This window comes from Alexandromys fortis, unplaced genomic scaffold (genome assembly GCF_014885135.2).
Source record: "Alexandromys fortis isolate MF-2015 unplaced genomic scaffold, M_Fortis_MF-2015_v1.1 scaffold_1, whole genome shotgun sequence".
Classification (NCBI taxonomy): Eukaryota; Metazoa; Chordata; class Mammalia; order Rodentia; family Cricetidae; genus Alexandromys; species Alexandromys fortis.
In genome coordinates this window covers 34184885-34255494 of record NW_026067927.1, presented here as the reverse complement: position 1 = coordinate 34255494, position 70610 = coordinate 34184885, and the positions used below count along the sequence as shown (strand labels likewise).

Below are 70610 nucleotides of genomic sequence, written 5' to 3'. Positions count from 1 at the left end.
GGAGGATCTGGAGTTCAAGGTTATCTATCCCTGACTACAGTCTGGTCCAGACCGGCTCTGGAGCTACGCTGTGACTACAAGGTTCAGTACCCAGGAGGAGTTTTCTCTCTGAAGTGCTCCTGAGGACGCTGGGCAGGGCTGCACACCCCGATAGGCTCTCTCCATGTGACACATCTAGACATTGGGCACCAGGCTATAGAGTCCATTAGGGTGGGGAAGCTAAATCACCTGGTCTGAACTGTGCTGATGCATATATGGCTGCCTCGGCAGGCACCAAGAGCGACAGGAAAGTCACAGAGTGCAGCAGTGTCTAGGACTCAGTGAACACTGGCTTTCATTGTGGTATGAAGCTGGTGGTTTTGTTATTACAAGTGAAATCTCTTTTCCACAGCTCTAGGATAGCCCTTTCTTTTATTCCAGGTGGAAAGACAGAGATCCAAGACCAGACTATCAGCCGAGGGTCATGCAGACATGCTAACACTATCAGGTCAACTATTGCCTGATTCTCTGACCACAGCTGGTGGATTCTGCACTGGGAATAAAAGAGACTAATCGTGGGCTGGTGGCCTGGGTGGTGGGAGGAAAGGCAGGTGACGTCACCAGAGGCCCCAGCTGTGCCTTAGACCCTGGGTCCAAGTACACCAGTCTGGTCTCTGTGCCCAACCCAACAGGATGGACCCGGGACTCCTTCCTTGCTCTACAGCAGGGATAGCAGCTCTGAGTCATTACTCTGGCTGCCAGAAAGCGGACAAAGGCTAAATCTTTGCATAGTATCTGCATAAACTTGATAGGTCAATGGTACCCTTCCTATCTGTCACAAAGACAGCCTGAGAATTTCACTGGGTTCTGGGCTGTGATGATCCAGGTTTGAATAACAGATTCATGTCCAATGTCAGTTTCAGGGAAAAGTATTAAGTGGGGCTAAGAATCAATGATGACCAGGTCCTAAAGCCTTCTGGAAACTTACCATCTTAAGTTCTAGGGTCCTCCCTCAAGCTCTCGTCTGTAAACTGCAAATAAAGCCTGGCTCCAATACATGGAAACGTTGTAGGGACTAATCGTGTAATGTTTGAGAGCTCCAAACACAGCAAGTCACAGAGCAATTTTCACATGGGTAACGAGTGAGTATACACGAAAGTCCTCCGTAGTCACTGCGTTAGGGTTAGCTTTGAAAAAAAAAATTGGGCATTGTGGAGCATGGCTTTAATCCCAGCACCAGGGAGGCAGAGGCAGATGGGTATCTGTGAGTTTGAGGCCAACCTGGTCTACACTGCGAGTTCTGAAACAGACAAAGCTATATAGAGACCCTGTCTCAAAACACAAAACAAAATTTAAAAAGCTTCCTGTGGTCTCTCTTCCGTTGCACCCACCCTCTGTGCGCAGAAACTGGTCAAGGTGAAATCTAGTGGCCGCTTGTCCCTGATCTGTACAACACTGGCTTCCGTCAGTTTTCCTCTCAGTACTGCCTCAGGGGTGACCCAAAGGGCCACAGCTGACAAGAGGCTCCTTGGTGGAATGTGTTCACGCTTCCAAGCCCCATCCTCCTAGATCGTTGCACTTTGCAGGTACAAAGTTCCTTCGGTGCCTGTATAATGAGGGTACCAGCTCAGGTCACCCCCAGAATCAGCTTTCCAAACCACTCCTTGGCCTCAGACCCTGGGCCCCTTCGAAGGAATACCTTCCCTTTAAAGCTCTCTCGTCAGGAGGAGGCCAACAAACAAGGCTTTTAAAGCCCCAGTTAACCCCGAGGAAAACGAACTGCACAGAGTCAACCAAGTCTTGGGCTGAGCTCCTAGAGCCTGTCCTGGCAACCCCCAGAACACAGTCTGCAGGAACTGCAACTTCCGACATGCTCGGCCGTGCGGCCCGCTGGGAGTTGTAGTCCTAAAGACCCTCTTCCCGTGCGCCTAAGGAACTGCTCGGGCATGATCTACTGCCGTCTCTGGCGTCTTTGTCCTCTGAAGTGCCCTTGAAAGACCATAGAGTCGTATTTAACTTATTTTACAGGAGAGGAAATAGAGACCGCTCTCATGCCGGGTCACAAAGGCACCAAGAGCGCGAACCTTCCCAATGCTTCGCCCGGGGCCGCACGCCCCGCCTTCCCCCCTTCGTCCGCGATGGTGCGGTCCGGTAGGCCCATTGTTCGCCGCAGGGGGAACCGACAATCAGTTTGAGCGGTTCGCCCGCGCTGAGGGGGCGTGTCCAGATCCCCGGGCCGGTCCTCCCCCTCTCCGCGTTGGTGAGGACCGACCAGCCCATTGCGCCACCAAGCGGGGAGTTCACCGAGGGGGCGTGTCCGGACGCCCCGCCCAAGTCCTCCCCCTCGCCGCGATGGTACGGCCCGACGGGCCCATCGCCTGCGAGTGAGGCGGGGCGCGACAGTCTACTCGATCGCTTTGCACCTGCGATCCCGGGAACGTACGCTCCGCCCCTTTCCCCCCTGTTCGCGATGGTGCGACCCGACAAGCCCATCGCGAGCTCTAGGGAGGGGGAGACGGCGAGCAGGGTCCACTGCGGGAGCAGGGGGAGGGCCGCGGCCGGCGGCTTGCGAGCCGCAGCCGGAGCGGGACCGGGCTTCTCCGGGAGCGACGCGCCGCCGCCTAGTGGGGGTGGAGCCCAGCCGTGGCCCCAGGTAACGCCCGGGCGCGGGCCGCTGTGGATGCGGCGGGAGGTGCGGGCGCTTCGGTGAGGCCTCGCCGGCCCCAGTCGCCGCTGCGGCCAGTCCGCTCGGTCGAAGTGCTAGGGCACCCGGCTGGAGGAGTTTCTCCGAGCTCTGCGCTCGCCTGGTGGGGCTCCAGCGCGGATCCTGTGTCTTGTGGCCCCTGTGGGTCCCTAACATTTCCCCCTTTGGCAGCCAGAGTGGCTGGAGGTCAAAGAAACAGCACTAACCCGGGCCCATCGCTGTATTAGTGATGTCCGAACCTCGAGAGGTCGAGAGTCGGTTTGCATCTTGCCCAGTCGAAAAGCGTTTCCTGTCCGAGCCCCACTAGGCTTGAGTGGAGCTGGTGCTGGGGGCCAGGGAGGAAAAGAATTGGGGGTGAGGGTACGAAATGTAAGGAAATGGGGTATTCGTCCTTATAGGCACTGCACTCCTGTAGCCCCAAGTTTTCTTCTCAGTGGTGTAATGCTTTCGTATCCGACTGCAGATTGAGCGATTCCAGTGGTGAGATGTACGCAGTGTAGGGAGGGGTGAATGAGTTTAAAAAAAAAAAAAAAACCAACCAGCATACACCCAAAGTTCACACATCCCACTGCAGACACAACCAGGGAATCACACCGTCAGTTGCATATCCACCGCGAGCCACCTAGGGAGGTAGGTACAGGTACTCTCGTCCTGTGGTTACCTCTGGACAAACAGCCTCTCACGGAGGTTAGGGAAGCCCTCAAGGTCACAGAGCCCCTGAGAGCCAGAGGAGGCTGCATCCAACCATTAGTATAGTCCTGTCTTCTTTACGTTCAGCAGGTGAACAGTGCCACAGTTATTGGCGTTGTCATGACCCCGTTTTACAGATGAGAGCCTAAGATGCAGAGAAGACAACTCACCCTGAGTGGTGCTCTCATGATCACAAGACCCAGAATACATCTGCACGGACCCACACACTCTGCTCCTTGCCCATCTGCACAAATAATCGGTTATTTGGAGAGGCAAAGCTTGGGGTTAATCCTTGCCCAAAACAAAGAGGATGTAAAACAGGCCTCTCAAAACTCTCCCTGGTGTTCTAGGCTCTGGGCTCTAGTCTGATGCTTGGTGATATTTTGAGAAGTCTGAGTCCCAAGCTGGCCATGGTGTGCTATGTGTCCCAAGGTCCCAATTGCATGTTCCCTTAGTTTTGGGAAGGTTGTATTCTGCCTCTATGAATGAAGATTCTAGGGGCCAAGAAAGAAAGCAATGGAAGAAAGCCTCACTCAGAAGGGAGGCAGCCAGTCTTCTGGCTCTGATAGGAGGTGGGAACCCTGGCTTGGCAAGGCCCCCTTAGGAAAGAGTACTAGCACCTTCTTCCTGTTTCAGCTTGTCAGGGTCCAGCTCGCAGGCAGGAGAGGCTGAGGAGGAAGCTGGAATGCAACAGCAAGTGCTTGGCACTTGGATCCTGCTCCCCTCTCCCGCTCTCGTCTGCCACCTCAGGCCACTTGCTAGGTCCTGAGCTGTGCTCCTCTTTTGCCCCAGGAACATCTGTACTTTTGATCATTGCGAAGTCTTGGGGATGTGTAAGGGTCATCTTTCACCTCAGTTGCCTCTTCTGTGCAGTGGGGCATTTGCTCTTAGCTCACTGAGATGAGGGTGAGCCGCCTGAGGACTGTGTACAGAGCCCCTTAGTGCTTGCTGGAACTGAGGCAGCTGTCTGCAACCCACTGGGCCAGCCTTCCTGGTTCTGCGGTGAGTGCAATGACTTCCTCTCTCTGAGAGTAAGCAATACCTAACTACTGGGGGATAGGCTGTCATAAGAGGCACACAATAGGTATGAGGGCCACACCCCACAGGGGATTGAGCTCTGATGAGGAAGAGGCACACAGAGGGCCACACTGGGATCCCAAGGCATTGGATTTTGAAGACTAGTCCAGATTGCTGTCTTCTATTGAAAATTTAGGAAACTTGGTAAAATTCTTCTCTCTTCTGCTGATACAATTTTGCGTATGGCCAAGAAAGATCTTCAGGTTTGGAGGTGTCTGGGGCATCTGTTCCTGGGGAGAGATTGACTGTGGGCTTCTAGGGCCAGGCCCAGACTGAGTAGATCAACAAAGAGGGTCCTGTATTGGGAAAGTGATTGCCTGGCCAAGTAGAGACAACCCAGAGTATCTTTGGCCATTTGTGGCTCACTGGGAGCCAGGTCACAGATGAATCTGAACCCTGCAGGATGATCTCATGGAGATAGCCCTATCCACAGCATGATCATGGTTCTGTTGGGTCTGGGAAGCCAGAATAGACCTAACAGGCTAGGAAAGGCTGTCTGGCTGTGTCTAGAGCTGTAAAAAATCTGCCAGACGTGGGTAGGTGATGTTGAAGACATACTAGGAAAAGAAAATGATACATGGGCCAGACTTGGGTTTAAAAGCCCATAACTGGATTGTGAATGGAGGGTAGATTTTTTTTTGTTTCTGTGTGTGAGCATGCACGCTCGCTGTCTGGTGAGTGTGTATGTGTGCTGATGTGTGAGGGTATGAGTTCAATCCTGGATGGCATTCGTCTGGCACTGTCCATCCTTTGTAAGACAGGGTTTGGAGCTAACCAGCTAGTCTTGGCTGACTAGCTGGCTGGCTGCTGTCCAGAAAGCCCTGGGGATCCACCTGTGTCCGTGTTTCTTTATGTGTATTGTGTGGATGGAACTCAGGTTCTCAAACTTGCCTGGCAAGTACTTTAGTGACAACTATCTCTGTAAGTCTCTGAGGGAAGAATAGTAATCTCTGCTCAGGAAAGTCAGTTCACTTCTAGGACCCTCAGCTCCTCACCCATACATCGAGGCAAAGGCATTCCTGTGGTGCCACATTCTTGGTAAAGGCTGGATTTCAGTACACTGCAAACAATGCCCCCTTCAGCCAGGAGGGGATTGTTGAATGAGACGGTGACTGTGACAGGGTTTTGTCTGATTCAGTGAGGCAGAGTAAAGGTCAGGGTCAGTTCAGCTCCTGTAACAGAGGAGGTGGGAGTGGAACCCTGAAAAGCAAGAAGGAGGAATTGATTTCTAGAAAAGGAAAGGCTCCTATAGCAGAAGGGGGCCAGGCACAGCTAGCCAGAAGGAAGACCATTGTGGTGCAGGAATGGTTAGAAGAGGGTAAGCCCCAGAGACTGATGGGGGGAGCTTACTAAGGTTGCCTCCACGGCCAGTGTGCACTCGGAGGCAGAGGAGCCACTGCAGGCTCTGCCATAGAAGCATCAGTCAGGGTACAGATGGAAGTATCTTTGAGCACGGGCAGGATTTCTAGCTGCTTGTGATTGATGGAGACAAGAATTGATAGGAGCAAACAGAGAACATCACTTTGCATGTTCACGCCTAAGTTCACACGCATTTGTAGACAGAGTAGAATTCCAAGTTACATCTATGCCACTGCGCCATTAACTTGATCTTCTGTTGCTTAGAGATCTGCATATTGCCCCCAGGTGCCATCTTGTCATCATGCTGCTGGCTGCACATCCACAGTGTGATTAGTCTGAAGGACTTTCTAAGCCAAAGATTGTTCCCCAGTTTCCTTCTGGAGTCTTTCCATTGGCTGCTTTTCCTGAGGAGAGATTTTCATTTTAAGGGAATGAAATTTTTAATGCCTTAAAATCGGGCTTATAAAGTACTAGAGAGGTAGCTCAGCAGTTAAGAGCACTCGCTGCTCTTACAGAAGACCAGGGTTCAGTTCCCAGCACCCACAGCAGTTGACTCACAACTACCTGTAACTCCAGTTCCAAGGAGTCCAATGACCTCCTCTGGACTCTACAGACAATGCCTGAACTGGGTGCACAAACATACACTTAGGTATACACTCATACATACACATAAAATAATAAAATCTTTTAAAAAATAGACCTAAGATATGTTTTATGATTTTCAGCAAATTTTTCAATAGGTTGTACTGCCTAGCATTTGTGTTTTGAGACAGGATTCCTGTGTAGCCCTAGCTGTCCTGGAACTCAGTCCATAGACCAGGCTCAGAGATCCACCTGCCTTTGGTTCCCAAGTGCTGGGATTAAAAGAGTGCACCACCATCGCCCAGGCTCTGACTAGAATCTTTCAAAGCAATTATATGGTTATCAAGATTTAAAAAGCCGGGCGATGGTGGCGCACGCCTTTAATCCCAGCACTCGGGAGGCAGAGGCAGGCGGATTTCTGTGAGTTCGAGACCAGCCTGGTCTACAAGAGCTAGTTCCAGGACAGGCTCCAAAGCCACAGAGAAACCCTGTCTCGAAAAACCAAAAAAAAAAAAAGATCTGGGGCTGGAGAGATAGAGGGCTCAGAGGTTAAAAGCACTGGCTGCTCTCCCAGAGGTCCTGAATTTAATTTCCACAACTGTCTGTAATGGGATCTGGCGCCCTCTTCTGGCCTGCAGGCATATGTGCAGACGGAACACTGTAACACTGTATACATACTAATAAATCAATCTTTTTAAAAAATTAAAAATCTGAACCAGGAGAAGTAATGTATGCCTATAATTCCAGTACTTGAGAGGTAGAGGCAAGAGGATCAGGAGTTTGAGGGTAGGCTGAGACATAAGACTGTCTAAAAACTAATAACAAAGAAAATTAAAATCTGCCCTCCTGAACAGATGCGCCTTGTTAATTCCCGTATGCTTTCACAAATACTATATGCAGATACAATGGCCCACGAAACTAATGATACTGTTACATTCTGTTCAGCAAAATGGTTTCATTTTTTAAATACTTATGGGATGTATCCACTAAGTATAAAGTGAGTGCACCCAATCCTAGAGCCTGCTGCATAGGTTTAACAAATGTTGCCATTTTGTCCCGACATCTTGTTCTGGGTTGGTGGGCGTTGGAGGAGTCCAGTTCCTACAGACCATCCTCGTAGACACGTGCATTAGGTAATTCTGGTGTTCTGCAAACCCCGTACTCCACTTTGTCTGCCTGGGAGACATCCCAAGGAGACTGAGCCACTACTTCAGCTTGGGTCCATGTCTCTGTTCTCTCGCGCTTCAGCTGTTAACTGGGTGTGTGGCACGTTTGTTGTTTGGCTTTTGAAGACAAAGTCTTAGTATACCCTTGGCTGGCCTGGAATTCGCTTTGTAGACCTGGCTGGCCTCGAACTCTTCTCTCTGGTACTGCTTGTCAAACTGTTGGGAGGCCTAGAAAACTAACTTCCCTGGCTTGTTACAGCCAGCTCTTCCGACTTCAGCTCAACTAGAGCCTCCCCACCCCTTTCCACCGCATCCCTCTCACCCCCAACCCCCACCCGACCCCCGGCTGCCCTGGGGACGTGGGTAGCAAAGTGTTTCTATGACGTCAACATGCGCAGGGCCAACCCCCCCCCCGCCCGCCCAGGAAACGTTAAATCGTTTGCATGGGGCGTCAGTCATTGGTCTCTTGGGCCTTCTGGGCTGTCGCAGCTTTTTAAAGGCGCTGCATAAAGGAACAGAAAGCGGGAGAGGCAGAGGCGCGGTGGGCTATGAGGTCATCGCCGGCCTGCGGGGCTCGGGAGTGACGTCACCTCCGGGAAGCGTGCCGGCCGGGGCTGAGGGCGGTCCTCTAACCTCGGCTGCGTGAGAGGCTGCGGGCCCCTCAGAGGCCGCGGCCCTAAGAAGGTAACCATGACAGTTTAGTGCGCGCCGTGGCCCCGAACTCGGGTGTGCCCCGTCCTTCACCTGCGACCTGGCCGTGGGGGCTTTCAACTATGAGGTGGGGGCGAGGAGGCTTTTTTAACCCGGTTTTCAAGATGGCGACCCGCTAGTCACGTGCCGCTCGCAGAACGCGATTGGCCGGTGCGGCGTCGAGGGGCAGGGCCTGAGGCGGGGCGGGCACCGGCTCCTGCCGCTGCTGTTTGCTTGAGCGTCCTGGCGCGCCCCCGCGCTGCGCGTCCCCGCCGCTCCGAATGTTGTGAATCAAACGTGGGGCTGGTTCCATCCGGCCGCCGCGGACAGTTCTTAAAGGGCCAGCCCGCCGGATCGCACAGCTGCGTCCTGCGCCGCCCTCCTCTCGGGTTCGGGCCGGGGAAGCGGAAGACAGAGCAGGCTCGGGAAGGAGCCGGAGCTCCACCATCCGCACCCCGCATCGCGAACAAAGGAGCCCGCGTGTTGTGGGACGGCTGCCGGTGAGTCGGGCCAGGCCCCTAACTTCGGACCCGCACCCCGGAACTCTGACTCCCTCGGGGGCTCGCTGTGGTTTACCGGCTTCGTGGGCGTCGATCCTGGGTTGTCGGGGTGGGCGCGACGATGGTGAGGCCCCCGGGCCAGGTGCTGCCTGGGGCTACCTAGACTCGGCCAGGCCACCCCTCTGCGGAGCGCTGCGGTGGAGGGGAAGGAGCCACCCCCTCCCCCTGCAGCCGCCACTTCCTTTGTTGTTGCTTTTGTCTTACGCCGAGCACATGGTCCGGGATCCTCGGTTCTTAAAGTCACAGCGCTCTAGTCCTTGCGCTGCTGCCTGGCCTCGTCCCTCAGTGTTCCTCCGAGTGAGGCACTAAGGAGTAAGAGGGGGTCAGCGGAGTCTCTCCTGGGACAGGTGTGCATGCCTCGACCCCGGTCCCCAGGGAGGGGCGGCTTTGGAAGCTTGCTGGAACCCCACTGCCTGCGTCTGGCCTGTTTTAGGGAGGAGCTTGAACCTCAGGGACTTTGTTTTCCTCCCCCACTAATGTGAACACCTGGTTTCTCTGGCATTTTAGGGGCGCCCTGGGGAGATTTCGATCCCGGTTTTAATTTGTTGCAACTGAGACTTAGCGAAAACTAAAAGTTCTTTAACCAAGGTCACCCAGGGAGTCTAAACTGGCCAAGGTGTGGTGGTCCCACTCCAATGCCTCCGCGGTTTTCCTGCGAGTTGGGAAGCTCCTGCTTTAGAGTTGGGCCAGCGGGTCAGGGAAGGGGAGGTTGTCTTCCCGCCTAAGCCTGGTCTTGGTCTTGGGGTCTAGCTTTGCTGGTCTGCTAGAAGAGAGCGTCTTTTTTGCAAACAAACTCCACACCGGGGTCAAATACGTGCTTGGAACATTGTATTCGGCTGACAGGGTTGTGGACTCATGGGGGCAGGATCAGACTTAGGGGAGTTTACACAACTTCTTAAAGAGCACAGTGAAAGAGGTGTGGAAAGTAGTGTTGCTGGTTGACCTTGACTGTGTCACTAGGTCCAGCTCAGTCTCTTGCGCGGCTCCAGAACAGCTACTCACAGGTACTGAAAGAGACTGTGTCCTGTGTGCCTCTAGAAGGAGTCTGGTTTTTCCTCTGGCCATTGTCATCTTGAGAGGACTAGGTCTGGGTCTAGGGAGCCAGCCAGGACCAGTTCTGTTCCCTGTGGTCCAGAGCAACTCTAACCGAAATGGGTGTGTCTCCTCTTTACCACTTTTGTTCCTGATAGGAATTACAGAATCCCCTCCCTCCTGGGGTACATGGCTGGAGCAGCATGCTTCTGCATCTTCCAGCACTTCCTGTACCTCGTGTTTGCCTAGGGTGGGAGTGCAGGGCAGTGTGTCTTTCTTTCTAGAAATGATTATTTACCCTACAGCTGGCATTCACTTTAAGGACTGATTCCTCTGTTGCCTTCAGCGTGGCCCTTGATGGTTCCCTGGGGAGATGATTCTCAAGTTGTTACCATTTTTTACAGAGGAGGAGTCTGGGGTTCAGGTACCAGAAGCCATGGGCCTAAGATCCTGGCAAGAAGTTGGGGGTGTTGTTTGTTCGGGGGTGATGCTGTTACCTTTGGCACCATCATCCACTAAATGCCCTTCTGTCTGCTGGCTTGGGGTGGGCCAGGCATCTTGTTTCAGTGTTGGGGGTGGGTTACTCCTGGCCCTTGTTGGTGGCTGGCCTGGAATTAGGAAGTGAGAACCTATGTGTTAGGGTGTATATAGTTAGCCCCAGCCTTTGACAAAGCCAGTGACCAAAGATAACCAGGTGCAGAGTGGACAGGATTCAGAAAGAAGACCCATTTTCTGACTGAGGAGGAGAGGTTCTCCATCCCCCTTTAAGTCTTACTTAGAGACTAGGATTTGTAGGGAATGATTTATAATCTCTCAGTCTTTACTCACTGGCCCCACCATGGCGTCACTGCAAGACTGTGCTTTTACACAGACTGGGTAGTGTGGAGAAGGTGCTCTCCTGTGCAGACTTGGAGAGTTCTGGGTAAAGGAAATGGTTCTTTGCATGTTAGCTGGAATGACTAAGGTGCTTAACTGGCTTTACTGCCTTGCTGCATCAGCAGGTGGCAACATTTGCAACTGGACATCAGACATGCATAGGTTTGTTAGTTGAAAAAGAGTAGAAAGGCCTCCTTGTGGCAGTAATGGCAAAGAACTGGCCCAGTGCAATAAACTCTATAGTGTCTCAGGGCCGGATGGATTTTATTTTCTTTTTTTAATATTTATTATGTATACAATATTCTAATTGTGTGTATGCCTGCAGGCCAGAAGAGGGCACCAGACCCCATTACAGATGGTTGTGAACCACCATGTGGTTGCTGGGAATTGAACTCAGAACCCTTTGGTAGAGCAGGCAATGCTCTTAACCTCTGAGCCATCTCTCCAGCCTCCTGATGGATTTTAGTGTTCTTGCCAAGTCTTCATCCTGACTGAGTTAGTGAATGGAAGCCTGAGGTTTACCCTGCTTTCGCACCTGGTCCCCCTGTGACCCTAAAGAGGAGACCCTGCCCTGACCCGTTCCTGCTCATCTTCTTCTCAGATTCATCCTTGGCTCTGTTTCCCACATTGGGGTCTATATGGGGTCCCAGAGCAAGGACCTGGATGCTTGCCAGACCCAGCATGCTTGCTCCTGGCAAGTTTCTTTCCTGGGCCTAATGAAGCCTTGAGGTGGCCTTCACTGTCAGCAGCAAGATGGAGGGGTGGGGTGGGGGAGAAACAGGCTTGAAGTTGCTCTATTTCCTAGCTTCAACATGTGTGTGGGACCTGGGGCAGTGAGTCTCTTCTGCCGAGTCTGCTACAAACTTTCCGTAATTAATGGGTGCTGTCCCAGCTGAGTGTGCCCCAGGGTGAAGGGCGAAGGAGAGAAAATGGTGTCTGACCTTAGACCAAGAGTTTCCAAGGGTAGAAATGGGTCAGGCCATATTACCTAGCACTTGAGAATGAGTCCCAGGCCTTCTTCCTCTTTAGCCAGGCGTATGAAAGGGGAACCTGGCCTCCCACAAGCCCCATCTGCCTGGAGATGTAGTCCCTGACTGAGGCAAAGGAAGCTTCCTGCAGCCAGAGCCTCACTGGAGCCGCTGGTCCTGAAGCATACTGGTCTGGTCTCTGAATTTACTGTGTTCTAAGATTTGATCCCACTTCCCAGAGCAGGAAGCTAGTCTAGCCTGTCAGCCCTGGACCCCAGGCTCTAGAGGAGGACCTGTCCAGGTTTTGTCTGCCTCACCATTCCTAATTGCACAAGCAGCTGGATTTTCCTATCCCTCTACGTCTTTCTCTACTTGCCTCCTAGGGTTGTGAGCCCCGGCCCAGCCACTCCACCTCCCTGCTCCCCTGATGAGACCATGGGCTTTGGCAGTGACTAAGTGGCCACCCTCTGCCCCTGTGGGTCACTGGCGATTCTCTACAAGACCTAGCAGCAGTCCAGGCCAGCTCTGGGGAAGGTAGGAAGAAGTCTCCATCTCTATTCAAGGGCAGCCATCTTGGCTTGGGGTCATGGACAGAGGGGTGGGCCCTAGGGCCCTGAACTCTCTCAGCTTTCTAGTGTGGGTTATGACCCTGTCCTCCCCCCACCCCACCCCCGCATTATAAATGAGTGGCGCTCCTCTGTCCTGTTGGGGCTCCTCTGTGTGGTGCAGCCTTGGCCACGCGGGGCCCCTGGCCAGCCCACCTACCCAGGATGAGCACTTCCCCTCCCAGCAGCTGCTGCCCCGACCGTCACACCTCTCTGTAGAGGAGCACCCAGCCTCAGCTCCTGCCGGCAGGAGCCCACGAATGCTGCACCCGGCCACCCAGCAGAGCCCGTTCATGGTTGATCTCCACGAACAGGTAGGAAGGACAGCTCTTAGTTCGCCCCACCCCAACCGCCAGCTTCTATCAAACTGATTTTTAAGAAACAGATTCTCTCTTGCTGTACTTGGCCTGTTAGTCCCACAACAGGGATGAAGGGAGGGTCTTCCCTGGCTGCCTGCAAGGATTCATTAGGATACAGTGCTGCACAACAGGACTTCTTTGTATTTTGAGACAGGGTCTCACTATGTGACCCTGGCTGGCCTGGAACTCTGGAAGTAGACCAGGCTGACCTCATGTCCCAGAGATTTGCCTGGCCTCGTCCAGGACTCTTTCTCGAAAGGTTGCCCTCCCAACAGTGCCTGATGCTCTCTCCACAGGTGCACCAGGGGCCTGTCCCTCTGTCCTACACAGTCACCACAGTGACCACCCAAGGCTTCCCCTTGCCTACAAGCCAACACATCCCTGGCTGCAGTGCCCAGCAGCTCCCAGCATGCTCCGTGATGTTCAGTGGGCAGCACTACCCCCTCTGCTGCCTCCCACCTCCAGTGAGTAAATGCTTTCTTCTCCTGCCCCAGGTACATGCCACACTGTCCATCCCAGCAGGTGTGAACACAGGTGCCCTAGGAACTGAGTTAAATGCCTGTGCAGACTGTCAATGTATTAGTTTGGCCTTCCGGCCATGGCCCTTCCCAGAGTAATGTGTTTGTGTTCCCACAGAGGTATGTGGCAGTTTAGAGGTCAGGGACCTTTCTGTAACAGCGCCTGCCGTATACAACTGCAGTAGAGGCTGTGGGATGGCACCCTGCCTTGGCGGCCTAGGGCAGGGATGGGGCTTGCAAAGCCGCTGTAGCTCCTGGGTTTGTGTACAGTAAGAGCCTTTAACTGGGGGTGTTCCCTGGCCTCCTTGGTGCATAGGCCCAGTTTTGCTCTCTCTCAGCAGCTGATCCAGGCATGTACCATGCAGCAGCTCCCTGTGCCCTACCATACCTACCCCCACCTCATCTCCAGTGACCACTACATTCTTCACCCCCCGCCACCGGCCCCACCGCCTCAACCTACCCACATGGCACCACTCGGGCAGTTTGTGTCCCTGCAAACCCAGCACCCACGTCTGGTGAGTTTGAGGGAGATGAGGGGGAATGCAGAGTGGGAAAGGCAAGGATTTTATTGTAAGCAGCTGGCTGACCCATCCCTTCCTCTCCAGTCCCTGCAGCGTCTGGACAATGATATGGACCTTAGAGGGGATCAGCACCCATTAGGTAGCTTCACTTACTCCACCTCTGCCACTGGCCCAGCCTTGTCACCCTCAGTGCCCCTTCACTATCTACCCCATGAGCCACTACACCAGGAGCTGTCCTTTGGTGTGGTAAGTGCCGCCCTGTCCCTCTAGCCGGGCCTAGGGCAGCAAGCCGACTGGCCTCTAGTTGACGTGCTGTGCCTGTTCCTGTTTGCAGCCATATTCCCACATGATGCCACGGAGACTGAGCACACAGAGATACCGTCTACAGCAGCCGCTGCCGCCACCGCCGCCGCCCCCACCACCACCACCATCTTATTACCCAAGCTTCCTCCCCTACTTCCTGTAAGTACCAGCGTAACTTCCCTAGAGCCATTAGGCCTTGTTTTCTAGGACCCCATAGCTCTGGTTGCCCACCCACACAGCTGTTGACCCTGCCTCTCTTCCAGTGTGCTCGAACAAGTACCACCATCCTGATTTGACCCATGTAGAGCTCTGTACCTTGTATGCATTTGGGGGTGGGGGTACTTTGTGCCGTCTGCCTCTGCTGACCTGCACTCTGGGGGCTCCCCTCTAGTTCAATGCTGCCAATGTCACCGACCACCATGGGCCCCACCATCAGCCTGGATCTGGATGTGGATGACGTGGAGATGGAGAACTATGAGGTCTGTGATGCCTGAGCTGGGAGGTGGAGTCTGGGAGACCTCCAGCTCTAGTGCTGCTGACCTCCCTTGCCTGGCTCTAGGCCCTCCTGAACCTGGCTGAGCGGCTGGGAGATGCCAAGCCCCGCGGCCTCACCAAAGCAGACATAGAGCAGCTGCCGTCATACCGCTTTAACCCTGACAGCCATCAGTCTGAGCAGACTCTGTGAGTGTTGCACCAGGACCCCTGGGAGGGTGCTCACCGTTGGTGTGGGGGGGTGACACTGTGCTTCTCGTCAGGTGTGTGGTCTGCTTCAGTGACTTTGAGGTGCGGCAGCTGCTCCGAGTCCTGCCCTGCAACCATGAGTTCCATGCCAAGTGTGTTGACAAGTGGTTGAAGGTAAGCAGCCTGAGCCCGCTCCCAGGTAGCCCTGGTGGTCAGGTGTGTAGAGTTTATCCAAGTCAAATAGGTGGGGTGGGAGGTCAGGAGAGCAATCTCTGATGTGTGGCTGTTCCTCCCAGGCCAACCGGACCTGTCCCATTTGCCGGGCCGATGCCTCCGAGGTGCCCAGGGAGGCTGAGTGAGGCTCCACAGCCACCTACAAGAACCCTGCCCAAAGCTCCAGAAATGGGTGGGGGGAGGCAGGGAGTGGCCCAGGGAGAACTGTAAGGGAGGGGCCAGGCCTGTCTCAGCATTCCCACCTGCAACTTGAGAGCTGGTGCCAGGGTCAGCCCTGGAGAAGCCCCTGCAATAAGCCCCTGCGTTTGCCAAGCTCCAAAGACTCCTTCCCCAAACTGCCTGCCTGCCTGCCTGCCCGCCCGCCATAGAGCTGCCTGAGTGTCCCCAACTCAGTCTGCCTCTTAATTTGCCCTTGGGTCCTTCTTCCTGCTGGCTCTGGGAGGCAGGAGTCCATTCCCCAAGTGTGGCTGGTGTGATCCCCACCCCCCAAAATGGGCAAAGGAGTAGCCACCCTGGGTCAGCTGGTCTCTTGTACTGAAGAGAAGTACTCCCTGCACAGGTGGGACTGCCAGGTCTGTGGGCAGATGGGAGCCAGAGACCATTTCCTAAGGCCCAGGACTCCAGACAGACTTAGGCAGTTGGCTCTGCCTCCACTGCTGTGCAGTGTGGGTCTGACTCCCCAGGACCCCACCCCAGGCACAGCATTCCAGCCCACCCCAGGCTGGAGGGTATCCCAGCCACGGTCTTTGAGCAAATGGGGATGGGGGCTCCAAGCTGAACACATTATGTTCTGCAGGAGACAAGCCACAGTCTGGGCATGTCCTTGTGTTCCTGGTGAGTGCCCCCCCCACCAGGGACAGTGTCAGACCCGTGCTCGATCTTCTCCCCCTCTGTCGTTTTGCATGAACGTGAGGAACAGCAGTTTTTGTTTATTCATTTGGCCCAAAATTGCGTGTAGGGGGTATGGATATTTAGAGGTGTTCGGGGTTTTTTTTTTTTTTTATTTGTTTTTGGGGTTTTTTTGTTTTGTTTTTTGTTGTTTTTTTTTTGTTTTGTTTTGTTTTTCCTTCTTTGGTTTAATAGGAGTGGGGTGAGGGCATAGGGACCAACTGGGACCAAATGCCCAGGGGGCAGAGGAGGGTCAGGTTGTACCGCACCAGGCCTCCATATGAGCGTGTGGCTGGGACTGCACTGGGCGGCTGGAAGTCACAGGGCAGGGTTGGGGGTCTGTGCTCAGCTGATAACTGCCATGCACTGTACTGCACATGTCCCTAGAGCCTACCAGGGACCGATTGCTTTTCAGGGCATTTCCTCCAGCCAGGGGCTGTCTCCCACCTGCCTGGTTGAGTCTCCTCCTAGGAATCCCGTGAGGATGGAGATCAGGGAGGGCGTGAACCTCCACCTGGGGGCCCCTCCCAGTCTGATCCCTTGCCCTCCAAGGTCTGGAGGAGGCTGAGTTCCCTACTCCTCCTTCCAGGTCCCATTCTTTTCCTTTCCTACCCCTGTCTGGGGTTGCTGCCCTGAGTGAACGAACTGCGTGTGGGGCCGGCACATCCTAGCAGGCAGCCATTGGCGCCTGCTGCCTCAGGGATGCTCCAACCACCCTCGTTCTCCTCAGCAGCCCTGGCTCCCTGCCTCCCACAACCCATCCTGCCAGGGGGCCCATCGGCCTGGTCCCACCCCCAAGAACCCAAAGTCTTACTGTATATAACTCCAGGTGATGTTTCTATATTTATAGCAGTGTTGAAAATCCACATTTTACACAGAACCACCTTAACCAACCCCTGTCCCCTCCTCACCCCAACAAAAGGTTTTCAAACCCTTGTGGTTTCCTGGGGCAGCGGAATTGGCTCATGGATTGTGTTGGCTGCAGTGACGATTCCAACGAGCAGCTACTGTGGGGAATACACGGTTTTCATTTGTATTTTTTGTTTTGTTTTGTTTTTTTTAATCATTTAAGAAAGATTTACCAAACAATTACTTAGGATGTTTGTGATTTGCCAACCTTGCTGTAGATGCCATGTTACCAATGATTTCCTGTGGTGGGGGCTTGGCATTGTTTACTCTTTAGTTACCAACTTCTGGCCTCGGCATGACAGTGGGCACCTTCCCCCAGCACTGCTGGGCCCAGCGCCTGTGTTCTGTTAGAAAGGTTTTTATATTTTATATATATATAAGTAATTACACATATATATATATAAACACATGTGATTTGGGGGCCCTGTTCCTTGCACATCTTACAGTTACCTCATTTTTCCCATGTATGTATTTGAGAAAATGCTAATATATAGAGAAAATGGTTCTTAAAGCTTAAATGTGTGGTTTTTCCATCCCACTGGACTCACATTGGTTTGTAGCATTTAACATAACTAGTATGTTGTATTATATATGTGTATACGGATTGAAATTTTTAACAGATTTGTACTTTTTTTAAAATGAAAGTTGCTAGTTCTGCTTGACCAAGTAGTGCAATCATTATTTTTTTTAATATTGTTGCTGATTTCAGAGGGATATTCACTAATAAATGTATGATGTATACAAGTGCTGCCCAAGCCGCCTCTGGCCGCTCCGTGTGTTCTTCCCATGAGAGGTAAAAAGTGAGGAGTACTGCGGGGGGTGGGGGGTGCTGCCGAGGTGGTCACAGAGCACGTGGTCCCTGCTCTGGAACCATGAAGTTAGTCAACACTGTTGGCAAGTTACAAGAGTCCATCAAACTAGCATGAGGAGATATCCATCCCTTAGTTGTCCTAGCTTGTAGATTCTTCCTGGTCTTCTGAGATGAGCTCATGTATTCCATGCTTGCCTCAGATTTGCATGGTTTCTAAATGGTTTTAATAATAAATTCCTGGTGTCCATTTATTTGGGGTGAAAGCTGAAAGATCAGAGAAGCAGAGCCGCTGGTGGTGGTGGTGGGGTGTGTGTGTGTGTGTGTGTGTGTGTGTGTGTGTGTGTGTGTGTGGCGACAGGGTTTCTTTGTAGCTTTGGAGCCTGTCCTGGAACTAGCTCTTATAGACCAGGCTGGCCTCAAACTTACAGAGATCCTCCTGCCTCTGCCTCCCAGGTGCTGGGATTAAAGGCATGTGCCACCACCGCCCAGCTGAACCACTGGTTCTTACCTCTACAAAATCCTCAGACTGAATGAGGTGTATGTGTGTTGGGGGGTATCCTTTCTCTGCAAGTCCTCAGACAGAATGCCTTCCCTGTGAAACTTTAGACTGAATCTTCTGAGCTACTGTCTCCTCCTGTTTTATATTCCTCTCCACCCAACCATATCACTACTATCTCCACCTCCCTGGTGTTGGGATTAAAGGCCTGTGGTCCCAAGTGCTGGGGTCAAACGTGTGATCCACCACTGCCTGTTTCTCTTTTAGACTGAATTAGTTTTGTGTGCCCCAGGGTGACCTTGAACTCAGAGATATCCATTAGCCTCCCAGGTACTGGGATTAAAGGTGTGTGCCACCACTGCCTGGCCTCCTATGGCTAACTAGTGGATAGCTCCACACTCTGATCTTCAGGCAAGCTTTATTTGTTAGATTACAAACAAAATATCACACATGGCTTCAGTGGGCATTGTGCCTACATGAACTGTAAAATCTCCAAGAGTTGATTCTTAGAGTGGCATGTCCTGTATTTACTTTGGCTCCAACCACATAGCATGCAGCACTCTGGAACTGGGTAGATCACACATTGGCAGCAGCAGTGTCCCTGTAGCCCTAGAGCCGTGAGAACTGAAAGTGAAAGTTTGTAAGCTCTGCCGGGCTGCTGAGAGCCCAAAGAAAATCACATTGTATCAAAAACAGTTCACCTCTCATGAACAAGAACAAAAAAGCTCAACTAGTCATAAGAAACGTCAGCAAAAGACTCAGCTAAATCCCACTTAACAAAAGCCTGGGTGCTTCAAGAATCTATCACACTACTAAACAGCAACAGGAAGCCCAGGGAATTGGACAAGAAAGGGGGACTTCCTGGACTTATAGCCCAGCTAATGAAAAAACAGTGAAGAAAACCCATGCTGAGAAACAAGGTCAGCACAACTGGAAGCTGAGTGGTGCTCTGTGACTGGAGTTGAAGCCACTCTGGGGACTGACAATGATCCCTTGAGCCAGCAGTTAGGGAACAGACTGGGCAAGATTAGGATATATAACCAAAAAGAGGAAGGGAAAGAAGAGGGGGAAAAAGTGTTTCTAGAAGCTAACAAATACATGAAAGAAAAAAAAAAACCATTCTAGGCCAGCCTCCAGCTTGCTAGATAGAGGTTGAGCTTAAACTTTTAATCCTCCTGCCTCCGGAGGGCCAGGACTAAAGGCACGTGCCACCATGTGTCGTCTGTGTAGTGCTTCGATTACGCTGGGCACTTAGCTGAGCCAACCTGGACACATGAGAATATAATGGGAAATACCACTTTTTTTTTTTAAAGATTTATTTATTATATACACAGTGTTCAGCCTCCATGTATGCCTGCAGGCCAGAAGAGGGCACCAGATCTCATTACAGATGGTTGTGAGCCACCATGTGGTTGCTGGGATTTGAACTCGGGACCTCTGGAAGAGCAGTCAGTGCTCTCAACCTCTGAGTCATCTCTCCAGTCCCGGGAAATACCACTTCTAACCAGTCAAAAATGTGGGCCTGTAAAGATGACTCAGCAGTTGAGAGTGTTCCTCTTCCAGAGGACAAGAGTTTGATTTCCACGCAAGGGGTTCAAAACTGCCTCGAAGGCCCACGTGCCTCTGGCCTCCACAAGCATCCATACACACAAAATTTAAAGGAAAAATCTAAGACATATGTTGGAAACCATAAAAACTGATGTATAGACAAGCACATACCTGCTTATACACAGATCACACCCAAATAAATGAAAAGTATTCTTGGAATCCAACAGTCAGCTTCATAAACTTACGCTCCTCAAATCGATCCGTTTAGTGCAACTTAACCAAAATTACAGGAAATTTTTTGGCCTTTTCTGAAATAGGAAAATAACAAAGGACCTAGAAAACAGCTGAAACAACTTTGCAGAACAAGAGTGGGTAGAGTCTGCCCGACGCACCACTCCATGCCAGGCTGCATCCACCAGGACCATGTAATTGGTCCTGCAAGATGGCCCCTCAAGTGAAGCCTGGCGACCTATGCTTGATCCTCAGGACTCAAAGTGGAAAGAGAGAACTCTTGAGTTGTCCTCTGACCTCCACATTGTGCCATGTTACACACCATATCACACATACAAGTAAAAAAACAACATTATTACAGATTATACAACAAAAGGACCCAGAAGCTGGGGCTGGAGTGATGGCGCCGTCTTCTAGAGTGCAGGCTGTTCTCACAAAGGGCACAGGTTTGAGTCCCAGCACCCATATGGTGAGACACAAACACCAGTCCCACAGGGATAGAACGCCCTCTTCTGGCCTCTGCAGGTACCCATGTGCACATCATGGCAGCCAGACATAACCACAGTCAAAACCAAACACTTCTGCTTGTTTCTAGGCAGTCCCATTGGGTTGCCCTGGCTGTCCTGTTACCATGTAGCCCGGGCTGGCCTCGAGTTCACAGAGGTCCATTTGTTTCTGCCTCTGGACTGCGGGGTTAAAGGCTTGCGCCACCAGATTATCTTAAAATTAAAGCAAAAAGCCACCCAGAAGTCGGTCTACACAACTACAGTTGGCTTTACTAACAACGATGTTCCTCGGTTTGTACAGCAATAACACAGAGCAGATCATACACCTCAAGGGGAAACCAAAAAGCTAGAAAACTTTTAGCCCTAGATCTAGGGCTAAACAAAGTAGTTTTGGCTGTTAACATCAAAATCAGTTATTAATATAAGACAGTAATTGGATAGCATCAAAATGGAAAGAACAAAAAACAACTTGCAAACTATATATCTGACAAAAGGACTCATTTCTCATATATAAAAGCAAAAGTTTGCCAGGCCTTTAATCCCAGCACTTGGGAGGCAGAGGCAGGCATATCTCTGAGCTCAAGGCCAGCCTGGTTTACAGAGTGAGTTCCAGGACAGCCAGGGCTACACAGAGAAGCCCTGAAAAAGAGAGAAACCAAGTTAGTGGACTTATCAAAGGGTATTTTATATTCATATGAAAAAATGTTCAATCCCATCAGCCATTATGGAAATTCAAATTAAAACATTACACTTACAAAAACAATGAAAACTAAAGGTTTCTGTCTCAGGTCAACCCCCAGAACTTCACCAGACGCTGCAGCAGGAAAACTCAACAGAAATTTGTGGCCACTCTGGAAACCTGAAAGCTGTAACACACTAATAGTTAACTCCCCGGTGCTACCCAGAGTTCAGATCTGTTCTGTTTGAGTTACTCCCTTGTGCAGACCAGCTTTTCCTGTTTACAGGTGTTTATCCTGTTTGAGGTCAGTAACCCCAGTTAATAAGGTACCCTACTTGTACTTTCTGCCAACTTCGTTCTTGGAGAGAGCCAAACAAGAACCTGGGTGAAGACAGGAGAATGGCCTTCACTGACTACTGAAGCCAATCACAAGGGTTACAAGATTGATTCTGTTTATCTAGCATTACAAAACAGAGATAGCATCGGAGAAACAGCAAACAAATTAGTACAGTGTGGGGTTCGGAGTAGGAAAGAGCAGCGTGTGGAAGGCCATCGTGGTGGCAAAATGGTTCTTTGTCTCTGTATGGATCTCGTGGGACAAAGGGGAAAGAGTCACAAGGATGTGCATGTGTGCTGTGCACAGGGGCTCATAGAAAACCTTTGACAACTGCTGGGCGGTGGTGGCACATGCCTTTATTCTCAGCACTCGGGAGGCAGAGGCAGGCAATTCTCTGCAAGTTCCAGACCAGTCTAGTATGCAGAGTGAGTTCCAAGACAACCAGGGCTACACAGAGAAACCCTGTTTTGAAAAACCAAAAACGCTGGGACTCAAACATAAGCTTCTTGCATTTTAACGCTCCCCCAGCAGGCTGCAGAGCATCCCTGGCCGCTCAGCCTGCCAGGTTCCATCAGAGAGGAGCTAGGCACACATCAGATCCTTTTGAAATAGTTGTGCAATTCCTAGAACCCTGAAGTTATTTTGAAATAAGAAGCTGAGGACAGCTGAGCATGGTGGTCCAGTCTCACAGTCACCCATTTGGAAAGGTAACCCGGGAAGACTGCAGTGGGTTTGAGGCCAGGCTGGGCAGCATGAGTTCGGTCTCAAAGCCAAACAGCCTGTGAGAAACTATAAAGGCCCAGGGCAACAGGGCAAACTGGAATTACCACTTTAAGGTATGACATGGGCTTTTGGTTGCTACCTCTCAGAAGCTCTGCCTGCTTAGCAACTCCAGTTGTATCTGGCCCATGGTGAGAGCATTGTGTGAGCTCATCCTGTACCTTGGCAGGAAGAACATTCAGAGTCATACGGATCATACAAAGGCCCAGGCATTCTCTAGGGGAACTTTGATTACCCTAACTCCTGGGGGAGTCTACTGAGCACTTGGCATATCATTTGTGTCAAATAAATGTATCCAACAAAACTAGATGACTTCTGCTTCAAGCCAACCAAAGCACAAAATCCTTACCTCTAGAAGCCAGGTTCCAAAGCAGAGGTTAAAATACCCGGCAGCCGGGTGGCGGCGGCACCACACCTTTAATCCCAGCACCCGGGAGGCAGACGCAGGTGGATCTCTGTGAGTTCAAGGCCAACCTGGTCTACAAGAGCTAGTTCCAGGTCAGGCTCCAAAGGTACAAATAAACCCTGTTTTTTGTTTTGTTTTGCTTTTTTTAAAACAAACAAACAAACAAACAAAAAAACAAAAACAACCAAAACCGAGTGAACTGCTCAGAGAGAATGCACATGGGAAAGTTGACCTACTCAGTTCCGGGGCCCCAGGGCCTTGGCCTCCTCCGTGGCTCAGGTGAAAAGAGCAGTTACTTACCCGTGACAATTATTACTGTTGCTTATTTGGGGTGTGATAATGTGGCAACCTGAGATAAATCTCTGATTGGCTGTTTCTATCCCAGATAAGAGCTCTGATAGCAAAGTGCATTCTGGGACAGACCCTCAAAAGAAGCCAGCTCATTCCTGGGCGCTCGTTCTGCGCAACGACAGCACCCACATGCAGCTTACTGTACGTTACTACATTGGCTGAACAAGAACACTTATTTTTGTACATGTATGAATGCTTTCTGTGATATTTAACCACAGCATATTCGCAGGGAAAAAAGCTGAATGTAGGGATGTAACTCAGAGAGCTTCCTGGTAGTAGAGTCTTGAGTTCACATACAATGTTAAAAAAAGAAAAAAAAAAGGCGGACAGCACACAGCTTGTCCTAATAAGACCAGCCTGGGATATGCTCATAGCTGACTGTGGAAACGGGACATTAGAGAGGGAGTCTATGGGAAGTTTGAAAAGCAAGGTTGAAGCATTGTGAGGGAGAAAAGAACAGTCCTTTCTAGAGAGGAGAGTCTGTTGGTTCAGAATGTCAGCTTCACATGTCCTGGAGATGTCTGGGAAGAGGGAATCTTGGCTGAAAACGTTCCTCCGTCAGGTGGGCCTATGACCATGTCCATGAGAGATTGTCTTGACAGTTGCTGTGGGAGGACCCAGCCCACTGTGGACAGCACTACCGCTGGGCAGGTGAACCGAACAATATAAGAAAAGCAGCTGGAGCCGGGCAGTGGTGGTGCGAGCTCTGAGTTCAAGGCCAGCTGGGTCTACAGAGTGAGTTCCAGTACAGCCAGGGCTACACAAAGTAACCCTGTCTCGGACCCCCCCAATTTAGATAATATAGTTATTATATTGTCATTTCCATAGAAGTAATTTTAGAGCAAGAGCCCACAGAAAACCAAGTCCTGAAAGTTCTTCTCTGCCATTTGTGTGTACACTTTGGCACAAGCATGTACACACACACACACACACACACACACACTACAATAGAAATAAATGCTGGGGCTGGGGCTCAGAGGTTAAGAGCACTGGCTGCTCTTCCAGAGGAGCCAGCTCAATTCCCAGCACCCACATAGTGGCTCCCAACCCCCTGTAACTGCAGGCCCAGGGGAGCTGACCCCCTCTTCTGACCTCCACAGGCCCCAGAACACGTGCAGGCAAAACACTCATGGGCTTAAAATAATAAATCTTTAAAAACGTAAAGGAATGAATGTAGTAAGAAATGTTTTGTTTCATTGTGTAGCACTGGCTGTCCTGGAACTAGAAATACTTTTTAAAGTCCTGGTTTTCTTTCTTTCTTTCTTTCTTTCTTTCTTTCTTTCTTTCTTTCTTTCTTTCTTTCTTTCTTTCTTTCTTTTTTTATTTATTTATTTATTATGTATTCAATATTCTGTCTGTGTATATGCCTGCAGGCCAGAAGAGGGCACCAGACCTCATTACAGATGGTTGTGAGCCACCATGTGGTTGCTGGGAATTGAACTCAGGACCTTTGGAAGAGTAAGCAATGCTCTTAACCACTGAGCCATCTCTCCAGCCCCCTAAAGTCCTGGTTTTCTATGTATGCTTTTGGTACTGGGATGGAACCCTGGCCCTTGTGCATGCCACTACTGAGCACTCTGCCACTCAGCTATAGCCTCAGCCTAAAAAAAGATTTTATGAGCAGTAAACAATTCACACAAATTATCCTCTGAGCTCCACCCACATAATGTGGCATGATCCTCTCCATACACAAAGTAAATTAATAAATAAAATGTAATAAAATTGACTAGAATATTAACAGCAGGCATCTCTGATGAGAATGGGCATGGTATTATTTATTTTTATTTTATGTGTATTGGTATTTTGCCTGCAAGCAGAGTGTGGCTGTTTTGTTTATTTGTTTGGATTTTTGAGACAGGGTTTCTCTGTACAGACTTGGCTGTACTGGAACTCACTCTGTGAAACAGGTTGGCCTCGAACTCAGAGATCTGCCTGTCACTGCCTCCTGAATGCTGGGCTTAGAGGCATTCGCCATCACATCTGGGCTTTTTTTTTTTTTTTTTAAGATTTATTTATTTATTATGTATACAACCTTCCTTCCATGTATGCTTGCATGCCAGAAGAGGGCACCAGATCTCATTACAGATGGTTGTGAGCCACCATGTGGTTGCTGGGAATTAAACTCAGGACCTCTGGAAGAGCAGTCAGTGCTCTTAACCTTTGAGCCACCTCTCCAGCCCCCTGGGCTTTTTGTTTTGTTTTGCATTTTATTTTTTATTTTTGGCCAGGCTCTATGTAGCCTAGACTGGCTTCAAATTGCCTCTGCCTCAGTCTCCCCAGTGGTGTGGTTGCACATGTATGCCATTATCCCTGGCTCTCTTGTTTTTGTGTACTTCCTGAATTTAACCATCATTTAAAAAAAAAAAAAGAACTAACGTGGATTGGATCTACGTTTGCCAGGCAGTGGTGGCACACACCTTTAATCCCAGCACACATAGCCAGAGGCAGGAGGATCTCTGTGAGTTCAAGGCCAGTCTGGTCTACTACAGACTAGAGCAAGTTCCAGGACAGCCAGGGCTACACAGAGAAACCCTGCCTGGAAAAACCAAAATAAATAAACAAATAAACAAACAAACTAAAAAACCATAGTTAGAAAAACAATAATCTCTCCCTTTCCCACCTCCCCCACAGAGGCTGATAATTGCCCTGAAGGCTGAGGATGGAGTGCAATGGTACCATCACATCACAGGTTCCAAATTCAGTCATCATCAACAACACACACCACTCAAAAGGAAACAAACCAAGAGCCCACACCACTGCCTACAGCAAAAGGCAGAGTGTGGTCCTCTCTCCTATGGTGAAAAGCAGTGTGGTCCTCCCTCCTACAGTGAAAAACAGTGTGGTCCTCTCTCCTATGGTGAAAGGCAGAGCATGGTCCTCCCTCCTACGGTGAAAGGCAGAGGTCGGTCCTCTCCTAAGAGGCTCCTAAGGAGCTGTACTCAAATAACATTGAGGTGACTGAAGTCCTCTAAATCTCCATTTTGGGCATATGCATCAACCTTTGTGCGGACTTAAAAATCTGGGTATTTATGCAAAGTATGTCTTATAATGCCTATAATTCCAGTTGTCCACAGGCTCCTGCATAAATCTTTACACACACTTTCACTCATACACACATAATACATAAAAATAAAATTATCAAAAATACCAGCCAGGCATGATGGTGCATGCCTTCAATTCCAGAACTTGGGAGACTGAGGCAGAAGGATCTCTGTGAGTGTGAGGCCAGCCTGATCTACATAGGGAGCTCTAGGACAGCCTGAGCTACGTAATAGAAAGCTCTTGTCTTAAACAACGGAAATGCCATACCTACAAGGCCTAGGATGCTTCCTTAGGTTTGATTCCCAGCATCACAAGAAGAAAAGTCATGTGCTGAAGTGATGAATCGGTGCATAGGAGCACTGGCTGCTCTAAGAGAGGACCCAGATTTGCTCTTAGCACCCACCACCCATATAGGTGAACTGTCCATAACTCCAGTTCCAAAGCACCCAACACCCTCTTGCCTTTGAGGATATCAGGCACAGAAGTAGTGCACACACCAACATGCAGGCAAACATACATACACAATCTTTAAAAAAAAAAAAAAAAGAAACAAGAGCAAAAATTTTAGGGAATCCTCATTGTAGACGTGAGAGTCATGGGTTAACATCTGGAGAATGGAGGGTAACAGATGGGGACAAAGTGGTCCAAGTAGATGGCACGTGCCTCAGCCTTGTACTTCAGGGCCATCCATCAAATGACAGAACAGATCCTGATTCCTGCTGACTGGTCATAGGGAACCAGGAGGCTTTTAAGACAGACAGACAGCCTGTTTCTTGAGGGTCTGTGTAGCCCAGGGTGGGCTTACCTAAACCTTCCCGCCTCGGCCTTGAAAGTGCGGGTACTGGAGAGATGGCCATGCCCAGCTTCCCACATGCAGGCTTCCTCTTACAGGGAAAGCAAGCCTAAATTGTTTATTGGGGGGAGGGGGTTCAAGATAGGGTTTCTCTGTGTAGCCTTGGCTGTCCTGGAACTCCCTCTGTAGACCAAGCTGGCCTCGAACTCAGAGATAACCTGCCTCTGCCTCCTGAGTGCTGGGATTAAAGGCATGCGCCACCACCTCCCAGCTGCAAACCTCCATTTAAAGAAAAGAAACTTGGGGGTTGTGGAGTGTTACCCTGAGTTAGCAAAAGGGACATAAAGTAAGTATTCAGGTTGTGAAGGTTCATCAGGCATGGCAGCAGAGCTTCTGGGTGTGGAAGGGGCTTTGGCACTGCCAGGGACCTGGCTCAGCAGGTAGAGGTGCTTGCTGCCAGCCCTGACATCAGTCAAACCCTAGTATTCACATGGGAGGAGAGAACTGACTCCTTCCTTCTGCCCCTTGACCACTTTATTCCCAAAATAAATGAAAATCTAACTTGTCTTTGTTTTTTTAAGCACACAGGAGTTTCAAAGGTGCTGCAAAGGAGCTATGTCAGAACCAGGCACTACCTGCCAACAAGCAAAGTCCCACTTTGCCCCAACCCCTTATTCATACTTGGTTGAGTTTCTGTCTCTAGGAAGAAACCTCAGACCTCCATGCATACCGTGCCATTGTCTGCTACTGAGCTGTACTCCAGCCCACCCCAGAAAACTTTCACTGAGCAAACTACACATTGCAGAAAACATTAGGGCTCTTAGCAAATACCCTCTGTACAGTGTAGAAACTCAGTCAGTCAAGCTAAAATGCTTGTTGATCTGAGTTCAAGGTCAGGGTTCCAGGTCAGCCAGGGGTACACAGGGAGAGCCTGTCTCAAGAAATAAAGTGCTACAGCCAGTCCACTTCATAGCTGCTGAAACCTCGGCCTAAAGAACTGAGATCATATGACCAGAATTATCGCCAAAGCCAGGACTTTAAACCACTTATGTCTGGCATCAGAGTTTAAATAGTCTGTTTCTGTTATTGCCACAATTTTTATAGGCAAACTTTCAATAAATTGTGAAGTGTCCATTTTTAGTATCTTCTGGCCTTAGGTGAATAAAGTTTTGCCGTCTTAGTCTGGGCACAGGTTAAATTTATACTTACCATGTACTTTAAAAAGATGGAGCTGGGGCTGGAGAGATGGCTCAGTGGTTAAGAGCATTGCCTGCTCTTCCAAAGGTCCTGAGTTCAATTCCCAGCAACCACATGGTGGCTCACAACCATTTGTAATGAGGTCTGGTGCCCNTGGATCAGAAAGGGAGGTGATTTTGTGTTTCAACAAAGAAGCATAACACACCTGTGCAGTTTATCAGATTCTTCCCTATTTTTTTTTCCTTCCTCTCCTATTAAGACAGGGTCTCGGGGCTGGAGAGATGGCTGCTCTTCCAAAGGTCCTGAGTTCAATTCCCAGCAACCACATGGTGGCTCACAACCATTTGTAATGAGGTCTGGTGCCCTCTTCTGGCCTTCAGGCATACACACAGAAAGAATATTGTATACATAATAAATAAATAATAATAAATAAAGATTTTAAAAAAAGATGGAGCTGTACACACATGTGATGCAGATATAAATGCAGGTAAAACACCCATACACATACAAATTTTAAAGGCTAGAGAAATAAACCAACCCATCTTTGGAGACAGAAAGGTGACAAGGATCCTGGAATTTTCGGATGAGTTCGCTGCTCCAGGAAAGGGCAAGGAAGAGAAAGGCTGAGGCTTCAATGACAGCAGAAGCAAAAGTTGCCCCTAGCGGGGATTCTTTGCTAGACATTTCTGTGAGCACAGCTCTGCTGGACAGGAACAGATAGCTACTCTTACATGACAAAGCCCCTTCAAAATCCATTCCTGTGGGACAGGGGAGCAAACACTTCTTTTCATTTACTCTTCAAATTTCTCCCAAGGCAAGAGTCATTAGTTTCAGTTACAACTGTGGAAACTAAAGCCGCCTTTAGTCCCAGAGTTGGTAAGGAACAGCTGAAATCTGACGCAGCCCCCTCTTCCTCCATTCGCTGTTCTTCACAGGGATACAGTGTATCCGTGTAAGGTCTCCCTTGATTCTTTTCCACATTGCCTTTCCCCCTTCCCTTCACAAGGGAAAGTTTCTAGACAGACAGACCCACAGCTGGTTACATATTTTTTTTGTTATAAAACCTTTAATGTTAACCTACAATACAATGTAAACCTTTATGAAAAAAATTTGAAGTACACTAGATTTCTTCAGGAAACTACTGTTAACTACGCAGGTGCAGTACAGGACGGGGCACTGCATCTTTTGTGGACAGATTTTCTGCTGCTGTGTTCTCAAGTCAAACCCTCCCCCCGTCAAACAGAAAACCCACCTAGCTGTAAGGTTCCCTGTTCAGCACCAGGCGACACCCTCTGATTTTGTGTTCTGGGGGCTACTTCTCAGTTTCTGAAACTCCTTTGTTGGCCTTGGCACCATTAGCATATTCATAATAGCTGATAAGTTGGAAATTCTATACTTTTTTTATAGACAAGAGTTCTCCTGACATCTCTTTCTCTACTATCTTTTGGTGGAAACAAGGAGAAAAAACAAAAACAACCCTATTTGCTGCAGACAACTCTTCAGAAGACCAGACTGGACTCACTGGGACTGCAGAATTTCAGCTCACTCAGCATCGCTGCTTGGTCACCCCATGGTCATTCAGCTGAGGCTACTTCCGTGGGGAGTAAGGGACAGAACTTGAAACAAGTGCTTCTATCATCCATAACTTGCCCAGAAGCAATTTAAACATAAACAAAAGCTTGCCAGTCTCTTCAAGCTCACAGGTCTTAGGGAGTCAAAGATTCTACAGCCATGAGGGACAAAAGTCAAATTCATATTTCATGTAGGAAGGGGGAAAATGGCACCCAGACAGAACTAGGAACAGCAAGAAAATGAACCCTCTTACAGATACCATAGAGCCACAGACCCGGGGTGGTGGTACTCACCCACTGTTTGAGAGCAGGAAGCAGGAAGGGCCCTTGCTTTAGTACTCTGGCACCTAGTTATCATTTTGTAGTTTTCAAAAGGCAAGAAGCATAGAATATATACATTACAGAATGAGATTAAGGGGGAAAATCGGAGCATCCTCAAGCAGGTGTGAGCAAGAGACTTCCACAGAACAGCTGCCTGTGTGCCAGGCAGACAGACAGCGACTACAAACTGAGAGGGAGTCTGCTCCAGGTGAAAAAGTCCCTCTGCATAGCTGTCACCAAGACAGACTTCATCTGAGGGCCATCCAGTCCCATCACTGCAGTTCTGGTACCAGGGGCGGTTTCTCACCTGCCATGGCAGACAACAAGCGGAGCTAATGTTTCCTAAGGTAGAATGTAGAGCCCTGTGCTAAGGCCACAGGACATTCTGGGGTTTTCCAGGGACTCTGCGAGCCATCCTCACCACGCCTACTCTAACAGTGGAAGCCACGGAGGGCCGTGGCTCTAGTTAGGAAGGGCTTCTGGAGGTGACAACACAAGCCATGCTTTCCCTTGACTGGAATGTCTTGTCTCGTGGTATATAACGACCACGGGGACTCCATGGGGCTGCAGTGTGTCAGTCTGTTACCAGTGTAGCTAGCCCGCACTTAGGAATCCTTGTCAGTGCACACTGGCATGTGTTAATGCACAGCTTCACTATGTACCCACTACCATAAACTAAATCACAGAAGAGATGTTTAGGAGAAGGGGGAAGAAGCTCCTGTTGCTTCACCATGGCAAAGGAGGAAGGCTAGGAGCTGTCTCTGGTAAGCAGCCTCATCAGAAAGTAAATGTGCCCTTCTTCCCATGGCTCACACAGGCTGGGAAGTCCCATTTCCCCTATGGAGACAGGGTTTCACTTTGTAGCTCTGGCTGACCTGAAACTCAGAGATCCGCCTGCCTCTGCCTCCCAGAGCTGCCGTGTTTAAAACATCACTATCACACTTGCACTGACCAGGGTGGGTGAATGGTGGCCCGAGGATGGGCCCCACTAGTCCTTTGGAAAGGCACCAAGCTTGGTGAGTTAGGAAAACTGGGAAAGAGCAGCATGTGCCAAGGGAACCAGACCCCTCACCACCACCTGGTACAGATGCCAAAGAAGAGCTGCAGTTCTGTGTAAAGGTGAGTACACACCCCACACACAGGTGTAAACTGTACACACACAGCCTCTGTGGGTCACAAACCCAGAATTCCTCTCATTGTTCGAAACAGGATACACAAGTGGCAGAACTGTACCAAACAAATGACCTCTCTGGGAACATGAGAGGAGCAATGGCAGAAGTAAGCGCAAGGTAGCCCAGGGCACCTTTATTACACTACCTTGGGCTAAGGAACCCAGGGGATTGGCTCTTCACCAAATAAATTCAAGGAAAAAAAAATACACCTAAGTCAGCCTCATTCCTTTGGTCATTATCATTACAAAATAAACAGAAACAGAGTTATTCGTAAACTGTGGGCAGTCTGTTCCATCCTCGCTTCCCCTCGTCCTCAGGAGATGCTGCTGTAGCTGGTTGGTGGAGGTTTCCATCTGTGTTTTCTATAAAAGCAAGAATGAATGAGAGACCGTGGGAATGTCTCCTTCCCCACTCGGGACAATGGATGGGTTGAGGGAAAAGTCTCTTCTCTGGAAGGTGTGTGGTGAGGCTGCGGGAAGGCAAGTCTGCCGAGCAGGTATGTTCACTGCTGACCTTGCACACGCACACAGGTTGTGACTTTTGCAGGCAGCATGGTTTCTGATCCTTCCTTAGGATGCAGCAGTTTTCTTAAAAAAAATATTGTATTATAATAATAATATTATGAATTTATCTCTTGTTCTCTTTGTTTTTCCATTTCTTTTAGGGATTGGGGTGGGAGGGAGGAGGCATAAAAGTGTCATTCGTCTGTCAGGTCCTGAACAAAGAGAACTTCTGTGTGGCCAAGTCCTGCCTCCTGCAGTGTGGGAGGGGTGGGGCATTCCTCTGAAGGGACACACGGCAGGACCCGTCTTGGGAAATTGGCTTCAATCTGAAACTTCTCAGGGCTTTCCTTCAAGGAGAATAAGAAGTCATGGATGACCTGCAGATGCCACACAGGAAACAAGGCAGTGAGAAGACACAGTGTCAAATCACATGTCCCCAACCTTCCCAAGATGACCCAGCCCACAGCACTGTCAAGTCACAGGTCCCCACCTTCCCAGGATGACCCAGCACACAGCAGTCATATCACAATGGGATTCTACTGCAAGTAGGTTTAGTTCCCTGGAATAAGTGATGGTTCTTTTTTTGTTTGTTTGTTTTTTGTTTTTTCGAGACAGGGTTTCTCTGTGGTTTTGGAGCCTGTCCTGGAACTAGCTCTGTAGACCAGGCTGGTCTCGAACTCACAGAGATCTGCCTGCCTCTGCCTCCAGATTAAAGGCTTGCGCCTGCGCCACCACCCCCGGCTGTGATGGCTCTTTTTAAGAATTCACCAGGCCAGGTGGTGGTGGCACACCTTTAATCCCAGCACTCCAGAGACAGGGGTGGGCGGATCTCTGTGAGTTTGTAGCTAGCCTGGTCTACAAGAGCTAGTTCCAGGACAGCTAGAGAAAACCTATCTTGAAAAACCAAAGAGAGAGAGAGAGAGAGAGAGAGAGAGAGAGAGAGAGAGAGAGAGAGAAAGGCAAAATTCATCCAGTAATTCTATATATAGATGGCTATATCTATAAACACTGCATTGTTATTTTATTATTATCTAGATGTTTATTATTTAAGTTTATATCCATATTATTATATATTATATTTTGTATTATATATTTATATCATGTTATTTGTTTTACTTATATATTAATTACTATTATTTTATTAATTATTTTATTATGTTATTATTTGGGCCCCACTCAAACTGGTTTTGTTTTTCTAGGTAAACTGGTCTATGGTAGAATTGTATCGCATATTTCAGTCTTGTCCCTTGTGTCTCCTTTAGCCTGGAAGCAACTCTGTTATTCTGTGGAGTTCAGAGTCAGGCATCTCTGCAGAACATCAAGCAGATAAAGGGCAGCACTCAGGGCACCCATTTGGGCGAGGCAACCTTCCCTTTGTTCTACTGTTTATGATGCTCACTCTGATCATGTGACTCAGGAGGTGCCTGCCTGGTACTCCCTCTGTAGGTATTCTCTGGCTGGTAGTGCTTCACAGGGAAGCACTCTGAAAATGCCAAGGCATGTGGTTTTTCAGTCTCTTAAATGTGTTTATACTAATACAGGTTCCTCACTTCATATTTTAGCAAAAAAAAAAAAAAAAACCAGTGAGAATAGGCTGAGTAGCATCTGGTCTCCATGTTTGAAAGGGAACCAAATGTTTTTGTTTTTTTAATTAATTTATTGTTTTTTAATCTTTTTTTTTTTTTTTTTTTTTTTTTTTTTTACTGTGTATTGGTGTTTGACCTGCATGTCTGTGGGAGAGAAATCATATCCACTGGAACTTGTGATATAGACAGTTGTGAGCTGCCTTGTGAGTGCTGCGAATTGAACCCAGGTCCTCTGGAAGAGCAGTCAGTGCTCTAACTGCTGAGCCATCTCTCCAGAACCCAGTCAACTGCTTTAAAAAAACAAAATCTATTTTAAAATGATGTGTATCTATGGTTGTCAGGGGGAGGGGTGGGAATACTGGATGGGTATATGCACATGAGAGCAAGGCCATGGAGGTTGAGCGCTTGAGTCACAGGTGGTTGTGAACCACTTCAAGTGGGTGCTGAGAACCAAACTCAGGTCCTCTGGATGAGAAACAAGTGCTTATAATAACTGAGCAGCCTCAGCTGCTTTGTGACCACCCATAGGATCTAGGGATGACTTTCCCCTGTGGTTAGCCTTTTTATTTCTTTATGATAGGGTCTCATTGTGTTGGGACTGGCCCAGAATTCACCACATAGACCATGTAGATCTCAAACTCATAGAGATCGCCTGCTTCTGGGAGGCACATTTATGTTACCTAATTAAAAATTCTAGGGCTGGAGAGATGACTTAGTGATTAAAAGAACTGGCTGCTTCTGAGGTCTTGAGTTCAATTCCCAGCACCCACATGGTGGCTCACAACTCTTATATTTTTGGTTGTGAGCCTAGCCTTTAACGGCTGAGCCATCTCTCCAGCCCAGTGGCTCACAACTATCTATGACTGTAGTCTCATGTAATTCTCATGGAATCTGGTGTCCTCTTCTGATGTGTAGATGTACATGCAGATAAAACATACATTAATCCCAGCACTGGGAAGGGAGAGACAGGCTGATCTCTGAGTTCAAGGCCAGTCTAGTCTATGAAGTGAGTTCTAGGACAGCCAAGCCTACAGAGAAACCCTGTCTCGAAAAAACAAAACAAACACACATATACATAAAATACATTAATCATATTTTGGAGATTAAGGGCTAGAGTTGTAGCTCAATGTTGGAATGCCTACTAGCATATGGGAGCCCCTTAACTCCATCCCCAGCACTGAAAAAACAACTCACCCCCCCCCAAAACACTCTCCTCTCAGTATAAATAAACACATAAATTGAGCTATTTCTTCTCTTCCAAGCCACCACCTCATTTTCATTCTGTTCTAGTCCTTTGGGTCTTGTTTTCTGTACTAACCACTTGTGTGTCTAATTCCAAACACAATATATTTTCAGTTTAAAGTTAAAGGGGTGGGGAGACACCGTATCTAAGACCTCAGCAGGTAAAGGTCCCTTTTCCCAAGCCAGAAGATTCCAACCCAAGAACCTACAGAGAGGAAGGGGATTGGACTCCCATCATGTGTCCTTTGATCTTCACCTGAACACCATAGCACACATGCAACAAACACACATCTACAGCCTAAAACTGCATATATCATCTGGCTTAGGTGATCCTTACTGTTAGAGACTGTGAAAAATGGAACCGTCTCTCTACTCTGGTATCATTGGGTAACTTGAAAATGATCTTGACACTTTCAGGGTCATCTGGGGATGGCTCAGGAGGCAGGCGTTCCAACTTTCTTTCCTTTTCCTCCTGTAAGTTCTAGAGAAACACAAAACAAAGGTAAGGCTATGGCTTAAGTAGGGAAACAAGAAACCAGAAATACAATGGCTATGTAGGTTTACTGCGCATAAGAAGAAAATCTAATGAACAATAAATGTAGGGAACTTTCCCGGGGGCTAGCAGGAGAGCTCAGCAGGTAAAGGTGTGTGGGCCCTGAAGGTAGGAGCCTAAAAAGAGAGACCAAGTTCCATCCTCAGAAACTGTGTTATGGGTGGAAGAAGAGAATGACTCTCCAAAGTTGTCTTTTGACTTTCACAGAAGCCCTGTGGCACTGTGTGCCAGCACTCACACATCACATATACACACCTAGACACAATCTCATCGATTGACTGACTGACTGAAGCAGGTGGCTTCAAACTGACAAAGATCCATCTGCTTCTGATTTCCAAGTGATGGAATTGAAGGAGTATACACTACACCTGTGGATAAAATCATAAAAACAACCACTCCCCCTCCCCACAAAACCAACTTGGCAAGAAATGTGGAACAATGTTACTGTGCTCCCTGTATTGCTGACTGTGTCTATGCATTTCAGTATTTGGAGGGAAAAAGATCCTGGCTGTAAGCAAACAACAATACACACTAAAAACACTGTGAACGAAATGCCAGTCTGCTAACACTGATATTGAGAACAAGTATGGGAAACAATTACCCATAATTCCAACTCAACTCTGCCTTCACACACAAAGCCATGGGTGACAAAGTCTGGGCATGCTGGGAATGACAAGAACAGAGACATGGCTCACCTGCCGCCTCCTCTCCTCTGCCAGTTTCTGCTGCTGCACCTCCTCCTCCTTTCGGCGTTTCCTCTCTCGTTCCTCTCTCTTTTTCCTTTCTTTCTCCTGGTCTGCCCTGAGAGAAGCCAGGTAGGCTTCATCTTGTTGTTGTCTCAGCACTTGGGTCTGGTTCCTTTCTTCCCTATGGACAGATCAAAAACAGCAAACACAACCCTTATTTGACAACTGTTTTCGTAACATGTCTTCCTCCTCCTTCACTCCTGTCTCCCTAGACAAGTATAGTTCTTGACTGTGTTCCCTCCCACTCCCATCTTGAAGGCTAGCCGCTAGCTTGAGATCCTCCTGCTTCAGCTTTTCAAGTACTGAGATTAGAGACATGCCCACATGTTTTTATTTAATCAAAAAAATTTTTTTTCTGAGACAGTGTCCTGGTTGCTACTATTTATTTACCTGTGAATTTGACTCAAGCTGGAGTTACCTGAGAAGAGGAGAACACAACTGAGAGAATGCCTGGCTCATAGGAACTCAGGAGGCAGAGGCAGGAAGATCTCTGTGAGTTTGAAGCCAGCTTGGTCTACAGAGCAAGTGCCAGGACTCCACAAAGAAACCCTGTCTCAAAAAAAAAAAAAAAAAAAAAAAGTAGGAGAGAGAGAGAGAGAGAGAGAGAGAGAGAGAGAACGAACGAACACAGGTGCCCTTGAACTCCTAGAGCTGCAGTCCAGTCATGACTGGACTTAAGTGCTGGGAATTGAAATGGGGTCCTCTGTGAAATAAGTACATGTTCTTAACCACTAAGCCATCTCTTAGCCCCTACCTTATTTCTTCTTCTTCTTCTTTTTTGTTTGTTTTTCAAGACAGGGTTTCTTTATGTTGCCATGGCTGTCCGGTAACTTGCTCTGTAGACCAGGCTGGCCTTGAACTCACAAAGACCTGCCTGCCTCTGCCCTTCAAGGGCTGGGATTATTTACGTCTTTATCACGCTCCTGGGATGAAGTCTGCACTAGATCCTGAAAGGTCACAATTTAAACAATCTCTCTAGAGTTCAAACAAGTGAAGCTGAGGGCTTCCCGGGGTTTGCTGAATTGCGCCAGTAAATGAATCAACGTGCAAGATGTGGGAGCCTTGAGAGACGGCTCTTAAAATACATGCGAAAGAAGGCAGGAGTCGCAATTGGAGTCTAAAGTGAAAAGGGGACAGCCTTGGAGCTTGCACTCTCAACAAGAGGGTCAGAATTAAATTGATTAGGCAGACACCTACCTGTAGGTAGCTGCTGCAGAACTAAGTGCTAGTCTGCATGTGGGCGAAACCACTTACACATTGGATACCAGAAGTGATCTGTTTTGAGGATGGCCAGATAAGCAAACTCTTTGTTTGTTTTCTATTATAAGGCAGACAGAGGTGTGGAAAGGTGTCTACAAAATTAAAAGTACTCTAGAACTATGACTGTTTTCAATTTCCTTGACTTCCCCATTACAAATTTTCTATAATTACTGTACAAAATTCAAGCAATGGGGGAGGAGCTATAACCAGTCCACCTTTTCACATTAAATCCTTTCTATAATGTTCAGCCTTCTAAACTATTCATCAACGTGAAGCAAAAGCTTAAAGTATGTAAAACAAGGGAAAGAAGTTTGTGGAGCTCAGGTCAGTCCTTCAAACACAACATTTGTCTCCTTTTAGAAAAGAACTCCCTGGTACCTTTCTAGGCGTTCTGACACCAGGTAAGTCTGGTTTGCATCCATTATGAATGTCAGCTGGTTGATGAGGTCATCAGGTTGAATGAGGCCTTCTAGCCGGCCCACCACAGTCATACGGCGATCTTTCAACATAATCATAGCCAGGAAAGGGTAGGTATTCTCTCGTAAAGCCTGTGAAACTGACAGAAAGACCCAAGGGTAAGACATGGGGATGAAACAGATCAACCACAGATTTTGCATACTGACAGAATGCCTTAATCTTGGCTGGAGTAAAAGGTGGGCGTCATTTCTTCTCTGCCTAATTTTTTTCCTACTGGTTTCTTCTTAAAATTTTTGTAACTGCTAAAAAACACTTAAAGATTTATTTCTATTTTATGTAAAGCAGTGTTTTGTCTCCATGGATTAAAGGTGTGCACCACCATCACCCAGCTATTGGTCAGGATTTCTACACACACATATGCTGTCTTTTTGTCCTCGTCTAATTTCTTCCTTGCCTCATTTTCCTAATCTTTTTTCTCCCCTTAACAAGGCTAGTTTTTCTACTCCAATAGAATAAGAAGGTTGGTCTGTAAAGAACCAAGGATGAGCCGGGCGGTGGTGGCGCACGCCTTTAATCCCAGCACTCGGGAGGCAGAGGCAGGGAGATCTCTGTGAGTTCGAGACCAGCGATGTACTATAATGCAGCTGCACCTCTGTCCTAATGTTAGAAAGAAGACATTTTATAACTTTCTACAACAAGTATCCTTTGTGCCATCTATCTATGAATTCCACAGAGCTAGAGTAGAATGGCAAAACACAAGCTGCAGAACATGCCAAGTGTTCACAGAACATTTAGGAGTAAAGATTTAGAATCAAGATGCAAGACCAGGTGGTGATGGCACAAAAGTCCAGCACTTGGGAAGCAGAGGCAGGTGGATCTCTGAGTTCAAAGTCAGCCTGGTTTACAGAGTGAATTTCAGAACTGTTACCCAGAGAAACCCTGTCTCAAAAAAACCAGCCAACAAACAAACAAATAGAAGAAGGGGAAAAGCACTAAGATGCAGGAGAAGCAGCTGCAGCATATTTGAACACTAGTCACAATCCTAAGGAAAAAGGTTAAAAAAGGACTGAGCTCTTTGTCTCTTCTGATGATTTCTATTTGGTTTTGTTTGTTTTTCGAGACAAGGTTTCTCTGTGTAACAATCCTGACTATCTTGGAACTCACTCTGTAGACTAGGCTGGCCTCAAATTCACAGAGATACCGTCTGTCTCTGCCTCTTGAGCGCTGGTATTAAAAGCGGGCACCAAAAGCCAGGCAGTGGTGGCACACATATTTAATCCCAGCACTCGGGAGGCAGAGGCAGGCGGATCTCTGTGAGTTCGAGGCCAACCTGGTCTATAAGAGCTAGTTCCAGGACAGGCTCCAAACAAACAAACAAAAAAGCGTGCACCACCACAGCTAGCTGTCTGTCTTCTGACAGTTTTTAAGAAATATTTATCTTTATTAAGAATTACTGTCAGGGGCTGGAGAGATGGCTCAGTGGTTAAGAGCACTGACTGCTCTTCCAGAGGTCATGAGTTCAATTCCCAGCAACCACATGATGGCTCACAACCATCTGTAATGAGATCTGGTGCCCTTTTCTGGTGTGTTGGTATACATAATAAATAAATAAATCTTAAAAAAAAAAAAAAAGAATTACTGTTAGAAAGAGCTGAACTGCCTGCATCCATGGTCAGCACTCCAGCACTCAAACAAGACTCAAGAGTCTGCTGAAACCACAAAGAAGACAAATGTGCAGTAAAAGGCCCGCTAGGATTAGAGGTGAGCTGCTGGGCAGGACTGATTTAAAATGAAAGTGTCTGGTGATGGTTAACTGTAAAGAATGGGCCTTAAAGTCTGTTAAATCCTGATCATGCTTCAGAATGTGCTAACTGTATGTTTTTGGAACTGTCTTATGTTAGTCTCTGAAACTGTTTCATAAAATCAAAGAAACAATAGAACCTTCATCTCTTAGGACTACTGACAAAATTAAGATATAAATAAGAACTATAACCAGCATTGTATCTACCACAGAACAAACATCCAAGAAATGGCATGGCTCATTTTTCCAGACTTCCCCCAGGGTATTCTGATACTGTCAATGAGGCAAAAAACACCACTTACCTCTATACCCCTCAGGTTTGTTTGTAGAACAAGCCCAAAAAAGCATCCTGCTGTTTATTAGTGAGACCACTTCAGGTGCACAGAGTGTGTTGCTATGGAACAGGATGAAAACAACATAAGAACATCTCACCAACTAGAAAGTGTCAGAAAAAAAGAAGGCAGAAAAGAAACTAACTCATCTACTTACCGGCAGAACTCATCGGAGTCCTGGTGATCATCTCCATGAAGATAAACCAAAAGAAACCGAAGTTCCCGCTTGGCATCGTTAAGTGCCTGCGACAGACAGAAGATCACCACTCACTATTAAGATCCTGACTTTTATTTAGGTTAAAGGTCCAAATGGATATAACTATGTATTAATCAACAATGGCGACCAGAAAGCTGGGGAGGGAAATGGGGGGAAAGAAAAGCAAGAGACTGAGTACTTCTCAGGCTTCTACCTTTACACCCACCCCTGGCATTTTCTCCCTATGAAAAGTCCAAGCCAACAAATTTTACTGAAAAAGGTTTTAGTGTTGTTAGATTTGCACTGCACCAGGCACAAGAGAGCAGACAAGGCAACACAGACAAGTCAAAGAAAGTCAGCTGTTTTAGGCTTAAAGATAAAAACAGGAGACTGTGACTATGTAAAAGATACTTTGCAGCTATAAAGTTCTTGTTAATAATAATAATAATAAAAAGCTGCAAAAATCATTTGGATCCAACAGGAATGCAAGCAAGAATGAAGGACCAGGGCACCAAAGGCATTCGAGAGAGTGCAGGGTTTAGAAGATCTAAGACAAAGCCAGTGTCCACAAATCTTGTGCCATACATGGTATACGCTTGAGTCCTTCCACTCCAATCTCCATTTTCTGAAGGGCTGATGGTAGTCTACCTCAAGATGATATAAAGAAGCACTTCTCCCCCTCATCCCTAAGCCTGTACAGCAGGTATGTAATGTTTACTTAATGGGACAGCAGCAGCCACCAAGAATACAAACTGTGAGAAAAAGCAGAAGCAGGGGGAAAAAGCAGAAAAAAAGTGAACCCCTCCCTTATCCTGGTAAGAATCAGAAATCCTGGACACTACTGAATAGTGTGAACTTTGAACTATGTCCACGGTGTTGATTATTTTTCTCTGACAAATTATATACACCTATCACCCAGTTTTCCTCCCTGAAAGGTTTCTGTGGCTTAGTTTGAATGAAATGAGCCACTTTAAGCCTATGGTCTAAATTCTATTCAATTCTATAAAGGATCGAAACAAATTCAGGTTTTTTCCTTCAAGTTGTATACTGTCTAATAACAGAGCAAAGACGTGAACACAAACCACTATAAGGAGGAATGTAAAAGTGCTGCAAATTTCAAAGTAGAGGGATGGAAAACAAAGGGAAGGGCAGTACTTTAGAAAGCAAGGTAGGGCAAGACAGGGACAATGGAATGGTTAGGAGAGGAAGGGCTGGTCTGAAGTGGGCAGGACCCATTAGTCGTGGTGTTAGAAGGACACTCCAGGTGACAGGAACAATGTGAGGCACTGAGGCAGGGAAGGGTGTGGTTGGAACCCAGGGCGTGGGGAAACAAGTTATACAAAAAGACATCAAAGAAGATTGGGATTAGATCAAGGAGGGCCTAGATAAAAGGTTTGGTCCTGTCCTTTTAAAAAAATTTCTCCTATAACCAATGAAGAGTTATGTAAGTCTTTTGATATCAGAGCGACATGACCAGAGCTACACTACACTCTCCTTTGAGAACAGAATCATAGTGTTAGGTTGGCATCTATTTGGTTTGTGGCACTGACCTGGCTGTACGTTCCCTGGTAGAAGACAGGGTGTGCCCTCCCATATTTCTCTTCAAAAGAGTGCATAAATGAAACAATGTCCCCAACAGGGTCAGTGACCCGGCTGCGAGGGTCAGGCCGTATAAAACGAAGAGCAAACCTGGGGAGGAAGGAATAAATATCACATGAATTGGCTTCCTGCAGTGCATATGGAGTGGGCCAGTTTGTACAGACGTTTATCACAGAGCCAGAGCCATGGTAGCAAAAGGACGTGGTCAGTAAGTGGGCCATCAGACCTGAGGGTAGACCTGGCTCACAGCCACAAAGCTGCCAAGTGTTCCACTAACTGCTCAAGAAGAATGCACACACTAGGACTATAACATTCCAACACTGGCCTAACCCACTGTGAGTGTTTTCTGCAGAAGGGCTGGGGAAAGAAGATCACAACCCTCAATACTGTCTAACATAGCAGCCACTAACTATTTATTTATGGCTATTATATATTTAAATACATTAAATTAAATATAGGTAAACTCAGTGCCTCAGTTACACCTCCATGTTTCAAGTACTCAACAGACATATGTGGTTAGTCATTTCCATACTCAACAACAGACACAGATAATTTGTCTTAGTAAAAAAAAGTGCACGGGACAAACATTGCTCTAAAGTAGACGCCTCTTTCTGCATCTTCCTACTTGCAGCTTCCTCTCCTTTATGTTCTTCTGGGATTCTGATTTTCTTACACTCTCAAGTTATCAACAGGGACTTCAAATCTAAACTCAGTCAGAACTTATTTGTTCTTCAAATAAGCAGGTAAATTTGTTTCATGTGTCTGCACTAATGGCATCCATGGAAGGAGTCCTAAAACTGATACACATGTGGCTACTTTAGATTCAGGGATGCACAGCCTAATGGGCCTATACATCTATTCCTAAAAAGCCTAAGCTATCATACTGTACCTTACCCTTTCTTTATGCTTTGGGTTCCCACAGAAGGTAGTAGGGTGGAGGATGAAGTGGTACATTTCACATTAAGTTGCCTGAATGACACCATTGCATTAAAATTAGTAAAAACATGCCATGCATATTTTTCTAAGGAAAGCAAACAATATTCATTTACTTAAATTTTTAGCAAGAAAAAGATGACTACACTTTTTGCCTATTCTTAATAATTTAACAAATTCTCCATAATTTTTCCTGAGTCATCAAACCAAATTCATCAATATAAACATTCCAAGAAAACTAAAGACATAAAATGTAATTACTTCTATATATAAGGAAAAGTTACCAGTGCTTCAGAAGGCTGGTAGTTTGACAGTTTTTCTGGAAAGATTATTTTGGGTTATCTCTTTTTAAGTATCTAAATTCTAGGAAGGGTAAAGGCTTTAAGTCTTTTTTTTTTTTTTTTTTTTTAAAGTTTCTCAGCCAGGTGGTGGTGGTGCACACCTTTAATCCCAGCACTCAAGGAGGCAGAGACAGGTGGATCTTAGTTCAGAGACCAGCCTGGTCTACAAGAGCTAGTTCCAGGACAGGTTCCAAAGCTACAGAGAAGTCCTATCTCAAAAAAAACAAAAGAAAGGAAGAAATACTGTCCCGAGAAAGTCTACTGTTTCTCAATACAATGTATTTCCACAGCTAATGTATTTAAGACATATGTGTCAACTCAGTTTTCATTGTGATTTTATCATTCCATATGCCCATTCCTGAATAAAACAGAGATGGGAAAACTACAAAGCAGGCAGTCATGAAGTCTGCATCAGCCGGGTGGTAGTACAAGTCTTTAATCCCAGCACTCAGGAGGCAGGGCAGGTGGGTCTTTGAGTTCAAGGCCAGCTGGTGTATAGGGAGAGTTCCAGGATGGAGCTACACAGAAGGGCCAAAAAAATAAAAACAAGAAAGAAAGAAAAAAAAAAAAAAAAAACCCACCTTTGCTATAGAAAGGATCTCATTAAATGAGAGACCAAGGGGAAACTATTATTCATTCCCTGAACATCTGCAGTGGCTAGATCCTTATTTCCAGCCTCTACTACTCAGAACAGAGCAAAGCCACTGAATTTGGAAAGAGGCACTTTGTATACATTGTATTTCTAGCTCCATTTGCGGGCCTACATGTCATGCTCATTCATTCATACTCTCCCCATCCCTTCCCAAACTCAAAATCCTCTTGCCTCATTTTCAACAGGAGTATAGGTACGTGCTACCACGCCCAGCCTCCAGTGAACATTTGGTCTCTCACAAAGTCTGGGCGTAGCTCTAGACCGTGTTCTGTGCTAAACTTGATCTGCCAGAAGTCAGGTCACACTCAACATTTCCTAGCTCTGAACACACTATAGCTTCCCATGCTAAGTCCTTTGTATGGTACACAGAGAAAACTTGCTAGTGAAGGTATGAAACAAACTGGGTGTATACACGAAAGGGTGCCAGTGTTAACAACCTAAGCATTGCCAAAAGGGCAGAGGGAAATGTACAAAACACTGCCTAGAAAGATGCCAACAACCTATGGCAAAGTGGGTAGTCTCAGAGTAAGAAAATCTTCTGGGGCTGTGAACAATCAGGTGGAGGAGAGGTGGTTTAGGGTAAAAGTTCCTGAGTATGAAGTTAGGAGATAGATAATGGTGGTTAGAAAGAAAAGGGCATGGTGATTAACTCAGGAATGTAGCGGTGACAGACATGGTGGGGGAGGGAAAAGACCAACAAACACAGGCAGATTGATTTGATTCTTACAAACAATAGCCAGGACTAATTTAAAGTGATTTATAATACCTTCCACTATGCAACAATTTAAAACATTTTTTTTTTACTATAGAAAGAGTGTAGGAAGAATATTTAATCTGATAACAAACTGGCTAGTCAAAAATGATTGAGCATCAAGCTTACTCTAGTCTAAGTGGGCCTTAGACTAGACTTCAAAGCCTAGACTGTGGCTAGTAGCATATAAACACAGAGGTACATACCTAAATATATCAAGTATCGTGTAATAGGTAAACCGGAATGGAAGCATTATCAAGTAATAACCCCATCCAAGCAGCCCCTGAAATTCCAAAAACAAAGTTAGAGACCCCATTCTCTTCATGTCCAATACTTCAGAAAATGGCTAGTTCATATTTCCATGCCCCTCTCCCCACTATGGTGACCCTCTCTCAATAACACAACGTCCTCTTCCTGGCAATCTCATCCTTAAATGCTAAGACTTTTGTTTTTTCCACAGAATTTCTGTCTTTAATCTCCATAACATTCTCCAGCAACTACTTACTTATACTTAACTGTCAACTTCAAGTTTCTCCCCACACAACAAAATTCATTCTTTCCATCTTATATTTAAATATCAATATATGGCAAACAGAAATATCAATAGAGATAATTACTTTGGACATTTGTATACAACAATAAGTCTATTACCACAAGGGCAAATCCTTATAGCTACTAATCTTTGTAATAACACTAGTTAATCTTATCTTATTGCTGTTATATATAGGCAGGGCTTACTGTCAGACTGTGTTAACACGTCCTGTGTAATCATCTGAGTGAGATATAAACTGAACAGGGATCAGGGTCTCAATCACTAGGTGGGGCCAGTTCATGCTGAGGAAACATGGGGTATATAGAGAACTACTCCTTGAGTTATGTATTGTTCTAGGAAATCTGGAAGGGTTTTTGTTGTTGTTGTTTTGGGTTGTTTGTTTGTTTTGGGACAGGGTGTCTCTATGTAGTTCTGGCTATCCCAGAACTCACTATGTAGCCCAGGCTGGCCTGCTTCAGTCAGTTGAATGCTAGTATTTCAAGCGGGTATCTTTACCTAGGAGGTCTGAGGGCTCATCTAATTTAGTCTTCCCTTTATCTATGGCTTTGTTTTCTGTAGTTTCAGTTACCCTTAGACAACCGGGGTCTGAAAATATTAAAGGAAAATTCAAAAACTAAATACTTTGTAAGTTGTAAACTGCAAATTGAACAGTGTGGTAACAGTGTGCCACGCTGTCCAGTCCCCTTAGGAAGTCTCTTCATCGTGATCTACACATGATACCTGCCTATCAGTCTCTTAGGAGCCACTCTGGTTAGACGTGTCAGGGTGTACTTGTGTTCAAGTAATCTTTATTTTACTTAAAAAGTGGCCTCTGCAGAGGCAGGTGGATCTCTGTGAGTTCGAGACCAGCCTGGTCTACAAGAGCTAGTTCCAGGACAGGCTCCAAAACCACAGAGAAACCCTGTCTCGAAAAACCAAAAAAAAAAAAAAAAAAAAAAAAAAAAGTGGCCTCTGCGAGGCATGGTGGTGCACAATTTAAAGGCCTGCACTGGAGAGGCAGAGGCAGGTGGATCTTTGGTGTACACAGCAAGAGCAGGTAGGGCTAAATAGCAAGATCCTGCCTCAAAGGACAACAAAATGGCCCCAAAGTGATGATGCTGGAACTGATACAGCAAAGGGAGCCATGAGGTGATCGGCTTCAGTGAAAAGGTGAGACTGAAGCCACGGAACCATATGGTGCAGTTGCTAAGATCTACAATAACAACCAATCTTTAATTCATAAAACTGTGAAAGAAGGGCTGGAGAGATGGCTCAGTGGTTAAGAGCACTGGCTGCTCTTCCAGAGGTCCTGAGTTCAATTCCCAGCAACCACATGGTGGCTCACAACCATCTGTACTGAGATCTGGCACCCTCCTCTGGCGTGCGGGCATACATGGAGGCAGAATGTTGTATACATAATAAATAAATAAATCTAAAAAAAAAATTGTGAAAGAAGAGAAGTCTTTGGTGGCTTTGCTGCTGCACCTTGAACAGCGAAAGTGACAGCAAATGCTTGACGAAGATGGAAAAAGCATGAAATAATCAGGCTCAGAAGTACTGGGAGTTTGGGGGATCTACTGAAGACTTTGTAAGGGTATCCTCTATGGAAAAGTATAAATTAAACTTCACATTTATCTGGAAACATAGTTGTACTACATTGCTCAGGCTGACCTCAAAGCTTGTGAACCTCCTGCCTCAGTAATCTTTTTTTGTGTGCTGGGGACTTGTGGAGGCTGGAAGAGGGCATTGGATACCCTGGGACTGGAGCTACAAACAGTTATGAGTTACCACGTGGGTGAAGGAATCCAAGCTAAGTCCTCTGGAAGAGCAGCCAACTGCTCTTGACTGCTGAGCCATCTCAGTAGTGCAGTATTTTTTCCCTCTGAGACAATGACTCATAAATAGAGCTAGGCAGTCCTTGATCCTCCTACCTCAGCCTCCCAAGGGCTAAGATTACAGGCATGCAGCACCATCTAAAGTAATTTTTGAAACATTAAGTACTCCATACACACACATACAAAAGTATAATAATGGAGTAATAGTAATTGCTCTAAAATGGAAGTGTTTAAAAAGGTTTATTATTTTTGTTTTGTTCTTTTTTTTTTTTAATTCTAAATGCATGTTCAAGGGGGTGAGTGTCGTCACTGAAGGATAAGAAGGATAAGCTCCAGAAAGTTTGTATCTAATTCCCTTAACAGACCATGAGAAATTGAACTGTAAATAGGAAAGCTAAGATGAAAGGATTCAGAGTTTGATGATAACCTGGACTACATAGTGAGATCCTGCCTCAAGATAAGACAAAACAAAAAAACACCAAAAAGAAAGGAAGGAAGGAAGGAAGGAAGGAAGGAAGGAAGGAAGGAAGGAAGGAAGGAAGGAAGGAAGGAAGGAAGGAAGGAAGGATCAACAGGCAGAGGTACCTGCTGCCAAGCCTGACGACCTGAGTTGGATCTTTGTGACCCATAGTGGAAGGAGAAAACTGACTTTGCAAGCTGTCCTCTGACCTTCACGTACACAAAATAAATAAAATGCAATAAAACAATGTTTATTAAAAAAAAAAAAAAGGAAAGGGAGGGGAGGCACAGGCAGTGAAGGAAAGGAAGCCAGGGAAAGAATGAAAGAGGGAGGTAATGAATGGAAAGGGGCCTGCTGTGGGATGTCTTGCCCTATGCTGTGAATGTGTGTTGCTCTCATTGGTTGATAAATAAAGCTGCTTTGGCCTATGTCAAAGCAGGACAGAGCCAGGCAGAAAATCCAAGCAGAGATACAGGAGATGCCAGTCAGCCGCCAAGGAAGAAAGACATATAGAAAATGAGGTAATGCCACATTCATGTGGCAATACTTAGATTAATAGAAATGGGTTAATTTAAATGTAAGAGCTAGCTAGTAATAAACCTGAGCCATTGGCCAAATATTTATAATTATTAAGCCTCTGGGTGATTATTTGGAAATGGCTGCATCCAGGGGCAGGACAGAGAAAAACCTCTAGTACAGATTAGAAAAGGAGGAACGGAATAGTAAATGAGTTCTTTCTTAACCTCTACACATCTTAGTGGCAGTCAACTGGAGCATTTTGAAACGCCCAAGAAACCTAAGTGAACTATCTCTTTGCTACCAGTCCTTCAGGATCAATTTCAAAACAATGACACAGAATTACCAAGGATTCTAAGCAGTTCCTTAAAAGTAGCCGAAGTCAAGTAAACTCAAGTCACAAGTTATCAGATTTTTTTTTGTTGTTGTTGTTTTTTCGAGACAGGGTTTCTCTGTGGCTTTGGAGCCTGTCCTGGCACTAGCTCTGTAGACCAGGCTGGTCTCGAACTCACAGAGATCTGCCTGCCTCTGCCTCCCGAGTGCTAAGTTATCAGATTTTAATTTAATGGTGGGAAGTTGCCAGCTATGGTAGGTTGTTGATGCAACAATTTCAGAACGCAAAGGAAGGCCAAGGCAGGAAGAATGTCCAAGGTTTGTGGCAGCCTGTCCTACACAGTGAGTTCCAATTCAGCCTGGGCTACAGTAAGCTGCCAATCAGTCTGGGTTATTTAGTGAGCTCCTGTCCATATGAGGCTATATAATTAATGATTTCTAGTCCAGCCTGGGCTATACTGAGTCAACAGTCTGAGCCACAGAGTAAAATCATGTCTCCAAACAAAACACACACACACACACACACACACACACACACACACACACACACACACACAGAAATAGACAGAGAAGGAGGGAGGGAAGAAGGGAGGAAGAGAGAGAAAGGGGGGAGGGGAAGAAAGCGGGACTGAAGAGATGGCTCAGTAGTCAAGAGCACTTACTGCTCTTACAAGGGACCCAGGTTTGGTTCCCAACACCCACATGGTGGCTCACAACAGCCCATCTCCAGTTCCCAGGAATGCAGAGCCTCTTCAGGTTTCCATGGGCTCCTGTAGGCATGTGGGCACAGACACAGGCTCAGAAGCAGCTCTAGTCAGGCTGCAGCAAACATTTCAAAAGGAAGCTACTCAAAACAAGTAAAGAACAGAAAAATAGTTCCTATAAAAAAAAATCCAGAGAAACTGATGAACCCAGTAAGTCTGCCAAGGGCCCATAACTATCAAGTTTAGACTGTCAACATTTCTTTTGCTCTATCACACAAAGATAACAAAACCAAATGGGTGAAATCATTTTTAAAAAAAAAAGGGGGGGGGATATTCTAGCTACAAAACTTGCCCTTGGTTGTGGTCTTGAGACAACATAGCTGTAGATCCTGTGATCAGCTGTATTAACCTGTAGGGGTCGGGATGGAGGTGGATTGAAAACACTTGGTACACCCTCTTGCTCATTCAGTCTGTCCTGGACTGCAGCCTGAGACGGAAAACAGAAAAGAATACAGAATGTCAGTAATGTTCAAATCTGCCCAAGAGGAAACTACTGCTTAGTGACTCAAAAAAAGGGTGAACATTACATGAAGGTCACTTGATGAATACATGCCAAGGGACCTTTATCCTGCTATGCTACGGGACAATAAGAATTCTCACATGGTGTTACAGGCAACTTGTCTTGAAGCCACATTTACATAGCAAGCACATTATTACTATTAATATGTGTTATTCAGAAGGGCTGAACTATAATGTGTTTTACCTACTATCCCAGGAAAAGCAGTACACAGAATACAGTGTGGACAGCACCTCCAGAGCTGGGCAGTGGACAGTACTGATTGTTAGTATCTGATAGTATTGGCGAAGAGTATATAGTCTGCAGCTCCACTGCCCAGAAAGAGACTAACTTACACGCTTTAGATATTTTCTTTTAAATTCATCTATTTATTTTACATCCTGGCTGCAGTCTCCCCTCCCCATCCATATCTCCCACCATGACCACATTCCCTCCTCTTTGGTCTCCATCCAGGAAAGGGCGGGTCTTCCATGAATATCAATAAACATAAGCTTTAGATTCTTTATGTGCAAAATTGAAGGAAACTTAATGCTTGGAATTTTTATTAAGAAAAGGATGCTTAAAAAAAAGTGAGAAAGTCTCCAAAGTGGGAGGAATTTGAAAGGAGGGTCAGCTTAATCTGAAAATCTGAATATTTAGGGCTTGGGATGGAGCCCAGCTGACTAAGTGTTTGCTTACAAGTATGAGGCAGAAACCATTGCTTTAATTCCAGAACTCAGGAGATAGAGAAGGGGGATCAAAAGTTTGTGGTCATCTTGGGCTGTGTAAGGAGAATGAGTCTAGCTGTGGCTAGAGACTCTGTCTCAAAAACAGAACAAAACAAAATCAGCAAGGAAAAAAATCTGAATATTTAGGCTTTCTTAAAAACAAAACAAACTTTCATTCTCTAAATTCTGTCTCTGAAAACAGTTTTCTGTCCCAGTTTTGTGACAAATTGGCCACACACAGAGATATCTGGTTCCCCTCTCAATGTTCTACTCAGACTTATGGGAGTACCCCCTTTGTTACTATCAGTGGGCTGGCTCCACTTAACAGTCTTAGGGGAAAATGTGACAATGCCAGAGACCAGCTGTGTGACTTAGGGTTGGTACTTTGGATAACTGGGTGTTTGTCAACTTGGAGGCTGCATTCGACCATATGGGCAGCCAATCAAATCAATTATGTCTAGATTAAAAAAAAAAAAAAAACCAAACCAAACAAACAAAAAAACCAAAAACCAAAACCAAAGCCAAAAATAAACCCCCAAAGTCGGGTGGCTATGGCACAGGCCTTTAATCCCAGCACTCTGGAGACAGAGGCAGGCGGATCTCTGTGAGTTTGAGGCCAGTCTGGTCTACAAGAGCTAGTTTGGAACCAGACAGGTTCCAAAGCTAGAGATGCCCTGTCTCAAAAAACAAAAACAAAACAAAACAAAACAAAAAACTCAACAAACCACAAGAAAAAAACCCTAAAAAACCAAAACCCAATCTGGACACTTCGCTAAGGCATGTATGTGCCTCACACAATTGCCCATATGTACAAGGAAGGTGTGCACTCTGATTTCACAGAAGATGGATACACACATTTCTTATGTGGGAAACCTTTGAGACACTATTCCAAGTCTCAGCTTCAAATTTCTGCTCCTTAGATGTGAATAAAACAGTTTGTGAGTTGCTTGCATGTCCTATCTTGTTCCCTATTTCCTTCTTTCCTAGGGGTAACTGCTGTTGACAGGTATGTGCTCTCCAAAGAGTGAATATTTTGTGAGCTAAAGATTTACACCCCCCCCCTTTTTTTTTAATTCCTGCTTATTTGGTGAGATTACTTTGTATAGCTTAAATGTGGCTGGAAAGATTTACTTCCTAATGGTACTCTCTGTCTTTTTCCAATTACAGAAATAAATTGGAAGTATTACAGAACACTTCAGGGTTAGGAGTTGGATGGGAGGTCCAGGACTGCCCTATTTTCTTCCTCCTTCCCTCCCTCCCTCTGAGACAAACAGGGCTTGAACTGATCTTCCTGCCTTAGCCTCCCCAGCATTGGTATCTAGGTGCCACCATGCCTAGTTTATCCCTCCCCCAAGTATATTTATTTTTCTTCAAGATTTATTTATTTAGTTTACAGTATTCTGTCTGCATGTATGCCTACAGGCCAGAAGAGGACACCAGATTTCCTTACAGATGGTTGTGAGCCACCATGTGGTTGCTGGGAATTAAACTCAGAACCTCTGGAAGAACAATCAGTGCTCTTAACCTCTGAGCCATCTCTTCAGCCCTTAAAGTATCTTTATTGTTAAGATGTCAGCAGAAAATTATTAAAAAGACCCAGATACCTAAATGACTAATATGAAAAGGATAAACAAAATTATGCCAAAGAAAAAAATAAAACTTTTAATTGTGTGCATGCTGAAGTCAGCGATGACCTCCATGTCATCCTGCAGTGCTTTTCATTCTCTTTGAGAGGATCTCTTTTAGCCAGTATATATAAGCTGCTAATATGCTAGAAGTAGTAAGCAGATAACTATTTCTTACGAATCTACTTCTTTATTTTGAGACAGGGTTTCTCTGTGTAGTCCTGGCCAACCTGGAATTTGCTTGGTGGACCAGGCTGGTCTCAAACTCAGATCCACTGACCTCTACCTCCCAATTGCTGGGATCAAAGGTGTGCGCCACCACAGCCTAGCATCAAGAATATAAAGGTGGGGGTGGAGTGGCGCATGCCTTTAACACCCCCCCCACACACACACACACTCAGGAAGCAAAGGCAGGAGGATACCTGTGAGTTCAAGGCCAGCCTGGTCTACAGAGTGAGTTCTAGGACAGGCTCTAAAGCTACAGAAAAACCCTGTCTTGAAGAAAAACAAAACAAAACAAACAACCCTGTCTTCAAAAAAGAAGTATAATGAATCTCATAGGCATGGTGGAGAGAGCACTTGCTGCCAGGATGACATAAGGAGAGGCAATACATGAATGGAATTATTTTCATAGTTTCTATGTGTGTATTTTAAATACAATGAAGCTATACTTCTAATATCAAAATAAACACCAGCAGACCCTCCTATGGGGAGAAGGGCGCTGTAGCAGCGGGACTGTTTTGAGGGAGTGGGTGCCCATACCTCCATATTCCAGTTATGCTGCTCCAAAGCAAGGCGACACTGCTCCATGGACTCTATGCCAGTCAGATCCTGAAAGGAAGGTGAAGCACAGGTTACTATGGGGCTGAGTAGAGTGCTTGTCTAGTTTAGCATGCAGAAACCAGGTATGGCAGCACACGCATGTACTGCACCTGGAAGGTGCAGGAAGAAGGGTCACTGTTGGCCACAAGGGATGCTGCTGAGATAGACCATTTAGTAACACGTTTGCCCCGCACATACAAGGACGTGAGCCTATGCACCCGTGGACCATGGAGCACCAGAAAGTGCCTCTGTACAGGGAGCATACCTGGCTTTCTAGGTTCCTTTCTCACTACTTCTCTTCAGGGATCCAATACGCAGCAGTTCATATGCACATCACAAGCCTGAAAGTCCCACAGTGGTAAGCCCTTCAACACGCTACATACAGAAGCCTCATCCCCCCTCTTCGTAGACCTTTCTTTCAGTCAACAGATGCTTTACTTCAGAGGACCATGAAAATGAGGTAAGGTAGAATTCCTAATTAATGCAAGCACAGAGACAGTGATTTATCTCAACCAGAATGATAAGTCAAAACAAAGTTTCTTGCCTTGACTGTGTACTCTGTACCCAAGAACAAAATGTTTAATTCTAGAATTTAGTTTCCTTTATGTACAATGTTTAATCTGTATTAGATATCCTTTCCAGACTTTTGTGTGTTGAGTGTTCTGCCTGCATTTTGTGCAATACATGTGCAACTGTGCCCTTGGAGGCTGGAAACAGTAAAGCCATCATGTGGTGCTGGGAATCTAACTTGGCTCCTCTGAGAAAGCAGGCAGCGCTTCTAACCCGTCACCTCTCCAGTCCCCTTTCCAAATGTAACAAATGAAACTCCAAAACTTTGTTCATCCCTTTTACCTTTATTTTTTAAGACAAGTCTCAATGACCTTGAAGTGCACAGGTTGCGAGGCTCCCACAGCACTGTAGTTACAGGGGTTACATTAAAAGCCACCCTCTGGCTTTTACTATGGAGTTCGGGATCTGAACTCAGATTCTCATGCTTGTGCAGCAGGCATTATAGCCACCTGAGCCATCTCATCACAACCATCTGAAATACCGTATAATAGCTTCACTGGCCTAGGAAGTTGTCTGAGCACCGCCTGGGCTATCTAACAAAAGTCCCCCCCCCCCCATCTCCCACTCCAGGCAGTTTAATCAAATTCTCTGAAGGTGAGGCATAGGCAAAGGCTTCATTCATTCATTTATTTATGAGGCAGGTCCAGCTGTCCTAGAACTCACTCTATAGATCAGCCTCGCCTCAAACTCAGAGATCCATCTGTCTCTGCCTCCTGAGTGCTGGGGTTAAAGATGTGTGAGACCACTGCCAGGCTGCTTATTTATTTACTTACATGCATTTATTTATTCATTTATTTATTTATGGGCAGTCTTTGTAGTCTTGTCTGACCTGTAGCTCGCTTTGTAGACCAAGATGGCCTTGAACTCCCATAGCGCCTTCCTCTGGTTGTTTTACTGTAGAGGTGGGGAGTTTCCACTATATTCTACTGCAAAACTACTGAGAATCACTAACTCCAAAGCTTTCAATTCTGAATGCTGAGCTGGGCATAGTGGAACATGCCTTTAATCCCAGCACCCAGGAGGCAGAGGTAGGCCAACCTGGTCCATTGTTCCAGGACAGCTAGGGCTACACAGTTAGACCCCGTCTCGAAACAAAACAAAACAAACAAAAAACAAAAAGCAACCTCCCTTCATCTAAATGCTGTGGGTATGACGATTATATGTGCCTATGTACACCATTTAAAATTATTCTGGGGCTGGGCATGCAGCTCAGTAGAGTGTCTGCCTCGTACAAAATATAAAATCCAGGTGGCACAGCTGGCAATGGTGGCACATGCTTTTAATCCCAGCATTGGGGAGGCAGAAACAGGTGGAACTCTGTGAGTTCAAAGGTAGCTCTTGTCTACAGAGTGAATTCCAGTACAGTCAGGGTTACACAGAGAAACCTGTCTGAGGAGGGGGGTAACCAACCCAACCCAAACAAACAAAACAGTACTCAAATCTGGGCATAGTGGTTTAAGATTGCAAATTTAGGGCCAGACTAGGCCACTGGGTGAATTCTAGGACAACTTTAGCTACACTGTGAGACCCGATCACAAACATTTTGATCATCAGCTCTCACCCTGTGGGTCGAGGACCCCTTTGGGGAGGGGTGTGTGTCAAATGATCCTTTCGCAAGGGTCGCCTAAGACCATCAGAAAATACAGATATTTACATTACAATTCATAACAGCAGCAAAATTACAGTTATGAAGTAGCAACAAAAATAATTTTATAGGGGGGGCTGGAGAGATGGCTCAGTGGTTAAGAGCATTGCCTTGTCTTCCAAAGGGCCTGAGTTCAATTTCCAGCAACCATATGGTGGCTCACAACCATCTGTAATGAGGTCTGGTGCCCTCTTCTGGCCTGTAGGCATACATGCAGACAGAATATTGTATACATAATAAATAAACAAATAAATATTAAAAAATAATAATCATTTTATAGTTGGGGGGGTCACCATAACATGAAGAACTATTATCAAAGTGTTTTTTTTTAATTTTTTTTATGGCTGGAGAGACAACCGTGGGTGCTGGGAACCGAACTCTGATATTTTTGGTTGTGAGCCTAGCCTTTAATGGCTGAGCCATCTCTTCAGCCCCCAAAGTGTTGCAGCATTAAAAGGTTGAGAACCCCTGACCTTGACAAGCTTTCTGCTTTTTTTTCCCCTTTAGGAATATGCACATTCTAAAACCTTGAGGGATATTTCCAAAGCCAATATGAAGTCTTCATAAAGACTATTTCAGTTTACACGATAAAGCTGGTTTCCAGGGCAAGTCAAAAGTTACCTTATTCCCATTCACTGTCAACAAGTATTTTCCAATGCCAGAGGGGAGGAGAGTTTTCCCGGAAGAGACCCCTTGGTTTTGATACCACATGTGCTGTCTTGGTAGAAACAAGCTTGGCTATCATGCATGTCGTGGCCCACAGTTTGATGGTGCAGTCCATCATGGCAGGGACGTGAAGAGAACAGTGTCGAGCAGCTACTCGTCACATGGCAAGCACTATCAGGAAGCAGAGAGGAAGATGAACTCTCCTGCTCACTGGTCCTTCTCCTTATATCCAGCCAGGACTCCAGCCCACAGGATGGTGCTGGTCACTTCTAGGGCGGGCCTTCCCATGATAATTAACCCAATCTAGATAAACCCTCACATACAAGCCCAGAAATCTGGTTCCATGGTGATTCTAAAGCTCATCAAGATGACAGTCAAGAAAACCATCACAGAAGTGAAACAGAAATAAGTAATGCTAGACTTAATAGCTTCAGAGATTTCCAGTTCCTTTCAAAGTAAATTTATTTAAAACAAGATTATAATTTAATCTTCTAAAAAGATTTATTTTTGTTTATGTGCATGTGTCTGTAGACTCCATTTGTGTGATGGACAGAAGAGGGTGTCAGATTCCCCTGGAAGGAAGTGACAAATGGCTAGGAACTAATTAATCTCAGGTCTTCTAGAAGAGAAGCAAGTGCCCTTGAACCATTTCTCCAGCCCAACCTATCATTTTTGTTTTTTAAAGCAATTTTTTTTTTTAGTGTTGGGGGGTTGAATCCAGGACCTCACACAGGCTCAGCCCCGCTTGCAGTGTAGTCATTCTTTAGAAAATGAATGACTCAGCCCTGTAGTAGCAGCGGAGGCAGCAGCAGCATTCATACCTTTAATCCCAACACTCACAAGATAGAGGCAGGTGGATCTCTGAGTTTAAGGTCAGTCTAGTCTACAGAATGAGTCCCAGGACAGTCAGGGCTACACAGAGAAACCCTGTCTCAAAAAGCAAAAAAACAAACAAAAAGGCCAGGCAATGGTTGGTGGACATCTTTAATCCCAGCACTGGGGAAGCAAAAGTAGAAGGATTGCTGTAAATTCAAGGCCAGCCTGCTCTATAGAGTGAATTCCAGGACAGCCAGGATTACAAAGAAAAATCTTGTCTCAAAAAAATAAATAAATAAAAAAATTTAAAAAGGAAATAAAATTAACAACTTTTATACTACCCTGACAGCTTTCATTTCTTTTTTCCTATTCTCATTATCTCTTTCTCTCTGTTCATATATAGGTGGGGGGGGGACGACGGATGGACGGACGGACGCAGGACTAACCTAGGTATTTTCCTCAGTAGTCGCTCACCTTATTTATTTGGTTGCTTTTTTGAAATAGGGTGCTAGAATTAAAGGCACGTGCCACCACCGCAAGGCTTCCTCGTTTCTTATACATCATTCTTAATAGTTTTGTTTCTACTGTGTCAGAAACTGTTTTGGCTATCTTCACTATATTGAATAATTCTATGAGAAAAATAATACCATCATGCCATGGCCACCATGAGTTAAAAGATCTGCATATGGAGTCAGTGAACAATAGAAGCAAAATCTGCAAGTTCCTAACTGGTCTGCTTCTCAGAGTGAACCTGGTTAACATTCAGATGCACTGACATCCATGTGACTTGAGACAACACTGGAAGGAACAAAGGCTAATTTATATTTTCTGTTTGTGTGCCTAGCATTTAATGGCTGAGCCACCTCTCCAGCCCACAAAGGCTAACTTTATCACTATGGTTCCTTCTCCCACTAATCTCTGGCCATAAGGCTAAGTCGGCAATTGTTGCCACACCCCTTCAGGCAGGCCCATCTGAGTACGTCTTACTCCCCTACTTCTCAGACGCAATACTCTTCCATGAAGTGACCTCCCAATGATTTAGGAGAGGCATTCAGATAGAGTAAATTTACACAGAAGTGTAACCGATGACAGCATTAGAGAGAGATGGTGTACTGTGTAGAGGGACATTAGGAGAGTGTGAACTTCTTTCCTCCATCCAACCTCATGCTAACTTCTATCTAGTCAGAAGTTAAAAAGGATGCTGATCACTTGGAAAACAAATACTTAAGATTGCTGATCTAGCTCTTAGAGTATAATTCAAGGAGGAAATCACAACAGGCTGAGCATGTAACAATTTAACCAGGTGTCTTAATGAACTATTTGGATTGAATTGAGAAATCAACTGGCCTTCCTGTTTCGCTTTCCACATCGCAAGTGTTGGTAATAACACACTCAGCAGACATCTAAGTGCTCTATGCTCCAACTGGCTTGCTAAAGCTTATATTTTAAGCTATTCCGAGAGTAAAACTTGGCAAACAAAACAAAACAAACTACCACACAACAACCAAAACCAGGTAACCTTGGTTTTCTCCTTCCCACCAGACAAGGCAGGTTTGCTTACTTGTAATTTAAAGTGATGGCTACTAGGCTGAGCTGTAACTAAAGCTCCTAAGAGATCTATTGTCTACATTTAATTCTCATCTCCTAAATTAAACAGCAGCAATTGCCACTTACTAAGCATGGACATTAGGTGATAAGTAAGCACTGTGTACGTGAAAGCCCTCATTTTTAGCAATGAGAAAGCCCAGTATCCAAAGGTCACTGACTGGTCAACAGTCCTTGATAGCAGTGAAAGCTAGAACCAACTTCCAATGTCCAGCTTCTCTTATGCAACAGTGTCTCCTAGTATTAGATTCTCATGTTTGAAAACAAGTTCCCAATTCTTAATTCAAAAAATTTAAATGTTAATTGAAAATAAAATTTGGCTGAGTGGTGGTGGGGAAAGCCTTTAATCTCAGCAAAGGCAGAGAGAGGTAGATCTCTGAGTTCAAGGCCAGCCATAGTAATACAGTGAGATTGTGCCTCAAAAAAATAAAAAAACAGCCCGGCGATGGTGGCACACGCCTTTAATCCCAGCACTCGATCTCTGTGAGTTCGAGACCAGCCTGGTCTACAGAGCTAGTTCCAGGACAGGCTCCAAAGCCACAGAGAAACCCTGTCTCAAAAAAGCAATAAATAAATAAATAAATAAATAAATAAATAAATAAATAAATAAATAAAACAAAAACAAATCAACAACAACAACAAAAACACCATTAACATCCCTTTAAGTTTTTTTTTTTTAAGAATCAGATTGGAAATCACCAGTTAGTCCTTTAGATGTTAAGCCAAATGCCAAATGTCAATCAAGAGACAACTAACTGTATGTATTCATAGTGGCTTCTTAAATGTATTTAGTTGAATCCAAATGTATCAGACAAATATTTGAATCTACTTAAAAATACTATATGAGCCCAGTGGCAGCAGACACAGGTGGATCTCAATGAGTTCAAGGCCAGCTGGGTCTACAAAGCAAGTTCCAGGACAGCCAAGGACTGTTACAGAGAAACCCTATCTCGAAAGACAAAACAAACAAAAAACAACAACAACAAAAATGAAGGGGCTGGGAAAATGGCTCAGCAAATGAGAGCACTATCTGCTCTCAATTCTAGAGGCCCCGAGTTCAATTCCCAACACTCACACAGTGACTCACACCTGTCCGTCCAGTTCCAGGGCTTCTGACACCCTCACATAGACATACACGCAGGCAAAATAATGAGATCAAATAAAAACATTTTTTAAAAAATACTACATGAATACTGGGAGTATTGCTCAGTGTTCACTTAGCATGTATATTTCTTTCTCTCTCTCTCTCTCTCTCTCTCTCTCTCTCTCTCTCTCACACACACACACACACACACACACACACACACACACGCATGCATGCATGCATGCACGTATATTTCCAGAAATAAATCCACACCACTCTTAATACTAGGCAGAATAAGTGGTTGAACTTGTTTAGAAAGTCTGAGGACATTGGCGTCCTCAACACTTCCAACCATTTCATAGATTGGTAATTGTAGCCATCTTTTTTTATTTTTTTAAAAATATTTATTACAATATTCTGCAGGCCAGAAGAGGGCACCAGACCTCATTACAGATGGTTGTGAGCCACCATGTGGTTGCCGGAATTGAACTCAGGACCTTTGGAAGAGCAGGCAATGCTCTTAACCGCTGAGCCATCTCTCCAGCCCCTGTAGCCATCTTTTTTTAGCTTCAGCTTTCTCACTGGCAACACATCAACAAAAAGAGACTCATCTCTGGGCTCAGAGTGTAGATCAACTCAGCAGTTTGAGATGGCAAAGATGTAGCATAAAGGCATAAAGTGTGGGGAGATGGGCCTGGACTTGCTTAGGATGCAAGTGCTGCAGACCATTTTGGGGAAAGTCAAAATTATCTTTCGCTTAATTCCTACTCTAGCATCCTTTCATTTTAGGTATTTTACCAAAATGAAAAGCAAAAGCACAGTGATCTTGGCCCAATTCCTCTAAATATGGGTCTTCTGCTTAGAACCAAAAGTAACCCCAGAGCCTAGCCTTCCCTACTTTCAACCTCTGCTTCTGCGAAAATATGCTTCTATGTGTTTCAAAATAAGCTTTTAAAATTAAAGTGAAAAAAAAATTTAACCTTTAAGTATACAGGTGTTTTGACTGCATGCCTGTCTGTGCACCATGTCTATGCAAGGCCCACAAGGGCTATAAGGTCTCATTCAAATCCCTAGGGACAGATGGCTGTGAGCTACCTTATGGGTGCTGGGAATTAAACCCAGGTCTTCTGGAAGGCATCAGTGTTCTTACCATCTCTCCTGATCCAAAACATTAATATTTAATAATGAACACTTTTAATCCTAAAACTGGGTTTAATTCTATACATGCAACAAGTATCAGCTACACCTTTGTGTTACCTTCTTGTTGCTGTGACCAAACACCAGACAAAAAAACAAGGGAATTTAATGTGTCTCATGGTTTGAGGGGACACAGCCCATCACGGCAAAGAAGTCCCATTGCATTGGTAGTCAGGAGAGACAAACTGATGCACAGCTGGCTTCCTCTCTCTCTTTTCATTCAGCCGTGGGACCTTTCCTTCTCAGTTAAACCTCCCTGGAAATGCCTCAAGGACAAACTTTGGAGGTGTGTTTCCTAAGTGATCCCAAATATAGTCAAACTGATCATAAACAGTAAGAATCACAAGTCCACCTTTTGTCAACTTGACAGTCAAACACATCGCTTTAAATAATAATAACTCTACTTCAGTCCCTACAGTTCATGCTTGCCTCTAATGCAAAATGCGCTTAAGAGGCTGGAGGGTCGGCTCAACAGTTAAAAGCCCTCACTGTTCTCGCAGAGGACCTGAGCTCCATTACCCACAAACACATGGCAGCTCTCAATCCTGTAACTCCAGTTTTCAGAGGATCCAATGCCCTCTTCTGACCTCCATGGGCACCGTGTTATGCCATAGGATGACACAATATACAGGCTCCAGGTAGTACAGGTCTTACAAACTTAGACTTCTCAACCCTTAGGACTGTAAGAAACAAATCTTTGTTCCTTATAAACAACCCATCTTGAGTATTCTGTTGTAGAACAAAATGTACTGATGCATGGTACAGTCTCAGCCTCTTTAGGGTAGCAACATCCTCTTTTATCCTTGACTTGTCTGAAAATTTCCTGCACCTTCCTGGTCTAACTAAACTTTCCTCATCCAAGGACACTAGTTCCTTGGAGCCTTTCTCCCACATTTTCTCTACCCTGTGGACGTGGAAATGAGACATGTTCTTTGTTATTCTCTTCTCCTCTCCTTATAAGTCTATCTTCAGGAACTTCACGTGTAGGATTAGAACTCTGCTGTATTTTCTGTCTTTAAACTGCCACACAGGGGTAGGGTAGCTCAGCGGTGGAGCACTTGCCTGGAATGTTTAAGCCCCTGCTTCTCTATTCAGCATTGGAAGGAAAAGAACACCACCCAAAACACCAAAACCCAACTTGCCACATAGCTATTTCTAACAGCCCTACTTGCCCGCAGTTTAAAACAAATAAATAGGAGCCAGAAAAGCGGTGCCAGTGACGAGCGAGCAGGATCAGAGCTAGACTCCAGGTCAAACCTCAATTACAGTTGGCTAAGTCACCTATGGAGCCTGGTCAACTAACCAACAACAGAACTTACCTCATTTGTTTAACTGGAACCTTGGTCAAAGTAAATTTAATAATGTTCAAGCAACCTCATATTATACTTTTAAATCTCAAGGTGTAATCAAAACATTAGTCAATTCCCTTCCATAAACTGTTGTTTACTCCAAATCATTGTATCTAATTCTCCAAAATTTTAGATCACAGATCTCTATCACTATCTCCAACTCTATGGCTGTAATGGGATTTTTACTATTTACATAATTATTCTGTATTCTGTATCCACAAGTTCAATTAGATCAAAACATTTAGGAGCCAAATATAATGGCATGTGCCTATAATCCCAGCAATCCATGCCTGGGAAGCAGAAGCAGAAATTCTGCCAGCTAGAAGCCACCCTAGGCTACAAAGCAAGACCTTGTTACAGGAGTGAGGTGTTGCAGAATATTTGTTTAACTAAATAAAGATGTGTTGCCATTTTACATTGCCTGCCTAAGGCATCTGATTGGTCTAATAAAAAGCTGAATGGCCAATAGTGAGGGAGGAGGTGTAGGCAGAATTTCTGGGCAGGGAAGAGTAAGCAGGAAAAGAAATTTAGGCTCCAGGGAAGAAAGAAAAGAGACATCAGGAGCAGCCAGATAGAGGAAGCAGGAAAGTAGGACACACAGAATGAGAGGTAAAAAGCCCCAAGGCCAAACATTGATGAACAGAAACAGGTTAAGTTAAGCTATAAGCACTAGTGGGACAAGACGAAGCTAAGGCCAAGCATTCACAATTGATAATAAGTCTGTCTTCACTTGGGAGCTGGTTGGCAATCCAAAGAAAATACCAACTTCAGTGAGGGGCTGAGGATGTGAAGCCCTGGGCTGACCCCCAACAGTGCACCTCCCCCCAAAAAGAAAAAACCAAACATGTAAATGTAAACATTTTTGGCTCGTTATTTCTTAAACAATACAACTATCTCTGTAACATTTATTATTACATTATAGAGTATATAAGGTGTGTTTAGATTATATACCAACACTACCGTTTTATATAAGGAACTTGAGCAACTTTAGAATTTGGGGCCAGTGGGAACTCCTGAGAGCAGCCCACCTCAGGCACTAACAGACACCTGCCTATAGGGCCTCCACTGACCTCTGGGTAGCGATCAGCTAAATTCATTTCGGGCAAGTCACAATCCTCAGCATACAATAGCCGCAAAGCTCTTCACAGTCTAGGGACTTTTACCCAAGTGAGAAATTCCCTTAAGTGAAAGCCCTCCCTCCAAGTTCCCAAATTTCTCCATTGTGCTAAACACCTAATGTTCCTCACGTTTCATTTGCTGACTCCAGCAGTCTCTTCCCCGGAGGGAGGAGGGAGGATGGGGTGCCAGCAGGACTAGCACTGTGCTGACTGTGCTACTGTATCAGTGCCTGCGACTATGGCTGTGTGCACAAGGATACACTGCAGCATTACTTGTGGTAACGATGTGTGTGTGTGTGTGTGTGTGATAGAGACATGATTGTCCATGTCATGTGGCACACGCAGCACTGGGAGGTGGTAGCAGGTGGCTCTCTCTAAGTCCAGGCCAGTATAGTATATATAGCCAAGTTCCAAGTCAGCCAGCTACTCTATAAAATGCCGAGACCTTGTCTCAAATTGATTAATAAATTAAAAATAATGCTTAACATTCAGGTATTTAATATTTGCCAATACTTCAGCTATATTAACATTTAAATATTAAAGCAACCCTGTGAGGTGGATATATTAGTCCACAAAGAAACTATGCCACAGAGACAAATTAAATGATAACTTGCCCAGAGCTGAAGGTTAGTAACTGGAGAAGGTAGAACTTGAATCCAGGCAGCCTTATTCCAGAATCAGTCCTCAAAAGAATCATTTACACACTGCTGACTGTCACAGTACACACATGTCCCTGTAAGAGAAAGACACTCTTTCGCCCAATGAGAATGGGAGCTATAACCAGTTAACTGCAAGCCCACTGAAGGAAGCAAACATCCCATACATTGTTGTACTTCATCTTAACAAGCACACACACACAGGCAGCAATCTTCTGATCAACAGAACAAGCCCACTGGCATTCTTGGACTTTTCTAGCAAAAGCATATTGTATTTATTTTAAGAAGAATGCAACCTTAAACATCTGGCAAACAATCAGTGTATAATCCCTTATCTCAGTCACTTCCCTCATGTCATTTAGTTATTTTGTCTAAAACTAACTGAATAACAATTTTTACCTGGTAACTTGTCCCCGTAAACTTTAAAAAAGAGGGGTGTATTTTTAAAAACTATACTTGAACTGGGGAGACAGTGCCACAGTTAAAGCACTGTCATGCAAATAGGACTGGAGGTTGGATCCCCAGAAACCTACATAAATGCCAGGTGGACACAGAGGTCACTTGTAGTTCTAGCCCCAGAAAGCATAGACAAGGACTCCCAGAGCAAGCAGCATAGCAAGACCAGCCTTATCATTGAGCTGTGAGTTTCACTGAGAGACCCTGCAACAAGGAGTTAGGTATAACAGCAACTGATAATGTTTCCAGGATCCAGGATCAATCAATCTCAGGCCTCCACACGCATGCACCCCCCACACATGCACCCCCCCCACACACACACAGGAAAAGAAAAGTGTGCATTTACATGTACACACAATTAGAGAGAAAAACAAACTGGGCTGGAGCAGTGCCTTATCTACTAAGAGCACTTGTTCTCGCAGAGGACCTGGTGTGGGTTTGCAGCATCCACAATTAACTATCACTCCAGTTCCAAAATACAAGAGTGAGACACGCATGTGAGCAAAACACTCATATACATAAAGTAAAATTTAAAAAGATCTAAAGAACATTTTTTAAAAAATAGATAAGAACTAGACCTCAGAAAAGAGGCTATCTCTCACATTCAGTGAAGTGAAGAGTAAGGTAAGATCGTTTCTAAATTAAGTATTTGTATATATAAAAGGAAAAGGGACATAAAGATACACAACAATCCCCAATGTTTTATTTGATGACATGCATACTGTCTAGGGTATTCCATACATTGCTTGGTAGGTTTGTTTTTGTTTTTTTAAGTAAAAGTAAATCAAGTTTGGAAGGCAGAGGCAGACAGAAGGCTCCAAGTTCAAGGCCAGCTTGGTGCCAGACAGGGTCTCATAGTGAGACCCAGACTCAAAAATAAAACAAAACAAACCAGGTGGTGGTGGTGCACGCCTTTAATCCCAGCACTCAGGGAGGCAGAGACAGGTGGATCTCTGTGAGTTTGAGGCCAGATTGGTCTACAAAGTGAGTTCCAGGACAGTCACAACTACACAGAGAAACCATCTCAAAAAACAAAACAAAACAAACAAACAAACAAAAAAACCAGAAGTCCATACAACAAGTTAAATGTGGCGGTGCACGCCTATAATCCAGCTCACTGTAGCAGAGGCAGGGTGAGTTCAAAGATGATCTGGACTATACTGTGAGACCTATCCCAAAAAGAAAATGGGGAGGTAAGGGTGGAGTGGAGGAGAGCTAAACAAAACCAAGGATGTATGCAAAGTCCTTATGGAAACTCACTAGTTTATTAAGCAAACTAAAAAAAAAAATTAAAGGGGGAGGGGGAGGAGAAGAGATAGTTTCACAGTTAAGATCATATACACTGCCCTTGCAGAGATCCAAAATTCAGTTCCCAGTAGCCACATCAGGCTGCTCACAATCAAGGAACTAGAGCTACAGACAGTTGTTTTTTGTTGCCCACCAAAACTAGATAGCAAGATCCTATTGCCAAAAACACAACACACTTTGATTACAGGACAGAGAAATGAAACTGGATTGTGGTCAGAAAACGTCCTCCTTACTGCCTATCCCCAGTGCCAGAAGATGCTATGCAGGTCACTGGGGGTGGGGGTGGGGGTGGTGGAGTGGTCTTAACTCAGTGCTGAACTTTGTGTGCTACAATGCTAACTTGCCAGGCAGACAAGGTATGACCACTGGTGCAATAGAGGCACGACTGTTTGACGGTATCCAACTACTTCCTAATTGGGTCTGAGACCTACCCCACAGGAGGAAGGCCATCCCTGGTACTGCAAATCTGCCCAAAGCCCGCTTCAGATCACTCGCTCGAGCAGGGACCCTACTACTGTCGTTCCACTAAATGGCATGCTGTCCAACTGCCTTTAAATGTCTGTTTATGTCTATAGATTGGTACAGCTCTCAGCCCTGGCCAGGGAAGCTTCTTTCTGAAATGGGCAGCAGTTCATACAGAGACCCGTAACTGTCAAAGGGCCGAGAATAATTGACTATTGAGTGCTCAGCTAACAATGCAGAAGGAGAGTCCAGAAGGAATGTTAAGAGCTGAAGAGTGGGGGCTGGAGAGATGTCTGCAGGCCAAAAGAGGGTACCAGACTTCATTACAGATGGTTGTGAGCCACCATGTAGTTGCCAGGAATTGAACTCAGGACCTTTGGAAGAGCAGGCTAAGGTTAAAATGAGATGGCTCTTAACCACTGAGCCATCTCTCCAGCCACCTCAAAGTTTTTTTTTTAAATGGATACTGTACATCAGATAATATAGGGTTCCCATTTCTCCAAACACACACACTCAATGTGAGAACTCACCCAAGAGAGTAAACCTCACTAGCAGCTTCCTTGGCCACGGTTAGATGAAGGGAGAAATCATAAAAATAGACCACTATTACTTTTTGTTAAGTGGACGAATGAAAATTATCACGTACTCACCACAACCCCAATTTCCAAATGGAAATTCCTAAAAATGACCTATAAATTTGTTTCTACAGCTCAGAGTCCAGGCTTTACTCTAAATAACTTAAAGAGAATGTGAGTTATGTCCTGTTATCCACTTAGTTTTTTTTTTTTCAGCCAGGTGTGGTAGACACCTGTCATCTCTATCCCCAGTGGCAGCTGAGGTAAGCCTGGGCTACACAGGATACCCAGAGAAACCCTCTCTGAGAAACAAACAGGACTAAAGAGATGGCTCCATGACTAAGCGCATTGTCTGACAGGCCTGATGGCCTGGGGTCAATCCTTGGAACCCAGATGGCAAAAGGTTCAAACTGCCTCTCCCAAACTGCCTTTACACTTCCACGTGTGTCATGGTATGTGTAGCTCCACACTCACACAATTTAAATAAATAAAACATAACGAGTTCTTTAATTAAACAAAAAAGGGAGAAATGTTACATTCCTGTGCAAACAGAAAGGGATCACTTCCTCCTATAGGAAATGATACATCTCCACCTTTCCTTCTGACCAGGCCATTCCTGCCTGCCTCAGTGCTAAAACACCAGCACAGAGGCAGTAAACTAAAGCACTGGAGAAGTCTGCACATTTGGAAATTTGGGGACACTGACTTCAGTAAAAGTTATTTTCAACATAACTGCATTTGCTCTTTCAGTTTATACAGCTATCATTTTCCAATAGAAATAACTCAAAACAGATGCCCACAGTATTTACTCAGCTGCCTCCAAAATAAACCAGAGCCATGAGAATTATACATACACACAAAACAAAACTTAAAAAAGATCAAAGGGACTGAGAAATATGATAAAATAGCCATAGAAAATTCTAATCCAATCATATGTCATACACACACAAAAGCAAACATAAGAAATCTCAGATTTCCTGAAATGTTTTATTTTTACTAATTCATTTATTTAGGCTTTTTGAGACCTCACCTGTAGGATAACCTGAAACTCACTATGTAGCCCAGGCTGGCCCTGAACCTATAGCAATCCTCTTTTTTTGGGGGGGGAGGGTGTTCAAGATAGGGTTTCTCTGTGTATCCCTGACTGTAGACCAGGCTGGCCTTCAACTCAGAGATCCACTTGCCTCTGCCTCTCAGTGCTGGGACTAACGTGTGTGCCACCACTGCCCAGCCTATAGCAATCCTCTTCACTTCTCAAGTGCTGGCACTGGGATTACAGGTGTGAACCACCATGCCTGGCACAACTGTAATACGTGAAAATGTGAGCAAACGCTGAGAGCTAGCTGTCAGCAGTGCCAACCTGTTCTACTCTGATGCCTGTGGAGACTCTAAGCACACGACCTATATTGCTAGAGAAGCAAACCCAAACCTGTGCTGTTACTCCCCCTGTTTGCAGAACTGAGCACAGCATTGATGGGTCTCCAAACTGGCTCTAGTTTACCTTTCATTCTGGAGTCTATGTATTACAACAGACACAGCCACGCTTTCCCAAATCCACGTGAACAGCCCATTTCCTCAGCTGTGAACTTTCTCCTGCCCACTAGCTGCTGGAATTCTATTCAAAGCTGCAAGGCACTGTGCTAAGAGCTCACCCTGTCAGTCGAGAGCTAGACCCACCAGAGTTCCACTAACGACTTCAGTCTTGAGCAAGTAATCAACAAATCTGTCTCTACCAGATACGACAGACACACCACCATTTGTATCTATGCTCTAACTGTGTGAATTAAACATAACGGTTAATAGTAGGTAATGGCACAGTAGGAAACAAATCTTTCCTTCAACATCAATAAGTTAACTCTTCCCTAAACTCCAATAACAAAGACACAGACAGATAGACTGACAGACACAGACATAGCTCAGAGAGCTTTCTGGGCACTCCCATTATTCATGCTATGTATCTTGGCTGCAAGAATAGGATACAAACATGATACTTATGAATGAGAATTTTTTAACATATGCAAGGCATTATTTGTGAAAATTACCTGGCCTCTCACATCTATTTTCTTCAGTAATAAAAGAGTGGCAGTTAACCCCTTAGAGTCCTCTGAAGAAGTTTAAGGCTATGTCTGACATGTACAAATGTCAAGCAATAGTTAAGAGCATTTGAACTGATAAATCTGATCCAGGCTTGCTTATGGAAATACACAAAATACAAAATTCATTTTTTGAATAAATTCAACTTCATAAACCTTGACATAAACTTAATCTTACAACAATATTATTAACCTGCCAGCCACCTCTCTTCTGATGATGTCTACTGAAGATCAGGAGTTCCTTAAGCATTTTATCTCACAAACACTGTGTATATTCACACATGTACTGTATAACTCACATCCCAGTTCACGTGGGGCTTACCCCTAAGAGGTGTGAAGTGTAATCTGCCCGAGTTTTAAAAAAAACCTGAAAGGAGTGAAAGCTGGCTCTTCATTCTTTAATCTGCTGTCATCAATCTCTGTATTATAAGCTCCAGTCAAATGTCAACGATGCCTATGATAGCATTTTACCATGTATACACGCACAACACATTGCTTTACACCCATACCCACACACAAGATAAACATCACAGCACTTAGAGCCCACTGCACACTCTAACGCAGGCTGTACAGCAGAGACTTCAAAAGCCCACGAAAGGCTCAGAAAGCCCGTGCTTCTGTGACACCACCATTTATTAGCTGTGTGGCCTAGGCATGCTGTTTCCTTTTGTTTGGGAAATGGCTGGCCTCAAACTCAGAATCCTCCTGTTCCCACCTTCTGTCCGCAGAGATTACAGTCTCGGGCCACATCCTGGTGCTACTTCTTACAATCCATACCCATGCTATGAGACAGGGGCTGCCACAGCATGAACACCATATGCTGCGTGTTAGACAAGGTGACATGCTAAGTGTTAGCCAAGGTATCACAGCATCATATTTAGGTGGGCAGTATTCTAACTAGCCGTGTCTGGCACTACGATTTTTCATTTAAAAAAAAAAAAACTGCTCAAAATGAATTGTTGGCACATATCCTATTAGGAAACAAGTTCTATAAACTTCAGTTCTACCTGAAGTTAAATGTTGATTAATAGCAACTGTTCAGGCGCATTTTACTGTTTACAGAGTCCTTTTAATACCTTGTAACATCCATACACTCCAGTTCACCTCCAAAACAGCCTCGAGGGAACAGACATTCTGAAGTCTGTTTAAGAACTAAGGCAACTGGCCAATAGTGCCATGGTTACTACTACGGTGGTCTCCTTCGACCAGACCCTTCACCTCGGTTAAGGGTTTAGTGCCTTTTTTTTTTTTTTAAACATAACATCCACTAATAGGAAGCCGAGTCCTGCAAGTTGCCACCCTCCTCAAGAATAGTCAGCAGTTCAGGAGAAAGCCGAAGGTAACAAATCCAGTCAGCAGCCATCGATGAGACTCAATGTTGCCTTGTTTTCCGCATGTGGCGTCCTCCCACATTCTAGGGCAGGTGCCAGGTCTGTGTGTAGGAGCTTCCTTCCCTATCACAGCCCTCAACACAAGATCTAGCAACCAAGAGACCCTCGGCAAACGTCTGTGAATAGCACCGGACGGTGGTCGGCGGTCCAGACCCGCGAGCCGACGCCGACTCTGCGCTGGGGATTTAGGATCTCGATGGGCGGAGAGGGTCTGGCGGGTGAGCCAGGCTGACAAGGGCTGCGGACCCGCGCCGCTAAGGGAAACTACGGCAGCTGACCCACCGCGGGCGAGCCTGGCTGGCAGCGGTGGCTGGAAGGCTGGGTACAGACAGAGCTCGGGGGCCGGGTAAATCCGGGCAGTTGGCGTCTGGGGGGAGGGGGCCGCCCGCCGCTCTGAAAATGGGCCCAACCCCAACCTGAGGGTGATTGTGCGCTCCTCTAGGGCCCCACTCCCCATCCCGCGGCGGCCTTTGCTGCACCGAGAACTCGCTGCTACCTGAAACTGCAGCAGCTTCTCGGTCTGCTCCTGAGTTAGATCCTGCTCCTCAGGCGCCGCCATTTTGCCGCCGCCTCTACGCTCCTGACCCGTCCGCACCGTCACCCGCCGGAAGTGATCTCAGGTGCAACCACTTCCGGTCCGAACCGCCGCCGGTACTCAACTGCGTCTGCGCGCGCTGGCTCCCATGCCCCTTCCCAACCCTGCCGCCAGAGGGCGACATTCTCGAGGCTATGCCGAACGATTCCGGAAATTGCCGAGGTAGTGAATCTAGCAAAGATCTGAGATCACTGAAAAGATGTCAGAGCCCAAAGGGTCCCAATGTATCTCCAGTATCTCCGAAAAGTCCCGCAGTCTGGCTGCTTCTTAAACGGTTTCCAACCATTTCGGATATTCTTGAAGATTTCTCACGAAACTATTGCTTCGATTAAATAAAAAGGTTTGATGCTTAATCCTCTTCTAAATCTGGCTGCGTTAGCACGGAAAACTGGGGAGGTTGTGGGGCCACTTGCTAGGAGTACTTGTGAAGGGGCTAATGGTCCTCCCAGACCCTCGGGTGGGAGCTTTGGCCTCACCCTTTGACAGACCAAAGATAGATACTTGAACTAGGTCCCGGAGACTTGACTTTAAGTGTATTTGACACCTTTGCAAGAGACAGACATCCTGGAGCAACCTACCTGGAACTCCGTGTTACTTTTTGTTGAATGTGATTAATTTACAGCCACAGTATGCCTCCCGTGCCTTTTCCAGGGACAAACAGACACACTCTCATAACTCCAGGACTTGAGAGGCTAAGGCAGAAGGATCTCGAATTCAAGGCCAACCTGGCTACATAATGAGATCCTGTATTAAAACAACAATAACCATGGACTGGAGAGGGTGGTTCAGAGGTTAAGAGCACTGACTGTTCTTACAGAGGTCCTGAGTTCAATTCCCAGCAACTACATGGTGGCTCACAACCATCTATAATGAGATCTGATGCCAGCACTATACACATAATAAATAAATAAATAACAACAACCAAACGAATAATAACCAACCTCTGCTTCCATTTTTTCTAACCTTTAGAGCCTTCTAGCGTAATATACTGTCCAATAAAAAAATACATGGACCACACATGCAATTTAAAACAGTAATCACCCTAGGGATAAGTGAAAT

At 45.9% G+C, this 70610-nt stretch overlaps 2 protein-coding genes across 10 annotated transcripts; one reads left to right on the top strand and one right to left on the bottom strand.

Moving 5' to 3' along the window:
* The first annotated feature begins 2482 nt into the window (after positions 1-2482).
* On the top strand, positions 2483-17445 carry Rnf44 (ring finger protein 44). Of its 6 annotated transcripts, none has more exons than XM_050144140.1 (11): positions 2483-2632; positions 12067-12217; positions 12413-12602; positions 12944-13111; positions 13507-13680; positions 13771-13932; positions 14021-14148; positions 14381-14468; positions 14549-14670; positions 14745-14844; positions 14967-17445. In XM_050144140.1, exons 2-11 carry the CDS (start codon positions 12111-12113, stop codon positions 15027-15029), a joined length of 1302 nt encoding a protein of 433 aa, XP_050000097.1. In that variant the 5' UTR covers positions 2483-2632; positions 12067-12110; the 3' UTR covers positions 15030-17445. The 6 variants fall into 6 exon arrangements, with proteins under 6 accessions (XP_050000097.1, XP_050000094.1, XP_050000096.1 ...); XM_050144137.1 differs by having other exon boundaries at positions 13504-13680; XM_050144139.1 differs by lacking the exon at positions 2483-2632 and adding an exon at positions 8004-8241 and having other exon boundaries at positions 13504-13680.
* Positions 17446-31049: 13604 nt separating this feature from the next.
* Faf2 (Fas associated factor family member 2) lies at positions 31050-69584 on the bottom strand. 4 transcript variants are annotated; one of them, XM_050143899.1, is made up of 12 exons: positions 69453-69559; positions 54802-55017; positions 51906-51974; positions 48587-48721; positions 44061-44137; positions 41129-41267; positions 39540-39625; positions 39353-39444; positions 37211-37388; positions 35522-35693; positions 34611-34754; positions 31050-31822 (listed from the first exon to the last, which is right to left on the bottom strand). In XM_050143899.1, exons 2-12 carry the CDS (start codon positions 54889-54891, stop codon positions 31640-31642), a joined length of 1365 nt encoding a protein of 454 aa, XP_049999856.1. In that variant the 5' UTR covers positions 54892-55017; positions 69453-69559; the 3' UTR covers positions 31050-31639. The 4 variants fall into 4 exon arrangements, with proteins under 4 accessions (XP_049999856.1, XP_049999859.1, XP_049999857.1 ...); XM_050143902.1 differs by having other exon boundaries at positions 48644-48721; XM_050143900.1 differs by lacking the exon at positions 54802-55017 and having other exon boundaries at positions 69453-69584.
* Between the last annotated feature and the right edge of the window lie 1026 nt (positions 69585-70610).

Coding starts and splice junctions, on each gene's coding strand:
- Rnf44 (XM_050144137.1), top strand. CDS start 12,111: ATGAGACCATGGGCTTTGGCAGTGACTAAGTGGCCACCCTCTGCCCCT. Junction 13,681..13,770: donor AAACCCAGCACCCACGTCTG/GTGAGTTTGAGG, acceptor CTTCCTCTCCAG/TCCCTGCAGCGTCTGGACAA. Junction 14,845..14,966: donor GTGTTGACAAGTGGTTGAAG/GTAAGCAGCCTG, acceptor TGTTCCTCCCAG/GCCAACCGGACCTGTCCCAT.
- Faf2 (XM_050143899.1), bottom strand. CDS start 54,891: ATGTGGTATCAAAACCAAGGGGTCTCTTCCGGGAAAACTCTCCTCCCC. Junction 37,389..39,352: donor CAAACCTGAGGGGTATAGAG/GTAAGTGGTGTT, acceptor TCTTTCTGTCAG/TTTCACAGGCTTTACGAGAG. Junction 35,694..37,210: donor GTGTCAGAACGCCTAGAAAG/GTACCAGGGAGT, acceptor ATCTGTCCATAG/GGAAGAAAGGAACCAGACCC.